Raw genomic sequence first — 72,089 nt, 5'->3', positions numbered from 1 at the left:
CATAGGTTTATGAAAACACTACTTTTCTACACACACAGCATTTCTGCCAGCAAATATTATTATTATTATTATTATTATTATTATTATTATTATTTACACTAAGCAAATCCCCAACTCTTCGGATACCCTGTTTTTCAAACCAATTCTGAGACAGTTTGCCTAGAGTTACCACCAGATCCCATGAGTTAAAAAGTTCAAGAAGGTTCATTGTTGGTTCCTTCTTTCCTTCTGACCAAATTATACAATAAGTGTTCTTTTGTATACCTCTTCCTACTTAGTAGCTCAATCAAATGCCTTAAAAACCCAAGAAAACATGATTTTAAACTCAGCAGTTTTTTCATATAAAGGATGCTAAGACAGGAATAGATACATAAAAAGATTCAGAATCAAAGGTTCACCAAGACAAAGAGATTCACAAGTCACAGCTCAGTGACAGGGTAGATGTGCCGTTCTTCTACTTCCTGATCTGTCAACTCATACCCTGCTCTTTATGTTCTGTTCAAGAGAATATTTAGAATTCAGTCTTCCCTGCTAAGGTCTCTGAGTGAGACTGAAATGCCCAACTTGCTGACTACTGTTTCTAGCCTAAATCTACTCACCTAGTCAACAACCTTAGAAAAACAACAGTTATACTCAAAGGAAGGGGAGTTATAATGAGCAAACAATACTTCAGTCACTTGCAAAACCTGATGGTTATTCTGAGCTCTGTGTCAAAACATAAGAATAAAAACTAAATGTAAGTGACTTTCCTTCCATACTCCCAGGATCCACATACATCTATTCACTCAATCAGGAAAGAGAATAGTTAAAAAACAAAACAAAACTGCATATGAATTACACACTTAAAATTTGTTTTTATTTATTTCTAACAATACAGTGTAACTATTATCATACATGTACAATTCTTAGAGTTAATCTAGAAATGGCTTAAATTATACAGGGGGTTGTGGATTATTGGGAAAACTATAGCGTTTTCTATGGGACTTAAGTATTTACATGACTTGATATTCACAGGGATTGTGAGACCAGTCTTCTGCAGATATCAAGTGATGCCTCTAAACGACATCCATACACTGTGAAATATACTACAGACACATATTTGACTGCTTATGGAATGCTGCATTTTGCCATCACCTTTACATGGAAAAACGAATGATTTAAAATTACACTGTTGCTTTGCATTTGACCTAATGGACTTGATTGATTGCTTGCATTTATTTTTTGTTACGTTGTTAAAATTTTTTACCAGGTTGACATCATTTATGAACATTCTATTACCAACTTCAGACTGATAGTTTTAACTGATGGGAAATTCAAATTGGAAGTAGTTGGAACCTTGCTTAAATTTATCCTTTATTGTTGAGGGTAAGTAAGCAGTTCGAGGAGCCTCTCAGAATGATTGAAAAATTGTCTCCTGTCTATATTGAAAGAATAATCTGAAGAAAACAATTTGTTTAGAGTGACAGCCTGATTTGTTATAAAAAGAAAATTGATAACACAACAGATTGTGCAAATGTACCTGCTTCCTCTAACACAGTGACAGCATGAAGAATGCAGTTCAGAATGAAGTGTTAGCCTACTCATCATAATTGGTAGTGTTTTCAGTAACAGGAGATTTTTATTATCACTGTACCTTCAAAAATGTTACTGAATGTAACATTATGTTTTGTGCTCCATAATTCATGATACAATACTATGTTATTATGAAAGAGTAGGAAAAAACACAAACAATGTTCAAAGGAAGATAAATTTTTAAAAATCACCATACCTATAAAACTCATTTGCATTTCAAGTGATTAACAAGAGATTTTTTTAAAGGAGGGTTCTTTTTTATTTAAATTTTTTTCTGTTTTACATACCAACCATTGTTCCCCTTCCTTCCCCTTCTCTCATTTCCCCCCACTCCCCATCCCACCCCCCATTCACTCCTGATGGAAAAAACCACAGAGACAGCTGACCCCAGTGAGCTAATGGGGGCTAATGGACTCTGGACTGACAGCTGGGGAGCCTGCATGGGACCAAACTAGGCCCTCTGAATGTGGGTGACAGTTGTGTGGCTTGATTTGTTTGTGGGGCCCCTGGCAATGGGACCAGGACCTATCCAGGGTACATAAACTGGCTTTTTAGAGCCCATTCCCTATGGTAGGATGCCTTGCTCAGTCTTGATGCAGCGGAGAGGGGCTGAGTCCTTAGTCCTGCCCCAACTTGGTATGCCAGCCAGTGTTGACTACCCAAGTAAGGCCTTAACAAGAGATATTTAAAATCAAAATATAATTACATCATTTTTCCTTCTTCCCTTTCCTTCCTTTCAATCTCTTTCCTGCCCCAACACCTCCTATGGCCCCCTTACTCCATCTTAAATACACAGCATTTTGAAAAATTTTATTATATATTTAAATGCCTAAATGTATAAATACAACCTGTCATATTCATTTAATCTTGGTTTTATGTTTATAAAATCAGGACAGATGGTTTGTTATTAACTAACCAACTAAGGTCTCATTTCTGGTGAAGACTAATTTCTCCTCTTTCAGCCATTATTTCTTGCTTCTAGTTCTTTGCCTAGGGTTGACATTCCATAAGAGGTTCCTCTCCCATGTTAGCATATCTGTTGGCATTGTTATAGTTTCAGGTCTTGTTTAGTAAAGCCATATTATTGTGGTATCTGGGTGAAGCTTCTCTGACATTTCTAGGAGACAGTCTCACAGCAGATTTCCAGGTCCTCTGGCACTTAATCTTCCTGTTGTCTCTTTTGTGATGTTCTCTGAGCCTTATGTGCCAGAATTTTACTGTAGATGTATCTACCGGGACTGGGCATTCCATGATAAGTTGTTTTCGTTGTGACCAGTTGTGGTTTCCTTAATGGTCTCAGTCTGTTGCAAAGAGAAATTTCTTTGATGAGTGGTGACAGCTAAATACCTGTGGGTGTAAGGATAGATATTTAAAATACAGTCACAGATTATATTAGTTTAATAAAGTGGTGGTAGTGGGTTATTCTCTAACATTCATGACCTCACTAGCCATGCATGAGTGTTTGGCTAGGTTTACCTACCATACCAGACATTATTTCTCTCCCATTGAAAGAGACTTGAGTCTAATTAGAAAGATGATGGTTACCACTAAGATGTGAGTACTACCCTACTTCACTTTTAGGAATATCTTGCCATGCTGGTCATTGTTGTAACTCATAGGCATCAGAGGCAGATGCATCAGGGTAGGAATATTGGTTACCTTTCTACTTTAGAAGCTTGCATAACACCTTGTGGCACTGCAAAAGCTAGTCCTTAGAGGAGAGGTCTTGAAGTTAGATACAGCAAGAATCTTTATTTGAAGTACATGGTATCTTTAGTAACAGGGGCCAATCTTCAACATCTGGGAGGCAACCAAAGGTAACAGCAATAGTGCGTTTTGTTTTATGATTCTGTTGGACTACTCTTACCAACAAGTGGACTAGGTTTTTTCATGCTTGGTGCTGTATTTTTATTACTCTACAATTCTTGTGGGGAACCTTGTCAGCCCAAGGTTATTATTTCCACTATACACATACAACACACACACACACATATGCATTATATGTAATTTTAGGTAAATATAATATAGAATAATATGATTCCTTAAGACTTTTTAAAATATCTTTAGTGTTATTTATCCTTTTTTTCCTCTCCCTCCATCTATATTGGCATCTCTCCAGCCTCCCCAGTTAAACCTCCTTCCCATTTTTCTCTTTCCTCCCATTATATCATTTATATCTTTCTATTCCCTTCTCTAGGGTTTTCCAATTGGCTCTTTATTTATATACTTGTCTTGTTTCTGTGGTTACTATAGATTTAAAGTATACTCATTTCTTAGATTTGGAGCTAGGAACCAATGATGAGAATGATCACATGGCATTCATCCTTTTGAGTCTGGTTTACTGTCACCAAGACAGTATCTTGCTCCATCAATTTACTTTGGGGCTGGAAAGATGGCTCAACAGCCACGATCACTTGCTGTTCTTGCACATGACTTGACTTTGGTTCCTACTGCACACGTGAGGACTCAAAAGTGTCTGTAGCTCAGTTCCAGATCCAGTTCCTCTTCTTTTCTGGCCTGCATGGTATGAAGCACACACATTTTTGATTATATATATACATAAATACATATATATTCAGGTAAAATATTCAGGAACATAAACTTCCTGGCTATTTACAACCTCAGACCAAACCCCTGCAGAGATCCACATTATGACTAGCTAACCCCCTCTCCGAATGCTGTCCATAATAAACCTGATAACTTGCCAGGTTGCATAGTAGGTATCCTCCATTATTATGATCCCAGCCAACCCAGTCTCAGCTGTTCAGTATGTTGTCTGTTGCATCTTCAGTGCCTGTAAGTTCTGCATTCCCATGTAGCTCCCATCAGGTTTCTGAGACCATGACATGAAAACGTGGCAATGTGTCCTGAAAAGATGACTTGCATCCTTGCACTGGTCAGATGAGGGGATGGTCCTGAGAGAATCAAGCAAATAAAGATAAAGAGGAAAGTAGAGGTTGGGGTGGAGTGCAGTCTGAATTCTTGGTGTAAAACGTAAGATGAGTAGACTCTGGAGACAGGGAATTATATGTTAGTACTTTGAAGGAGATTTTATGGAATCTCAAAAGTAAGGTAAAAACATTACAGCTTCATCAATTCTTAGGCTATGTTCAGGAGATATCCCTTCTTTTCTGGAAGAAGGGACATTACCTTTAGCTGCTAAGGAAATAGAAGAAAGATTGAGGGACAAATGCATAGCCAAGGGATTTGAACTTATTTTCATAACATATTTCCATTTTTATTTTTGATTTGTGGAGCCTTGTACATGGTTCCATAGATGCATGACAATTTCCTCAATAAGGGTAGGCCCTGTTAAATTGGATTCCACAGAAATTCAGGCTCACAGGACTTGCTCCTCAGGTTACTGAGGGGTATACAAACAATTATACTATCCTTTGCAAGCTTACCAACTAAGCATCGTTAAGGGCACAGGGAGAAATGCCCACCAAAGAAGAAAAAAAATGCTTGTTACCAATGGAATAACACCAGGACTGGAAGAATTATACCAAGATTTTGTGTTCCAGCTCTTCCCAAGTTACAGGCACCTTTGAGCTGACCCAGTGGTGGGAAAGGGGCTTACCAATCAATTGGCTTTTTAAAATACTAAAATGACTTGTAAAGGGACACTAAGGGTTTTGTTCTCACTTAAATTTAAAGAGTTGATTAGATTTTGTGCAGATATAGGTTCTACCAACCTTTAAGGTGTGGCTTTCCCAGCACCCCTTAAGGAAGATACATTCTCAGAGGGGAAAACTCGTACCTGTTACACACATGGAAAACTGCAACTCCTTTCATTTTTATTTAGACAAATTAGGGGAAATGTTGTGGAATATTAGTTTAAGATATTTTATTTTTGTTTATGCTATGGAATATTTGTTTAATGATACAAAGACATGTTGCATTTGCTTAAATCTGTAAAGCTGTGTTACTTTGCCTGTGTAGAACACCTGATTAGTCTAATAAAGAACTGAACATCCAGTAGCAAGGCAGGTGAAAAGGATATGTGGGACTGCCAAGAAGTGAAAATAAATAAGAGACATCATCTAAGCTTGAGAGAAGAGGAGAGAAGAGCAAGGAGTGAGAAAAGGAGAAAGAGAGGACTCCAGGGACGAGCCACCCCGCTAGCCACTGAGTAAGAAGGGAAGAAAGACATATGGAATAAAGAAAGCTAAAAAGCCCAGAGGCAAAATGTAGTGAAAGACAAATGGGATAATTTAATTTAAGTTAGAAAAGCTGGCTAGAAACAAGCCAAGCTATGGCTAGGCATTCATAAGTAAGAATAAGTCTCCATGTATTTATTTGTGAGCTGGGTGGTGGGCCCAAAAAGAGTAAAAGGAGCCAACTATGGGTCATGCTGCAACTAAGCCCATACAGATATGAGTGACTTGCACTGCCACAAAGTACCATGTTGGCACTCAGGACCAAGCTGGAGCTGGGGGCCATGGTGACATCTGAGCCCAGACTGCTGATTTTGTCTTGGTCCATGGTCCTACCACAGCTGGGGTCTGTATTGATGTCTGTGGCCCATGGTAACATCAAAGACCACATAAATGCCTGAGGTCTAGGTTATCATGTTGGTGCCTGAGGGTCTTGCCACCACCAGGATGACCATGCCAATCTGGGTGGCCTGTGCTATCACACAGGACCATGGTGTATATGGGACCTGGCTGCTACCTAGTGCCCTGTCTGGGTCTGTGACCCTGAAGCAGCCAGGGTCTGAGTTGATGTCCATGTCTCCCATTACTACCAAGGACTTTGTGGATGCCCAGGGTCTAGATGGCCTCCTGAGACCATGATGGTTTCTGGGAGCCTTGCTGCCACTGGGGCCATGGTGACATCCAGGCCTGAGCTGCCTCCAAGGGTCCTGTCTGGTTCTGTGTCCTGTGGTGATGTATTGTGTCCCCCAATATACTGTGTCTCCCAATAAAATATAATTTGCCTGGAGATCAGAGGAAAAAGGAAGCCACTATATAGAAGTCAGGCAATAGTAGCACATGCCTTTAATCCTATTACTTGGCAAGCAGAGAATCTGTCTGGATCTCTGTGAGTTCAAGGCCACACTGGGAACAGAGTCAGGCATGGTAGCATATGCCTTAAATTCCAACACTAGTTATTCATGGATGTCTGGAGGTTTGTACAGACAGAAAGGAAGCAACAGAACTGGGCCTGAAAAGGAAATGATGCAGCTGGACAGAGAGAGCAAATCAGATGGCAGAACAGCAAGGCATATAGGCATGGGTAGACAGGAAGTAACTTGCCTTTGGAAGCTGCAGAGTTGGTGAGTTGAGGTTAGCTGTGGCTTTCCATATTTCCATGATCTCTCAGGTTTTCACCCCTATATCTTGCTCCATGTTTTTTATTTAATAAGACTGTTTAGAAATTTGTCTACAGTGTTCCTGCTGTAGCTGGGGTCTGTGATAATATCCATGATCTATATTGCCACAGGGAATCACGTGTGCAGAAATCTGAGGTCCATGCTGAGCTGGCCCTGGCCCTTGCTAGCCCTGGAATAGTTGGCCCTGCCCCTCACTGGACATTGCAGGAGATCTGGCCCTACCTTCCATGGGAGAGCTGGTCCCTACAATCAGGAGAGATGACCCCACCCTTTATCCTGGGTGTGGGAGAACTGGCCCAGGTGGTATGGGCCTAGGAGAGCTGGCTTTGCCCTTCTCCAGCTCAGCTATCACCCAGACCCACATCCTGGGTCTTGGGTTGGCCTACACTGGAGTTTATAAAGGGATTGATCCCATAGAAAAATAACCACAGGATCTCCGTGACTCCAGGCAACGGCAGGATATCAGGGAGGAATTTTGCTGAGGGTCCAGTGATGATGGTATGACAGAGGTCTTGAAACAGACCAATGACTCCTTGCAGTAGACATTTTGTGGGAGGGCTGATTGGACAAAAAGGGTCTACTGCATGACACACAGCAACTCCTGATGCCACTAGAAGGAATGAGAAGAGGTGTTGGAAACATGGAGGACTGGGGTGTTTTTTCTGTTTGTTTGTTTGTTTTGCTTTGTTTTTAATTGATGTTTTTTGGGGTGGTGGTTCTTTTAGGAGGATGCTGCAAGGGTGAGATGAGGATATGGAGGGACTGGGAGGTGAGTGGGATTGGGGTGCATGATGTGAAATTCCCAAAGATCCATGAAGAATTATGTTATAAAAAATAATAAGAGAAAGAAAAAAATTATCCTTCTAAGCATGCAAACATGAAAGAGGGGAAATTTTGCAGAGATTGACCCCTAAACAAAGAACTATAGGCAACTAATGAACGCAGAGAGAGGGAGAATTATCATCATCTCCCAGGGATTAGCCCTAATTGGTTATTCAGTGCAAAGTAGTCAGCTCTCAAATCATACGCACATGAACAACAAAAGTGGAATGAGCAGATTATATTTACATATTTGTGCATATATATGTATATATATACATATATATGTATATATATATATATATATATATATATATATATATATATATATATATGTGTGTGTGTGTGTGTGTGTGTGTGTGTGTGTGTGAAGCCACCAATTTGTGAGGGAGAGAGGGGGCCCATCAATTTGTGAAGGGCCAGAGAGTTGAAAGGAAAAGGGGGAAGAGATATAAATATATTTTAATTGAACATACTAAGTAAATAAAATGTCCTTCTCAAAAGTAAGTGCATATTTCCGCTTTCCAAAAAGTCAGTATTAAAGCGTAGTTTAAAAAATGCTCACAAATATAAGGAATGATCAGATCAGAAACTGCTCCATATATGTGATTTTTGAGAGTCTAGGCACTATTACTGCCGAAAGTTAACAGGGATATTGTCAGACACACAGCTCTAGGCCTGTGGAAGTAGTACATAATTATGACTAGCTTTAAGATTTAAGTGAAGAGAAAATCCAGGGCTGGCTCAGACAAGCTTTTGAAGAAGGACAGTGATTTGACAGAAAAATTGAAGAGCAAGAGAAAAGGTAAGAGAAAGCATCTGGTATAAACTGGTGAGAGGATGGCGACCTTGTCCAACAGCTACAAAAGGCAATGCTGTCACATTGTGTGTATCTTACATTCACTAAAGTCTGCAGGCTTAGCAGAGAGTGCTTGTCAGCAAATTAGCTACACATGGCACACAGATGAGGCATTTGCATGTGCTGTTCTCAATCTGCAAAAGGTAACTACATTCATCTGAATCAAAGCTCGAAAATAAAACCATGTTGTACATCTGGCCAGTGAGGAAATATTCCTGTCTCTTCTTCATTTCTAGCCTCAAGATCAGACTTGGGGGTGGGGCCACTTAATATAAAAATTAGGGGAACATGTTCCCTCAGAGGACTATGTTGATACAAATAACAACAGCAGAGAACAGAATTACTGAGGCGTGTTTTCCATGGAGAACGGGGAGAGTCACTGTGCAGTTGATTGTAGATAAAATGCTTATCTGTCTATAAGCGCCACTGTGGTTTTAAACTAAGGAATCTATTTCCTTTCTCTTCACCCATCCCCTCTAATCCTGATCACATGAATTGTTCTTATAGTTTAATGATGATCCCAGAAAATTTAATAATTATATCACATAGCCTTGATAGTTTATGCCTATAAACTTGGCTCTTAGAAGAGTAAGGCAGAAGGTATGCATGATCTTTACCAGTTTTGGCTACATGGTGGGTGAGTCCAGGCTAGCCTCAGCTAACAGCCACTCAATATAATAATACTACAATTAGATGAATATAAATGCATATGTTCTCATGTATAAAATAAGTGATTTGGATTACAATTCAAGGTATGGGCTATTTTCTCATTATTTAGCTGAAAACTAACTATGATGAGTGTTTAAAATAGTAGAAAACACTGCTGAGAAAGGCTGTGGATGTATGTCAGGCACTGTTCTGGATAAATTTCTAACTGGATAATTCTCCTTCAATTTCCTATAGCATCTTGAACTAATATAGGGAAAATACCAATTCCTTTTCTTACTCATTATTTTTTTTTCATGTTTTCCTTTCCTTATTGTACTCTATCCTTCTCCATCCATTTCGTGAGTGCTGGAATTATATATGTGTATCTCCCTTTCCTACTCATGGAGCATTCCAAAGCAGTCTCACTTATATTCTTTAGGATATATTCCTAATTACTTTGTTCAAAGTTGAAGAAGCAAATCAATACATAAACTCGGACTTTTTTGAGGAAGACATTGTGAATCAGTTAAAACCTTTGCAAGTTGACAATTTAAAACATGTTCAGATTCAGCCATAGGAGACTCTGGTGTTTTCTTTTCAGGTCCCATATGGGTAACCATCACAGTCAATAGAAAACTCTCCAGGTACACACAGGGTATGTACTTTGAAAAGCAATGATAATGCATCAAGCCATATTTCTGTTTAAAACTTTCTACCTTGCTCCTGCTCTCCCCCCACCCTGAATTTATACTTTTATCAGAAACTCGTACACTCCCTAGAAGAAAAGCTATCTTGACTTTATCTAATGACCAATATCTTGAGTGGTTCCCAAGTTGTTTTGATGGATGTTGTTGGCCCGGCCATTTCTGACTCTCTGTTTAAATACACAAAACTAAGTGTACTCCAGGAGATGGTGAAATAAATCAAACAATATACATTTAGTATTTCTAAAGTGCCTTAAAGAACAAGTGCAGAGCACTCGAAATGGAGAAAAACAACATGAACTCTCTTGGGTTTGTCATTCCCTTTATTGCTCAGACTTAAAATCATTTCTGAAAGGAAAAATGTCTACTGTGGACATTTCTCTTCCAATAAGATTGCTATGATTCTACACTGAGTAGTATCAGCAAGGTAAATGCAGGAAATAACTTTAAATGGACACATTTAACTTTAAGAATTTGAGTGAAATTGATACACTGCTAAGAAGATTCTGAAGAAAGAAGCAGAAATTATAATTACTCCATTTTCCCCAGCAGATAAAGGAATTTAAGTGAAAAGGAAATTCCCAGCTTCTTCATAACAATATTAAAAGCATCACAGTAGACAAGGTTTTCTTGTTTCCAAAATTACTTAGTATTTTTAATCCAACTCTGTTTTTTAATTATACAAAAATACTATGTAATTAATTGTTACAACAAAAAGCCACACCCATTAAGGAAATCAAGATTCTATATAACATTGTCAGGAGGACAGATATCAGTGCTCCTTCAGCAGTTCCTGGCTTTCCTTTCCCCATGAGAACCAATCAATACAAACTGATGTAAGATTTTAATAGCACAAATTGCTTCACATTTATTATTTTATGGTTTTCAGATAATTTTTAAAATTTAAAATAGATTTTTTCATAAAATATATTCTTACTATGGTTTCCCCTTCCTCCAACTCCTCCTAGATCCTCCCCACTTCCTAACCAAACCAAATCCGCATGCTTTCTTCTTTTTTTCCTCCTTTAATTAAAATGATTCTTTTCTCATACAATATATCCTGATTACAGTTTCTCCTCTCTCTACTCCTCCCAGTTCCTCCCCACCTTCTTTCACATCTGGACTCACTCCCTTTCTGCATACCATTAAAAAAAGAACAGCCTTCTAAGAGATAACAACATAACAAAAAATATAAAAAAATGATAAATCAAAAACCATCACATTGAAATTGGACAAGGCAAACCAACAGAAGAAAAAGAGCCCCAAGAAAAGGCACAAGAGTCAGAGACCCATTCATTTATACACTCAAGAGTCTCATAAAAATAAAAACCTGAAAGCTGTGATATTTATGTAGAGGACCAGGAACACGCGCATGTAAGCCCTGTGCTTGCTCCTTCAGTCTCTATGAGGTAATCAGCTTTGCTCAGTTGATTCATAGGGCCTTGTTCTTCTGGTGCCTCCATCTCCTCTGGCTCTTATACTCTTTCTTCCTTCACTTCCACAGGATTCCCTGAAGTCTGAGGGGTGGGATGTGATGGAGATATCCCACATAGAGCTGTGTGTTCCAAGGTCTCTCTCTACATAATGTCCATAGGTGAGTCTCTATTTGTTCCTATCTGCTGTAGGAGGAAGCTTCTCTGATGATGAGTGAAAAAGGTATTGATCTATCAGAGTATAAGTAGGAGCCATTTTAATTTTATTAAAAAAAAAACTAGTAGTATTTGGTCATCAAAACCCATTGACTACGGGTTCCATCTCGTGGAGTTGACTTTAAAGTCAGATCAGTTATTGGTTGTTTACTCCCACAGGCTTTGTGCCACTATTGCTGTAAAATATTTTATAAGTAGTACTCCATTGTAAATAAGCAGTTTGTTGCTCATTTAGTGTTTATGTTTCTCATTTGATAGCCTGCAGAGTATCTTTCTGTACCAAAGACACTAGAATATAAGAGTGAAGGTTCTATGTAGGCACTAGCTCAACCTCTCCATGTTCAATGAGTTGTGTGAGTGTTGTCTTCAGCAATGGGTTCTTGCTGTCAGTTTATGGAGAACAATCTATTATATTTGAAACAGCCTGGGTTGTTTTGGGTATTTCCATGGGAATCCTTTGGTCAACAACTCAATTGGATGTAACCCAGTCTTGGTACTGGAAGTTTCATTTAGAGAAATGAGATGATGAGTTGGGACTCTGTCTCCCTCATTATTCGGAAACTTCATTAGGATTGCCGTAATGTATTTTAGGAAGCTTCCACTGCATTAGATTTCAGCATAATCCCTTAAATGCCCCTCAGTTCTAAATGTTTCTTCTCTCATTGTCTCCCTACTCCCTAGCTTATCTGCCGGCTCCAATGCCTGCCACTTCCAGTACCCCCATAAAATCTATTCTAGTTACCTCTCCCAAAGAGATCCACATATCTCCCCAGTCTCTTCCTCTACACCTAAACTCTGTGCTTATAGATAGTAGATTGGTTATCATTTGCTTAATGGCTAATATTCACAAATAAGCGAATACATACCATATTTATCTTTCTGGGTCTGGGTTACTACACACAGAATGTTTTTTTTTCTACTAATCACTTGCCTGCAAATTTCATGATGACATTTTTTAAACAGCTGACTAATACTTCATTGTGTAAATGTACCATGTTTTATTTATTTATTATTCTATTGAGGATCATCAAGGTTGTTTCTAATTTCTGCCTTTGTGAATAGAGCAGCAATGAACATGATTGACTGAGCAAGTGTCTTGTTATAGAGTGAAGTATCCTTTGGGTATATGCCCATGAATGTTATGGCTGTATCTTGAGGTAAGTTGATTCCTGTATTTCTGAGAAACTTCCATATTGATTTCCACTAAATAGTGGCTGTACAAGTTTGGAGTTGCACCAGCAATAGATAAGTTTTCTTATTCCACATCCTTGCCAGCATGAGCTTTCACTTGTATTATTGATCTTAGCCATTCTAATAGGTATAAGATGAAATATCAAAGTAGTTTTGATTTGCATTTTCCTGTTGACTATGGATGTTCAACATTTCTTAAGTGTTTCTCAAACATTTGAGTTTCCTCTATTGAGAATTTTCTGTTTAGATCTGTACCACATTTTCTATTGGATCATTTGGGTTTTTGATCTAGTTTCTAGAGTTCTTTATATATCTTGGATATTAGCCCTCTATCTGATGTGTAGTTGGCAAAAAGAAAATGTGTATTTTCTCATTCTGTAGATTGCTGCTTTGTCTGAATTATGTTGTTCTTTGCCATGAAGAAACTTCTGAGTTTCATGAGGTCTCATTTATGAATTATTGATCATAGTGCCCGTGCTAATGTTGGTCTGTTTAGAAAGTCTTTTCCCATGTCAATGAGTTCAAGGCTGTCCCCCACATTCTCTTCTCTCAGGTTCAGTGTATCTGGTTTTATGTTGAAATTTTTGATGCATTTGTAGTTTTTTGTACAGGGTGAAAAGTTTGGATTAATTTGCATTCTTTTACATGTAGACATCCAGTTTGGCTAACACCAGTTATTGTAAATACTGTCTTTACTCCAGTGTGTATATCTAGATTCTTTATCAAAATCAAGTGTTCATAGCTGTGGGATTTATGTCTGGGTCTTCAGTTTGATCCCAGTGATTTCTGTTCTTATGCCAATACCAAGCTATTTTTATTGCCATCAGAGCAAAAGCCAATATATTAATATATCTTCCCATTTTGCACATCATCTTCCTCAGTCCTCCTCTTTGTCATATTATTCCATACCATCTTCTTTCCCATTTAACACTCAACATGAGATTCTTGTAGAAAAAGGACAATAGACATTTTTCAACTTTTACTCAAAATTTGTTTTTTAATTTCTAAAAATTTAATGCTTTGAAACTAAAATATAGTTACATCATTTTCCCCTTCCCTTTCCAACCTCCAGCATTTCATATGTACACTGCTTGCTTTCTCTCAAATTCATGCCCTCTTTTATCTAAATTGGTGTTATGTATTTCTAAATATATACAGTTTTTTCAGTTCATATAATGTTACTTTTATAGACATATACACACATAAGTATATATATGTGTGTGTTTATATATGTGTATATATGTATACATATATGTATGTACATATGTATGTGTGTTTGTATATATAGAGTGTATATACATATACATATGTATGCATGTATACAGATATACACCTATATACATGCACATACACATACATACATTACATATATATATATAGAACATATGTATACAAGTACACACATAAATACACATATGCATGTATATATATTTTTTTCAGAGTGACCAATTGGTATTGAAGAATCAAGTCGAGGGTTCATGCTTAGGGAAGATTATCTCCTCTACTCTTGGCATTTCTTAGTTTCCTGAAGTTCTTTGTCTAAGATTGGGGTATCCATGGGATTTCTCTCCTCCATATGTCTACTAGTTTTATTCTTATCAGTGTCTTGTTTAGGTAGTCATATTGATGACTTCATGGGCATAGTTTCTATGATATTTGTAGGAGACACAAACTTCTTGTTTCCCTGAATCTTTATAATCTTTCTGCCCTCTCTTCCTCTTTGATGGCTGAGCCTCAGTCACAGGAGTTTTGTTATCAGTATATCAGTTGGTGCTGGGTACCACACAATCACCTTATCTCTGTATTTTGATTGGTTCTGCTTTCCTGAAAAAGGTCTCTGTTGCAGAGAGTTTTTGTTTTTGTTTTTTGATGAGGACTATAATGGTTTGAATGAAAATGGCCTTCATTGGCTCATAAATTTAAATACTTGGTCTCAGGTTGCTGGTTATTTGGGAAGGATTAGGAGGAATGCTCTTTTTGGTGGAGGTATGTCACTGCCAGCAGACTTAAGGCTTAGAAATCTTCCTATCATCCCCAGGGCACTTTCTACTTTTTTTGTGGATCCGAATGTGAACTCCCAGTCGATTTGGCACCATGCATGGCTGCCTGCCCCATGCTCCCCACCAGGATGGTGATGGATAACTATCTCGCTGGAAATGTAAATCCAAATAAACCCCTCTTTCTATAAATTGCCTTGGTCATGACACTTGATCACAGCAATAGAAAAGTAAATAATGAAAGAGTTGACACCTATGCTTATCTGTAGGTATATATATATACTCAGAAATAGGATAGGAATTATGTTGGTGTAGTAAAGTGGTGGTTGCAGATTTTCTTCTAAGATCCATGTCTTCACCTACCCTGAGTAGTTGGCTAGTAGTTTAGTACTAGATGTGATTTCCTTCTTGTTGAATCAGACTTAAACCAGTCAAGAGCTTAATTAATTAAATTAAAGCTTGATTAATGCCAAAGCATGTATTCCACTATTGTACTATTAGAGTAATTATACTATGCTGGCCATTGTTTTAGATCGTAGATATTAAAGCTAGGTAGGACTATCAGTTTTTGCTCAGGATTGTTTTGGCTTTCTGAGGTCTTTTTTGATCCTATATGAATTTTAATATATTTTTCTATATCCATGGAGAATATGATGGGGATTTAAATAGGGATTTTATTGACTCTGTAAGTGGTTTTGGTAGAATGGTCATTTTTACAATATTGGTTCTACCAAACCATGAACAAGGTATGTCTTTCCATTTTCTACTGTCTTTATCTTTTTCTTCAGAGTTGTAAAGCTTTCCCTGTAAAGGTATTTCTCCTCTGTGTTTAGGTTTAGTCCTAGATATTTTATTTTCTTTGAGGTTATTGCGAATAGGAGTTTATACATAATCTCTTTCTCTGTATGCATGTTGTGCATAGAAAAGCAATTTACTTTTGCAAATGGATTCTTTACCTTGTCACATTGCTGAAATTGTTATTTTTTTCTAGAATTTTTTAAGTAATTTTTTTTATCTTTTATGTACGTTATCACATCATCATCATCTGCAGATAGGGACAGTTTGACTTCTATTTTTCTATTTGTATCCCTTTAATTTTCTTTTCTTGCTCCAGAGGGAGCTTCGAATACAGTATTGAGAAGGACTGGTGATACTGAACAGCAGCCCTGTTGTATTCTTGATTTCAATAGGTTTTCTTCAAGCTTTTCCTCATTTGGGATAATGTTGGCTGTGGGTTTGTTATTTATAGCTTTTATTATGTTGAAATATGTTCCCTCCAATCGTACTCTCTCTAGCATTTTTATCATGAAGGCATGTTGGATTTTGTCAAATCCTATTTCATTACCCATTGAAATGATCATGTGACTGTTGTCTTTAAGTTCATTTATGTGGTTTATTATATTTGCTGCCTTAGGGATGTTGAAACATTACTGCATCTCTGGAATGAAGGCAATTTGGTCATGGTAAATAATCTTTTTCATGCCTGCTTGCATTTGGTTTGCAATTACTTTATTGAAGACTTTTGAAGCTGTGTTAATCAGGAGTATTGGCCTACAGTATTCTTTTTTATTGCATACTTATCTGATTTGGTATTAGAGTTAGAGAAGCTCTTTCTCTATTAGTTTTTTTGTTTGTTTGTTTTGTTTTGTTTTTTAGAGACAGTTTTAATTACATTTCATTCTGTGCCCATGTTGGTGTTGGAGGACTGTGCTGCTGCTGGGGCCATGGTGTCAACGTGGTCAGGGCTGCTGTCAAGGGTCAGGGCTGGGTCTGAGGCCCTACTGCAGCTAAGATCTGTGTTGATGTCCTTAGCTACTGATACTGAAGGTAATGCCAAGACCACAGGTGTCTGAGGGCCTTGCTGTCAAGGAGGTGGGGGTCTATGAGAATCTGAGTGGCCTGACCAGCCACACGGGACTGGGCCCGGCCTGCTATTGTGGACCATGTCCAGGTCTGTGACCCATCAGCAGCCAGGGTCTCTGCTGATGTACATGGCTCATGTTACCATGTGGGGAGGGGGTCATAAGAACCATGCATATTGAATCTGAGGGCCATGCTGAGCCAGCCCTGTCCCTCACTGGCCCTGGGATAGCTGGCTCTGCCCCTCACCTGTGGAGGTGTTCCCAAAGCCTGAATCGACCAGCTCAGCTATCAAGCAGACCCACATCTTGGGCTTTGGGTTGGCCCACCCTAAAAGCTCCTCCATCTATGACATGGTGGAGTGTGTGAAGGGACTGGTCCTATGGAATGATAACCACAGGATTTCTGTGACTCGGGGGAACAACAGAACATCTAAGAGGAATTTTGATGAGGGCCCAGTAATGATGATGTACCAGAAACCAGAGGCCTTGACTCAGAACAAAGATTCACTACAATGAATATTTTGTGGGTGGGGCTGATTGGACAAAAGGAGTATACTGTGTGATATACTGCAGCTCCCATGCCACTAGGATGAATGTGTTGAATGAATGAAGGTGTTAGAAAGATAGAGGAGCAAAGTGTATGTTTGTTTTTGTTTTGTTTTTAATTAATTTGGGGGGGGCATAATGCAGGGGTGAGGGGCAGCTATGGAGGGACTGGGAGGTGAATGGAATTGGGGTGAATGATGTAAAATTTCCAAAAAATTAATAGAGAATTATGTTTAAAAGTAAAAAAAGAAGGATGTCTATGTTTCTTCTTTGAAAGTCTAGTAGATTCTGCTATGAGTTCATTTGGGCCTGTAGTTGTTTAGATGGAAGTCTTTTTACTGCTGTTTTAATCTCCTTGTTTGCTCTGAGTATGTTTATGTTGTCGTTCTCTTGTTTTAATTTTGGTGTTTGTTTGAAGGTAGAAATTTGTTCATATCAGTTAGGCTTTCCAACCTAATGGAGTTCATCTTTTAAAAGTATTCCTTTATAATCTAAATTTCTTTGGTCTAATATTGGTTCCAAGCTCATTTCTAATTCTGTTTATTTGAGTCATCTTATTCTTTTTTTTGATTAGTTGGGGCAAGTTGGGTGTTTCAGTATTGTTTATCTTCTCAAATAATCAGTCCTTATATTATTTTATATTATTAGCAGATTATTTTTATTTAATCAATTTGACTCTGAATTTTATAATTTTTGTTATATTTTTGCTGCTTTGAATTTTTCTGCTACCTTTTTATGAATTTTTGACTTGAATAATTAAGTCACTTATGATTTTTAAAAAAGGTGTACATTTAAAGCTATTAATTTCCATTATAGAACTGGTTTTAATGTGTCTGGGAGGATTTTGTGGTTTGTAAAAAAAGTTTACATTTTAATTTAAATTTAAAATTTAGAAAAAAGATTTCTTTCTTGATTTCTTCTTTAATCCATTCATCATTCAGTAATGAATTTTTTATTCTCTATGAATTTGTGTACTTATGAAAGATTTGTATTCTGTCAATTATAAATTTCAGTGCATTATGGTCAGCTAGAATATACAAAGTTATTTCATTTTTTCTGAATTTGTTTAGGTTTGTTTTGTATCTCAGGATATACTCTTTTTTAGAAAACTTTGGTGTTATTCTGAGTAAAATGTATATTTTTTTGGTGTTTAGGTGGAATACTCTGTATAGATCTCTTAAGTCCACTTGACATATGATGTCATTTAGTTCTGATATTTCTCTGCTTGTTTATTTTTTGTCCAGATGATCTGTCTATTGGAGAAAGTAGAGTATTAGAATCAACTACAATTAATGGCTTGATGTTACTCTGTGTGTTTAATTATAGTAGTATATTTTTCATGAAAATAGGTACATAATAGTTTGGAGAATAATGTCTTCTTGGTTAATTGTACCCTTAATGAGAATGAAGTGTCTTTCTTTATCTCTTTTGATTAGTTTTAATTTGATTTATATTTTGTCAGATACTAGGATAGCATCACCGGTTTTCTTCCTGGTCCCATTTGATGAGAATGCTTTTGTCCATCTTTTTACTCTTATCTGGTTTTGGTATTAGAGTAACGTTGGAGTCATAGAAATGGGGAGTGCTCCTTTTCTTCCTGTTACTTTGAGATATGTAAAAAGACTGACTGTGGTTCTTCTTTAAAGCTAAGATGCTTTTCTTGTAGGCAGTAAAATCCTGTGCCTTTTGACTGGAGAACTGAGGATACCGATATTTAAAGATGTTTGGTCTTTTGTGGTGTTGGATTTTTTTCTCCATCCTCCTTTTCTGTGCTTTTCCTTTTTCTTATTTTATTTTTAATACCCAGTACCTGATATGTAAGTTGTTATGATTAATCTTGGTTGTTAACTTTGCTGGATCTTCATTCACCTGTAAAGCAGGCCACTGTTCACTCCTGTGAGGAATTTTCTTGATCGCAATATTCAAAGAGGAAAAACCCAGTCTAAATGTGGGCAACAACTTTCTGTGCAAACCAACTACAAGGGATGTGGAAGAAAGAAAGTTACCTTTTTGTCTGCTTGTCTTCATTCTTGATGGCGCATTCATCTACCCTATAGTAGCACTATCCTCCTGATTCCCTACTGATTGATACTCGTGTGGTGATATTTTAATTGTGCGAAAATGTGATTTTATTTGTATGTTAATAAATAAAGTTTGCCTGGAGATCAGAGGTCATAGCGAGCCATAAAACAGAAGTCAGGCAGTGGTAGCACACACCTTTAATACAATCACATGGCAGGCAGAGTCTCTGTGTGGTCAAGGACACAGACAAGCATGGTGACACATGACTTTAATCCCAGTACCAACCATAGAGACCTGGAGGTCTGTATAGACAGGCAGTGACACGAAAGTGATGTGGCTGGGCTTAGAGCCAATGAGAAGGCAGAACAGGAAGGCAATAAAAGCACAGGTTAGACAGGAAGAAGGTGTCACTCTCTGGGGAAGGCAGTGTGGTGGTAAGGTAAGGGTAGTCGTGGCTATTCACTATTTCTCTGATCTCTTTGGCTATTTGACTCTGGTGTCTCTTATTTAATAAGACTATTGAGAAATTCATGTACATACTAGAGTCACCTTCTTTGTTCCAGCATATACTAAAGACCAGCTGTTCACTAAGAATACTCTAGATTGTCATCAATCTACTGGGGCTTTTGAGACACTTAGTTGTGTGAACTGAGCAACTACCTGATGCTGGGCCCTTCTCTGTGAGACAGCCATTGTTGGACTACTCATATGATTTGATGTAAGCCAAACTAATACACTCTTATTGAGTATCTATTTATTTTACTGGCTCTGTGCACCTAGAAAATCCTAATAAGCTAAACTCAGCATTCTTTGGGTCTCATGTCTAGCCATAACGAAGAAAAAAGAAGGCAGTGGTGGAAAAGAAGCTTACACTGTCTCCATGTCCACTCTCAGTTTTTTCAAGCCTGCCAACCTCCAACTACTAATTCTATGAAACTGACCGTGTGAACCAAAAGGTGGGTTGAGAAACATGGTTATTTGTTAGAAATGTCATCCATTTAATAAACTAGTAATCTATTCTAAAGAATGATGACATTGACAGTAGATTATAAAGTGACATTCTCTGTGTACTTTTTATACTTAGTATAAAAATAGTTTTGAATTTCAATGATTATTCTGCCTTTGAGAATTTCAACACTGTCACTTTAAATTTATGTTTCTAAAACCATTACTATATAAAAAAAAAGTGTTAATTCCTGTTGCTTCTAAGTCACATAAGACAGGACTTGATCTCAGTAGCTTTAGGAAGAAACGTACATATTAGTTTCCTTCCTAGTGGGAAATGTGGTCATGAGAATAGTTGATTTAATTCTGATTCACAATCAGTTGCATCCCCCTTTCTTTCTGTAATAGATGTTTGTATGTACTGGCACAATGCAATCTGATATGCATTGCCTTTCTGTAAAGTAAAACTTATATCCTATCTCCAGTGTCAAGCTTTGATATATAACCTACTTTACCTATAAAATGAACCTGGAATGTAGGAGGTACATTCTCAGAGGAAGCTGCATATGCTGTTGTCTGTCTCTACCAGATATCTTGCTCCTTCTATTAGCAATTTCCTCACTGAGAGAGTCTTCTTCAGCCTGTGATCTGGAAAGACACACATGTAGCACAAGACACAGCTCACCACAGACACATAACAGAACCAAGCAATATAGTATCATTAACAGTCTCTTAAGATGCTAGAATTGTTCATCATTTGTATACCCTTGTGAATGCTGACTACTACACATAACATAACAAAATTACTTGTCATTTAAAAAGGTAGAAAAACATTCTGGACTAGGTGATTTCATAGACATTCTTTATAATCAGCAGTCATACAAATTTGAGAGGGCAAATGAAGACACCATTAGAGCTTCTTCTTATTCCTTCTTTGGAGCCCAACCTTCGTAAGATATCGGTGTCTTCAGTAAGGACTAGCTATGTTTTGAAACAAAACCTATTTAGGGAAATTTCATTGACAATACTATACACACCTGATTGCCCAGCAGAATGTAGTAGAAATAATACTATATGATTGCTGAGGTTGCTCAAATGACTGCTTACAAAGATACTTAAGTGCTAGTCTCCCAATCTAAAATGCGTTTCCTGTCTTCCCAAATGTACCTTTCAGATAAGAGGGGGAGGCTGGAATGGGAGGATCAAATGGAGAAGAGGGAGAGAAATGGTGAGAGAGAAAATATGGGAAGAGATAGCTAAAATTATGGGCCATTTGAGGGATAGTCTGGAAACCTAATACAGTAGAACTTTCCTATATTATATAAGAAATCTCCAAATAATGAGGAGTCAGAGTCCCAACTGGCTACCTCTTGTCACCAAATAAAGCTTCCAGTACCAAAACTTGGTTCCAATTGAGTTGTGAGCCAAAGAAGTCTCATGGAAATCATAGAAATTCCCAACAGGCTATTGCCTTGACTATAGGTTGCTATCTACAAACAGATGGTAAGGCCCCATTGCTGAAGACAACACATACGTAATTTATTGAACCTGGAAAAGTTGACTTGGTGCCTACATAGAGCCTTTATCCCTACATTCTAACATCTTTGGTCAGGAAAAGTACTCTCGATGCTATCAAAAGAGAAACATAAACATCAAACCATCCATAAACCCTTGGTCTATAATGCTGTCCTGCCTGCACACTATGCTAGGGAAATGGTGACACAAAGCTTGTAGGAGTAACCAACCACTATTTAACATAAGGCCCACTCTACTAGATAGAACCCATGCATGACACTGTTTGGGTGACAAGGAATCAGAGACTAGATAGCCCAGAGACATAGGGTAAAACCAAATATCACTATTCTAAAAAAACAAAAGAAAAAACTAACAATAAAATGACTTCTAATGACATTCTTCTATATTCATAGATCAGTGCCTTGCTCAGCCATCTACAGGGGAGCTTTATCCTTCAGCAGATGGGAACAAATACGGAGATCTATACACACATGCACACACACACACATGCACACACACACACACACACACACACACACACACACAGAGAGAGAGAGAGAGAGAGAGAGAGAGAGAGAGAGAGAGAGAGAGAGCGAGCAAACTTGGAACATTCAGCTCTAACTGGGATAACTCCATCAACTTTCTCACCACAAAGCTGAGGAACTCCATGGAAGAAGAGACAGAATATGTGTAAAAGTCAGAGGGGATGGAGGATACCAAGAAAACAAGATCTTCTAAATCAACATGAGCAACACTCATATGAACTCACAGAGACTGATGCAGCATGCACAGGGCCTGCATAGGTCTGCACCAGGACCTCAGTGTATATATTATAGATTCCAATTTAGTATTTTTTATGAAATTTCTCAGTGGACAATGAATGGGTCTTGTGTCATGTCTTAGGCCCTTTCCTTGTGTTTATCTTGTCCAACTCCAGTGTATTCATCTTTTTATTTTATTTTATCCCTTTAAATCCTGTTCATTTTCTCATGAGAGACAGAAAGGGAGTGGACCTGGATGGAAGGGTAGGTTTTGAGGAACTGGAAGGACTATAAGGGGATAACCAAAATTGGGATATAGTGTGTGAGAAAATATATCTATTTTCAATAAATGGAAAAAAAAGAATGTGTCCAAGTGGGCTCAATGTAACCACATGGGCATCAAACAGTCCAAGCTTGTTTGGAAATGACTCACAAAGAATGATCAGAATATTTTACTGTCGCTGCCTTTGATGTTGGAAGCAGAGGCTGCTAGCTAAGGCATGTGGCCTCTAGAAGCCAGTAAATGCAAACAAATAGTCTTTCCACTAGAGCTCCAGAAAGATGGCGGCCTACCTGACAGCTGGGTCTTAACCAAGGTAGACTATCTCAGAATTTGCCTTCTAGAACTATGAAACAACTAAAGTGAATTACAGAAGCCACCATAGTAGCAAAACTTTGTTATGAAGGCTGTCTTCCTCTACAGCTGCGTACAGCTGGACTACAGTACAGAAATGTGTGGCTAGCCCCATGTGCATGTAATCAGTACTTACTCCTTACACTCACTTTTCATGTTCTGTTTCTACAGTCTTGAAATGCTTGATAAGCAATCCTCTTTTTTTTTTTTTTTTATTTTGAACTACACCCAGGATGATGTAGATTGGCCTGGTAAGACTATGGACTGAGATCTCCAACTGGCATTCTTCAGTAACACATGACAATTTAGGAATGTGCCTTAAAATAAAACAAGATGAAATGATAAGAATAAACAGTTCTCAATATTTTACCTTTTCCTTCTACCTCATTTTCATCAGGAAGTAGAATATCTAGCAAGACTGAAGATGTTCCAAAAAATACTGAATTTGTTAGACTGGGGGAAATATAAGAAAAATAGATCCATTGGCAAAATGGACCATAGCCCAGATTTTAGATTTTGACATACATGTGAAATAAATTTTAATTATGCAAAGTTTTTAGTATTTTATAGTTGTTTATTATAGCAGTTGGCATTTTTTGAATAAAAAAGTATTCATGATGATACAAAAGGATTTTTCTTTATAGCAAGCAAAACAAATTTCTTTATAGAACAATAGATTTAACACCAATGGTAACAAATGCTCAGTCTATTTTAGTGGATAAATAAGAATAATCATGAAGAATGCTAAAATGACCTTGAACTTTCCCTCCTCCAGTCTACTTTTTTCACCAATATTTAAAGTCGTAGGCAAGAGAAGTTAAACATTAATACAAGACTTTATTTTTCTCGTTCATACAACATGAAATACATCTTTCCTTGGTTCATGCCTCACATGGAGAGTTTGATCTTCACAGTGATTTTATCACTATAAAATTATAGTTAATAACTTGGCCCTGTCACAAAGAGGCCCCATCCTTTACTTGGATAATTAGGCAGAAAAAGGAAGGAAAAGTTACTTTCCTGTAGTTAGCTAAAGTCAGACAGCCTTAAAACCAAGTTTCTTGTGTCTTTATCACTTCCTTGCTAATTAAATTTAGACACTAGCCTTTTAAAATGTAAGAAACTATGGTATGCTATTTCTGGAGGAAGCTGTAATATTGGTTGCTTTTTACTTTTATCCAGTTTTATTCTATTAATGTGTGTGTACAGGTGTGTGCATGTTGGAGCATGAAGGGAATGGTCAGAGGACAACTTCTGGGAGCTGGTTCTCTTCTGAAGTGAGATGGAGGAGTGAGTTCAGTTCTTCAGGATTATTATAGAATATGCTTTCACCCCACGGAGCCACATCACATATCAATACCTTTATTGATATTTGAGTTATCACTGTTAAAACTAACATCACTTACAATTTTTTTTGTATTGTGGATATTTTAGGTATGGCTGATATTGAATATTGAAAACTTTTAAAATAATATTTCTTTCTCCTCTTGAAACATCATTAAAATAGTAGCCAACAATATTCACCATTAACCAAAACTAGAAGGGTAGTCCCCCAAAATATGAGATACCTAAAATTTCTGGGAGGCAGAATGTGGTAGAAATGTTGACTGGTGAGAACAGAAGGCCACAGTTGCAGTCACAAGCCAAGGGGGTGGAGGTGACAAAGTACTAAATTATGTGCCAGGCTGATCTTGAGTCCACATTCAAACTGATATCTATCTAGGTTGGTACAATATTTCTTTTTCTTTTACACCCCAATTTAGTAATTTTGGACTTTTTCCTTTAATTATATATGTGAAAACATTTACCTAAGAAACATCAATATGCATGCTACTTTAAAAATTAATATTCAGAGCTTATGTCAGCCTATGAAATGAGATTGAGGTAAAAGTTTGCTTGTTTTAAATCCAAATTTCTCTATCTTATCCACAAATATTTAGTTAATCTATTATATGTTTCTGATTATATTTCTAGTATTTTATTTCATATTGGAAATGATGCTTAGATCATCATGTCATTTTGGTTATTCAGAAAAAATCATTATTTAAAACCCTAGAATTATTCCTGAAACACACCTCTATTCCTACACACCCAGGAGCTGAGACAGGAGGATCACTTGAGTCAGTAAGCCCAGTAATTCAAAGTCAGGAGGGAAACATGAAGAGAATACGGCTCAAAACAAAACAAAACGAAAACAAACAAAATCCCACATCCAACAGCTATTGCATTCAAGAATGATACATTATTCTTATTACAGTTAAATGGACATGGGTAATAATGATATTGGTAATTATAAAGAAGAAGAATTAAAGGTTTGAGTTGAGTTTCTTCAAAATATCAAGGCATAGAAACAGAACATTTAGCATTATAAGTGAGCTAGACTATAATCATGTTAAGTTACTGAGAGGCATAAGAAAATATGAATTTATAGTGAGAAAAGGCCATGTTATATAGAAATAAGCAGACAAAAATACAAATAATTTTATACATCTGAATCAAATTTTCCTTAACCACATTTACTTTTTATGTAAAGACTGAAATGGAGTGACTGTGACTACTTTTGGAAGGAGAACAAAAACAATTGGAAAGAGTAAAATTATCTACAACTTCTCATTTAACAAGTGAATTGGTGTTTCAGAGCGGCTCATCTTAAATATTGTGGGGCATCAAGTACATCCTGTCAACCTTCCAGGAGAGAAAAGGCAAGCTGAATCTTCACGGCTTGGGGTAAATAGAAGTAAGGAAAATATGGCTCAAAATCTTTTATTGCTACTATACTAAATGGATTAAAAAATGTAAGATTTAATCAAGAATCCAGAATGAGACTAAGATGTCCAATATTACTCTCATTAAATATAGCTCTTCAATCTTGACTGGAGCATAGCTCAAGAAAAACAAATGAAGGGGTTATAAGCAGGAAAGCAAAAAGCCAAAACAAAGAACTAGGACTCAGGCAGGTCCCCACCAGGCACACAGACAAGCAAAATAGGCTCGAATTAGATTAATGTTCTTTTTACATAAACATGTAAGGTTGCTGACTTTCTGATTCTTCTCTGTTTATATTTCACTCACTTGAGGGGCTTCTATCAGGCAGTGGGAGCTTTTCCTATCTCACAGGTGCTGAAATGGGAATCCATCAGATTTCTTTTTTTTAGTCAGACCGATCCAACCCCTTATAATAGTCCAAAGCAGCCAATTCTACAGGAAAGGGGGACACATCCCAGTCCCAAACATAAAGTAAACCCAGACCTCCCAGACTTGGAAAGAAGCTCTGGAATATGAGGATTCAGACTCTTTAGTTGCATTGTTCTCTCTCTCTCTCTCTCTCTCTCTCTCTCTCTCTCTCTCTCTCTCTTCTCTCTCTCTCTCTCTCTCTCTCTCTCTCTCTCTCTCTCTCTCTCTCTCTCCCCCTCTGTGTGTGTGTGTGTGTGTGTGTGTGTGTTTATATGTGTGTGTATATTTGTTAAGTATTTGTGTGTATGATTTTACTTTCACCATAAACTGTTTGCTGAGACCTTGTGTTTCCTGTATCTTTATTCTTTAAATTGACAGGTAAATTTTTTTCCCTGAAAACCTTCAATTTCATGCCATCAAAAATATCCTTGTTTGTAAATGACCTTATGCTTAAAATACCCTAAAGACAAAAAACAAAACCACAAATCCCAGAAGACTTTTAGATCTAATAAAGAGTTTAAGTAAATAGCAGGCTACATGTCCTCATGAAAACATCACTGGCTTCGTATATACCAACAACAGACTCACTGAAAAAACACAGCAGTAGAAGAATTTCCTGTCCTTTTTTAAAAAAGAGAACCTAAAAAATCCACTTAATCACACACACACACACACACACACACACACACACACACACACACACACACACATATATATATATTATATATATATATATATTCACTTATATAATGAAAATTATAAACCCCAAGAGGTGGCAGAAAGAAAACACAAAAGATGAAAACAATTCTGGCGTTCATGGATTGGCAAATAAACACTATACCAATAAAGACTGCATGCAAATTTAATGCAATCTCCATAAAAATTCTGATGGCATTTGTGTATGCTAGTTTTTGTTTATTTGTTTGTTTGTTTGTTTTTGTTTTTTGAGATAGAGTTGCCCTGTGTGAATAACCTTGGCTATCCTGGAACCTGCTTTGCAGAGATCTACCTGCCTCTACCTCCCAAGTGCTGGGATTAAAGGCATGCACCACCACATCTAGTGTGCAAGCTAGTTGATTTCTCTCACATCAATCATTAATTAAGAAAATTATTACAGCCTTGCCTACATACAGATCATCTTGTGAGATAATTTTCTCTGTTAAGTTCTCTCTTCCAAAATGATCTAGATCACTGATCTAGCTTGATATTAATGATTGATGTGAGAGAAATCAACTCGCAGTGGGAAGTGCTCCTACTCTGCCAATGGTCCTGGGTACTAAATAGGTTGAGCAAACCCGGAGGAGTAAGTCAGTAAGCAGCATTCCTCCATAGCCTATGTATCAGTTCTTTGAGCTCCTATTCTTACTTGCTTAGATAAATGAAGTTGTAATATGAAACAAACCCTTTCCTCTCCAGGTTACTTTTGGTTATAACATTGTATAACAAACTCAAGAAATTAAATAGCAAAAAGACAGTTAATATCATCAATTAATCAATTAATAGGCAACTGAATCGAATAAATACTTCTAAAATGAAGATGTACAAGTAGTCAATAGTTAAAGGAAGAAATGTTCAACATCTTTAGTTGTCAGATAAATGTAAATAGAGAACTACAGTGAGATTACATCTCATGGAAATCAGAAGGACTGTTATCAAGAAAATAAAAGCCAACAAGGGAAAAGGGACCCTTGCATGTCATTGATATGAATGTAAATTAGATCAGTCATTCCATAACTAAGGAGATTTCTCAAAACTAAAATGAGAATTACTATAGTGTTCAACTATACCACAACATAGAATATAACCAAAGGAATCATAATCAAGTGTGTAGTAGACATGTCTATGTTTATTACAGAAATGTTCACAGACACCAAGTTATGGATGCCCCTAAGTGCTTATCTATAGATGACTAGGTAAATAAAATATGGTTAAACCTATGTATGCTATATACACAGTGGCAATAAAGAATAATGAAATGATGGCATTTGCAAGAAAATATTCAGAATTAAGTTTTATTATATTAAGAGAAATAAGCTAGTCCCACAAAACAAATATTACAGCACAGCCTGACTTCTAAAGTCTTCCCCTAGGGTAAGCCCAGTGAGTACACCAAACAACCCATTGTTTTTTCTGCAGTCTGCCTAACCAATGCATACAGCCAATGCCCCAGCCTAGCTTGACCACTGTGCCTGTAATGCAACTGTGGATTACCTCTAGGCTTTAACCAGGATTTTTCATATCTGCAGCCATGTACAGATCCCTTCTTTGCCACATCTGCAATCCCACTAGGCACCTAGACTTTCCACCACCTCCCTTGGGGTCTAGTCTGGATCCTACATCCTGCACCCTGACCTAATATGACCATCCCAGCTTGTGCCACATTGAAGCACTAGGCAATTACAAGGAAATGCCCTACATGCAACCATCCACAGGTCCCTTCTAGGTTTCTTCCACCCTAAATAGGTACCCAGACTTCTTACCCCTACCTCCAGTGTTTAACCTGGAAATTACCCCAGATCTCCTCATCTATGCCTTTTCCCAAAACCTACAGATCTATCCTGGTGCTCCAACCAGTTTAATATGGCCTTCCTTGCCTTCATTGCAGAGCAGTCCTAGGCTTTGAATGCTATTCTATTAAGCTATCTGTCAAACCACAAGACTCTCCCACATCATATCAAACCCTTCCACCCAGACAGATCTATCTTCAAACTCCAGGCTTGGAACAGGAAAGATACCCTCTGTACCAGCCAAATTCCCTCTGTCCACCTGACTTCATTCCACCCAAGCCAATTCCAATATCTAGACCCAACCTGCAGCCACATCGTCTCTTCTTCTCCAACTATCTCTTCCCATAACAGACTCAGAAGTAACAAAGGAAGTCCATGTGGCCAAATCTCATCATAAGAATACCAACAATATGAAAGATCAAACCTATCAAAACCTACCAATCCTGAAGAAACACTTGCCACTGTGTACCTAAATGAACTTTATCACATTGAATTTGAAAGAAATATCATAAACTTAGTCAGAGAATTCAAGTTTAAAGACACAAGAGCTCAAAGAAATTAAGAAGAAATAGTACAAGGATGAATTCCTGAATTTACTTGTTTTATTTTTCTCTTTGGGGGCCTGCCATCCAGTTCCCAAATTAATACATGGAGACATATTCTTACTTATGAATTCTCAGTGTTAGCTTGGTTTATTTCTAGCCAGCTTTTCAAACTTCAATAATCCCATTAATTTAACTGTGTTTTTGCCTTTGGGCCTTTTAACCTTTTTTTTTTTTTGTTATTCTATATATATTTCAGTCCTTCTTGCTCCATGGCTGGCTGTGTGGCTGTATGGCTGTCCCGTGGCATTCTTCTCTCCTCCTTTTTTCACTCCTTGCCCTTCTCTCTGAACCTAGATTTCTCCTCCTAATGATTCTCTCTGCCTGGAAGTCCTGCCTATCCCTCTCTCTTTGCCTAGCTATTGACTGTTCAAGCTCTTTATTAAACCAATCAGGTGATTTAGACAGCCAAAGTAACACAGCTTTACAGAGTTAAACAAATGCAACATTAAAGAATGCAACACATCTTTGCATCATTAAACAATATTCCCCAGCATAAATGAATGTAATACATCTTAAACTCATATTCTACAAACATTTCCCCCCTTTTTGTCTAGGAAGGTGAGGGGGCCAGAGGGGGGGAGAACAAGGGAATCCATGGCTGATGTGCAGAACTGAATTGTATTGCAAAATAAAAATAAAATGATTATCACTCAGAAAAAAAATGAAAGGTTTAAAATTGAAAATAGTAAAACTATATACAGCAATAAACAGTTACCAAGTAAAAATTATATTTACAATATTCAGTCTATTTGTATTTATCAAATTCAGAGAAAATATTCTATTATCTAGCTTATCTTAGTGATTCCAAAGTTTTATACCTAATTTACTTTTTATTATAACTAAAGAAAACTATAACTCTAATTACTGAGTCTTTAACTCCATCAATGACCCCAAAAGGATGTAATATTACCTAACAACAGAGACATTTGGCTGTCTGGACAGTTATCCAAAGTTTTTCTGCAAAATTGGGACATCCATCTTCCTCTTACAGGCCTAGAGTATCTGGCAGACTTTTTAGTGAAGCAGGAAATTGGAAGGGCTGCCCCACCTTGTATGTGAAAAGTTCATCAGTCACTTTCTTCTGTGTCCTCCAGAATGTTTGGCAGACACTTCGGTGAAGCAGAAATCTCAAAGGACTGTCCTGCCTTGTCTTGAAAAAATACAAAAGACTTTTTTCTGTGTTCTACTTGTCCATTTTGTACAGCATACTGTCAGCAGTCAAGGCAAGAGAAGTTTCTTCCTCAAATGTTTAGCCTTGCCACATTGAAAGCAAAGTCCATATGGAGTTTCTTTCATGCCCATCATCCTTTTATAAAGTAAATTGGTGCTGCCAGGAGCAGATGTGTCTCATTGTTATGAAAAAACCTTCGGTTGCTAAATATCTTCAATGTCATATTCTATAGGTCTTTGAGGTGTTAGAAAAACACCTATTTGTCTAAAATAAACCTATCTAACCTTGAAAACATACCTAATGTGACCAAAACTTTGATTATTATAGATTAACTACTAACCTCATTTCTTAATTATACATTGTATTTTAAAATGAGCTGTATAAGCACAATACCCTAAACAGGAGTAGAAACATATATACAGTATAACAAAAATAATTTAAAATTGGTATCAATATATAAAAAAAAATGCCAATACAAAATATCTGAGATTAGTAGTTGTCTTTTTATCCTATATTCCCCTAAATGAACACAAATACCTATAACTCATCAAATAACTAAACACTACCCACCCCACTTCTTAGAAATGTGGATATCATGTTGTCTGTGGGCAAAGGCATCTTTAGTGGTCCTTGAGAAAATTGAGATAATGGCCAAGTCCTTGGAAGACCAGATGTAAGATTTGTTGATATGTATCACCTGTCAACATTTAAGAGGTCTCCCCTGATCAAACCTGATCCATATTAATCCCGAAGGAATCCACAGCTGTAGCAGGAATCTTAGAAGTCTTATTCATAAAATCAAACCTGAGGCCAGTTATTGGGGTGAATGCTGGAAGATCAGAGAAGCAGAACAAGCCACAGCTACCTCACCTTGCCAATTCCTCAGATGATCCTGTTTCCTCAGACTGGGTACCTCTGAGTTCTCATCCAGAATGAATCTCAGCTGAACTGCTGCTCGAAAGCCTGAAAGCTTAACCAGCCAAATACTTCTAGTTCCTGGTCTTCATGCCTTATATACCTTTCTGCTATTTGTCATCATTCCCTGGGATTAAAGGCTCACTTCTTGGGATTAAAGGCATGTGTCACCATGCCTGGCTATTTCCAGTGTGGCCTTGAACTCATAGAGATCCAGAGGGATTTCTGCCTCTGGAAAGCTAGGATTAAAGGTGTAAGTGCTACCATTTTCTAGACTCTGTATCTAGTGACTATGCTGTTCTCTGACCCTAGATAAGTTTATTAGGGTGCACAATATTTTGGGGAACACAATATCATCACATTAGCCTCTTATTTCCTGTGTAAACAAAAGCATAACCTCTTCCCCAAAGCATTTTTGAGTTCCATTTTAAAGTTAAGGCACTCTTAAAGTATATAGACTGGCTTATTTCATCAGTCCCTCTTTCAATCGCATATCTCTCAGCAGCTGTCATAAAAGCTTATCAGCAATAAAAAATAAATAAATAAACACAATACTATATATGATCCAGACTCCATGAATATTTCCATTGTAATGTGACTTTTTTTTCTCTTATATTACTTTTATTCTCTCTTTAAGGGAAACCCACAGAGATAATCAAACCAAACTACTGGGAACTCATGAACTTTAAACCAACAGCTGTGGAGCCTCCATGGGACTGGACTAGGCCCTCTGCTTAAGCAAGACAATTGTGTAGCTTGATCTGCTTAAGGGCATCCCTGTCAGTAGGATGAGGACCCATCCCTTGATGCAGTGGGAAGGGCTTGGATCTGCCTCAACTGAATGTACCAGGCTCTGCTGACTCCCCATGGGAGGCCTTACCCTTTCAGAGGAGGATAGATACCACACTAGAGTAAAAGAATGGACTTTTATTATATAGGACAAGGAAGCAAACAGGTGTTACTAGTCTAATGTCTGACAAAATAGACTTCAAACTAAAAATAATCAAAGGAGATAAAGAGAATCAATTCACTCTAATCAAGGAAACACTTAACCAAGAAGCCATTACTATTGTATTTATGCTTAAGCTCTGGGGCACACAATTTCATAAAACACCTACTACTAGACTATAAAACAGATTAGTATCAATCCATTGATAGCAGGTGATTTCAATACCACCACGTTCTTCAGTAGACAGGTCATCTGGACAAAACAATAAACACAGAAACATCATGACATCACATATTAAATAGACTTAACAGACAGACATTAAGATGAAGAATTAATAAATGGGACATCATAAAACAAGCAAACATCATTTACATCAAAGGACACCATCATTTGAGCAAAATAGTAGAGTGGAAAAGCTTTACCAGTTGTACATCACATAGACATTTGGTATCTAGAATGTATAGAGAACAGCAACAACAGCAAAACATCAAAACCCCAAAAACCGAAGAGCCCAGTTAAAAATGGGAAACAGAACTAAACCAAGAGTTCTCCAAGGAGGAAACACAAATGGTTGAGAAACACTTAAAAGTTGCTCAACATCCTTTGGCATCAATGAAATGCAAAATTAAAACTATTTTGAATTTTATCTTATCTTTGAGATATTTACTTACCCATGTTCATGGAACAATGTTGAGGAGAGCAGAGCAGTTTTCTTGAGGAACTTAACCCATGCATACTTTTTGTAGACATGATATAGAAGAAAGTTTTTTCTTGGTTCATTGCATCACAATAATACAGTGTCCTATTATTAAAGACCTTATCTTTAATCAATAACTTGTTTAATGCAGAGTCATATTTTTCCAGAGTAAAATTATGTTCAACTTGTAATAACTAATTGCACAGTGTATTGTCAGATCTTAGATTAGAAAATGGTGAAAGACTTATATTGGCATGTGTTTTCCTAATTTTTAGTTCATAGTTGCTTGACTACACACAGGAACCATAGTACATCATGTACGCATAGTACATAGCACACATGTGAGAACATGTTGTGGAGGAGGTCTACTTATCTCATGTCAGCCAATAAAAAAGAAAGAATCAGGGTCCTAGTATCCCATTGGAAAATGACTTCCCATTAACATTACTCACTACAAATAGATATTCATACTAGCCAAATCTTTGTACATGGGTTTTGATGGTTTCACATCCAAACTCAAGTAATATTAGGAGAGAATTAATATAATTTATTTGTAAGTACTTTATGGAATTCATCAGTGAGGCCATCTGGCCTAAAGCTAATATGGTTGTTTTGGCAGAGAGAGGAAGGGAATATTTTTTAATTACAGTCAATTTATCTAATAAGTAAGAGCTGTTTAATCCATTTCTTCTTGTGTGGGTTTTGATAGTTGCTGGCTTTTCATAAAAACTACCTGTTGTACTTCTCTACTTCATCAAGTTCATTGAATTTATTTACAATTTCTTTATATATATATAATATATATATATATATACACATATATATAATTTGTATTTAAAAATATTTTCTTTATTTTACATACCAACCTCTGTTCCCCCTCACTCCTCTTCTGCTCCCCCCACCTACCTCCATCCCACCCCCATCCTCTCCTCATAGAGAATAAGGCCTCCCTTGGGTAGTAAACACAGGCTGTTATATCAGGTTGGAACTAGACCTAGCCCCTCCCTCCTGCATCAAGGCTGAGTAAGGCATTGCACCACAGGGAATGGGGTCTAAAAAGCCAGTTTGTGTACCCAGGGTAAGTTCTGGTCCCATTGCCAGGTGACCCACAAACACATCAAGCCATGCAACTTTCACCCACATCCAGAGGGCCTAGTTTGGTTCCATGCAGGCTCCCCAGTTGTCAGTCCAGAGTCCATGAGTGTCCATTAGTTTGGGTCAGCAATTTCTGTGGTTTTCTCCCATCAAAATTCTGACCCCCCCCCCCCTTGCTCTTATAATCCTTACTTCCTCTCTTCAACTGAACTCCAGGATCTTGGCCAAGTGCTTGGCTGTGAATCTCTGCATCTGCCTCCATCAGTCACTGGATATAGGTTCTATGATGACAATTAGGGTAGATACCAATCTGAGTACAGAGGAAAGCTTTTCCCCCATTAAAAAAAAATCTTTAAGAATTTTGCCGGGCGGTGGCGGTGGTGGCGCACGCCTTTAATCCCAGCACTCGGGAGGCAGAGCCAGGCGGATCTCTGTGAGTTCGAGGCCAGCCTGGTCTCCAAAGCGAGTTCCAGGAAAGGCGCAAAGCTACAGAGAAACCCTGTCTCGAAAAACCAAAAAAAAAAAAAAAAAAAAAAGAATTTTTGGCTGATTGGCTCGGCCTGGGAGGAGGGGACTGGACCTACCTGGACTGAGTCTACCAGGTTGATCTCAGTCCACGGGGGAGGCTTTGCCCTGGAGGAGGTGGGAATGGGGGGTGGGCTGGGGGGAAGGTGAGGGGGGCATAGGGGGGAGAACAAGGGAATCCATGACTGATATGTAGAACTGAATTGTATTGCAAAATAAAAATACAAATTTAGAAAAAAAAAAGAATTTTTTGGCTGAAACTAGTGGAAAAGCAAGAACCATGGATCAATAGCTGTGGAGCCCCCATAGCACGGGACTAGGCCCTCTAGATAGGCAAGACAGTTGTTTAGCTTGAACTGTTAAGGGGGACTCCAGGCTGTGGGATCATGATCCATCCCTGGTGCATGAGCCAGCTTTTTGGAGCCCAGTGCATATGGTGGGACACCTTGGTGCAGGGAGGAGGGGCTTGGCTCTGCCTCAACTGAGTGTACAAGGCTCTGCTGACTCCCCATGGGAGACCTTGCCCTGGAGAAGGTGGGAATGGGGGATGGGTTGGGGGGCAATGCTGGGGGGCGGGAGGAGGGAGGAGAGGGGGATCTGTGGTTGGTATGTAAAGTGAGTAGAAAATTTCTTAATAATAAAAAAGTAAAATGATTATAAAAATAGAATATATGAAGAAAAAGAATTTTTAGCTGAACACAATGAAATGTTATTGTACTCATCGACTGTTGACCCCCTCTAATTCTCCCTGGTTCTCTCCTCCACATATCCACCTCTCCAATTCTTGTTCTCTTTTTATTATATTTATTAACCCACTAGTTCACTTAGTGTTGGTCATATATGTATGATATGGTGTCATTTCCTGTTGCATGGACCATCTATCAGTGGCCAAGTCCCCAAAGAACGATCTTCCCTTCCTTGATAGCTATCAGTTGCCAATAGCTCCTCAATTAGAGGTGGGTCTTCATAAATTTCTCCTCCATCTATGCTTCAATTAGTTTTTTTTTATTGAAAATATTTTTTCATATAGTATATCCTGATTACAGTTTCCCCTCTCTCTACTCCTAAGTTCTTCCCCACCTTACCTCTCATTCAGATCTTCTTATTTTCTTTGTCCCCTTAAAAAACAAACAGGCTTCTAAAAGATAATAATGTATACAATATAATATAATATAATATAATATAATATAATATAATATGGCAAAACAAAAAACACATGCATCAGAATAGGACAAAACAAACAGAAGGAAAAGAGCCAAAGGAAAAAAGCACAGGAAACTGACATAGATGCAGAGACCCACTCATTTGCACTCTCATAAATCCCCCAAAAACATAAAATGGTAAGTCAAAATATAAATGCAAAGAACCTGTAGATAAAACAAAAGAAAAATAAATTTGAAAAAAAGATAAAAAAGAACGAAAAGAAAGCCATGATTGGACATTATGAAACACAGACCCTCTAAAGATGCAATTGAATTACTGAGTTAGTTTTCTATTGGCCATTTACTCCCGGGCATGTGGCCTACTCTTAAGAGTAGTTTGTTTTCCCAGTGAGTCTTCCTTGGAGAAAACTAAATTTTCATTTGCGAGTGGTTAGCAATTGGAGATGCTGTGCTGCAATTTTTTGTTGGCTTGATCTTGTTAAGATAAGCACAACTGCTGTGAGTGCTATAAGCCATGACAACTCCTGGAGACCGTATTTCACAGCACTCCTGCTGTATGAATCTAGGTTCTCTAGAGTAGAAGAACTTACATAAGGACTCTCTCTCTCTCTCTCTCTCTCTCTCTCTCTCTCTCTCTCTCTCTCTCTCTGTGTGTGTGTGTGTGTGTGTGTGTGTGTGTGTGTGTGATTTAGAAGAATGACTTTCAGGCAATGGTCCAACTAATCCAGCAACAGCTGGCTTTGAACAGAGTATCTAAGAAGCCAGAAATTGCTCAGTCCTCGAGGCTGGATGTCTCAGTTGGTCTTCAGTAGATGCTGGAAGCCTGTGGAAGCAGGCTTTAATGCCAATGAAGGAATGGACTTGCTAGCAAGGCTAGAGAAAGCAGGTAAAGAGCAAAATCTTCCTTCTTTCATGTCCTTCTATAAAATTCCACCAGAAAGTGTCAACCGGATTAAAGGTGTGTCTTCTCACCTCAAGATCCAGATCAAAGGAGTGTGTTTTCCTACCTCAAACATCCAGACTAGAAGTGGATCCACCCACTTCAGATCAATCAAAAAACTCTTTCAGAGGTGTACTCTCTATTTCTGGATTGTAGCTCATTACAGATGTAGTCAACTTGATAACCAAGAATAGCCAATACACCTACCCATCCTCCAGGTCTTATATTGTTTTCTCTTCTGAGATGTTCCTGATTCATGACTCTGGCATGAGAGAGATTGTTGACAAATATCCCATTTGGGGTTGAACATTCACAGTTAAATATTATCAACATTTTAACCAGTTATGAGTCTGTATCAATTGCTTCTCATGGCAAAAAAAAAAGAAAAGAAAAGAAAGAAAGAAAGAATGGAAGTAAGGAAGGAAAGAAATAATAAAAGAAAAGAAATAAATGTTTATTTGAACAGGGGCAGAGCAGCCAAGGTCTATGAGGATAACACAAATGTGATGACATTTATCAGAATTTTATTCATTCGTAGTCTAGATGCCTTTAAAATATGTTTAAATTTTGAAATTTCTGATACATATTCAATGTATCTGTTATGCTGTTATTTCTGATGTTTTTATCATTTACTATAATAACTGATATATGACATTTTAAATGTATTTCAAATGTTTTACTTAATGTTAATTATTTAAGACAAGAGAATAGTAAAAGCTAAACGAACTATTACACTTTATGTGAGTGTAACTCTTCCTCTGGCAGTTTTGAGTATGGAGAGTTGAAGTCAATTACTTGACTTCTGAGAACGATTTTCTCTTTTCCATTTTGTTGTAATCACCTTCGACACAGACTTACTTTTCCTCAGTCCATAGGCTGATATTTTCTTGATTATAATGTGGAACAACCATTAAGAGTTATTATCAACATTCACACACTCAGATAAATATCTGATGATGGCTTGCACTTTTGAATCTTTCCACTCTCATGATTTTTTTGGATTTGTATTGCTTGTTGTTGTTTTCAGGTTTTCTCTCTCTTCTTCTTTTTTATTTATTTTTCTACTTTTATGAATCAATGTTTACCCATATGGCCTAGCATAGCTTTAAACCCACAGTTCTCCATATGAATTCTGGGACTGCAGGTGGGTGGTGGTTCCTCCATACTCCTGATATTCCACCATGCCTGAACTGAATTTGGTCTTCAGGCCTGTTATTTGGTGACAGGTTTTTGTCAGTATTGTGGAGTGGGGCTGGGAAGAGATCTCCAATGTCTTGTCTCTTTCTGGGTTTTAACTAGCTATACATTCCTGGGCTTTGGTGGTGGTGACTTTTCTGCCTGCTTCTCAACGGCATTAAAACTCCACCTTTCACCTTGTTCAGATATTAAGCAGAAGCTATCTTTTTACCTTATCCCTCAAATCAATAATTTTTATATTTATTGTGTGAGAAAAGCAGATGACTCTTTTAGACAGGGCGAGACCTCTTCTATTAATCACAATGTGCTCTGTTCACCCAGCACGTGTACAGACCTCAGAACTGGCTGTAAATTCTCACTTATATTACTTGTCTTGCCTTGCTTGGGCATTGATTATGGAATCTCAGGCATGAGTATGTCCACATCACTGTGAAATTCTAGTAGAAGAAGCTGCTGCATTTAACGTGATCTTTTTATTCAGAAAACATGTTAGTAGAGTGAATGTTGTATTAACATAAAAATATTGTTACATTTAAAATATAATTCGAACTTCTAGTTATTTTTAAATATATACATGTTGTTGGGTAAGTCCTATAACTCTTAGGGACATAGTTCCTTCATTTTTTATGTTAATTCACTTAAGTAATCAGCTACATTTTGTATAATACCATGTTAATGAGTAAAATTCAATATAATATTTTTCTTAAAACAGTTTTCACTCCCCAAGAGCATTTGATTTCTAAGATTCCTCTATGCTTCAAGACTACATATTTCTACATATTTGTGTTAAAGAAAATAGTAATAAGCATAAAAACAAATAAAATTATTTAGCTGTACCAGACAATATTTGAAAATTAATAGTTGAATATTGTTAAATTCAACCTGTTACAGTTCTTCTGACTTTAGTTTATATAAAAATTGTGATTTATGTTCCCTTTGTGTTCTTTAACTAGTAAAATAAGAATTCATGTTCCAGGGAGTCAGTTTTCCAGAAATCCTCCTGTATGTTCCACTTCAGATATATTAAAATTTTGTCCCCCAAAACTTATTGTCTTAACACATAAATGAGTCAATAATAGTTAATTTGAGATGTAGAACATCTAGAACTAAGATTTTAAGCACTTTCCTGTAGATGTAACAACCGTCTTTTTAAATAAGAAACACAGAACCAAAGCAAAGAAGAAAGCCAAGAGGTCAGAGCTAAGAGTTAAAACCTTACCCTCCCTCCTGAGGTGGTCCTACCTCTCCGAACCAGAGTTACTTTCTGTGTTAAAGTCTTTATATATAGTTTCTGTTCTGCCTTCTCATTGGTTGTAAACCCAACCACATGACCGCCTCGTCACAGTCTGTCTGTAAAGGCCTCCAGGTTTTCTATGATTGGTATTGAGATTAAAGGCATGTGTATCCAATACTGGCTGTATCCCTGAACACACAGAGACTTAGCTAGCTCTGCCTACCAAGGGCATACGCCACCACTGCCCTGCTTTCCTATGGCTTGCTAAAAGCTCTGACCCCGGGCAACTTTATTTATTAACATACAAATAACATTTTAGTACAAATAAAATATCACCATATTTCCCCTTTTCTATTTTAATAAAAAGAAAAAGGAAAAAGCTTATAACTAACATAAGAAAAACTATATACAAAAGTACAATAACTATATACAATATAAACAATTAATAAATACCTAAACAATGTCTAGTTCATTTGTGTTTGACAAATTCAGAGAAAATAATTCCATTGTATCTAATTCACTTTCTATCCTAATTAATCTTCAACTATAACTAACTAATCTTCAACTCCCTCAGAGACTCAAGAAGGAAGTAATATTAGCTAACAAAAAAATTAAAACAGGAAGTACATGCAAGCAACTTCCAAAAAATTGTGAGTTGACAGAAACAGCCAGCTGCCTGGACAGTCATCTGAGGTTTCTCTGCAGTGTTGGGGCATCATCTTCAGCCTATAGGCTTAGCGTATCTGACAGACTCATTTGTGAAGTAGGATGTACACAAGGTCAACAGTTCAACCTCACATTGGGTGAGAGCAGTCTATATACCATAAACACCTGAATTCCACTAGTGTCATGTCATGATTCAGGATTTTAAATTCTGGAAATTGTTGATGTTTTTTGAATTCAGCTGTCCATTCTTCTTGGCTATGTGTGTATGTGGCTTCATCTCAGCATCACGTTCTTCTCCACATCCCTCTATTAAACTTTCCAGTATTAGTAGGTATATTTCACAAAATTAATCACCTCAAATTTTATTTTAAATTTGAAAGAAAAATAGTCTTATAAAATTACTTTTGTAACTTTTCTGAAACTTTTGTAAGATTATTTTGAATATAATTTTTGCTGATATGTTCTGGCAATATGTTATGAGATCAGCTGCTAGTACTCTTAAAGGTTTATAATTTCTCATGGTATCACGTATTATAATAGTCTGTATTAGTGAAATTAGCAGTGTGTGTTACAGGAATGAAGCAGCTGGTGGCATTGTACCTGATGACATGGGCAGAGACTCCTATGTTCCTGTCCCGGTCACTTGCTTCTCTTTCTTCTGGACCCAGATGCACTGAATGGTTCTGTGGTCCTCAGGAAGGGTCCTCTCCGTTCTCTTAAATCTTCCTTGAAAATTACCACAAGCACTCCCTGGTTTCTTTCCACAGTGAATCTAAATCCAGTCATCTTGACATTGAGATTAGCAATCACAATTATATTTGACTATTTGAATTTTAATTTCTGGAATTCCAGAAAATTTGCTTTAAAAGAGAACTTACTAATTTTTGCCTATTAAGCCTGTACTGTTCCTCACATAACGGACATTTAGTTGTTAGAGCTCCTACATGTCAGTGAATATCAGTTAACTGTCATGCAGATTTTTACATGATGGTTATTCCTAAGTGGGTCACAATAGTCAACAAAATAAAATGTGTGGAACTATTTTAAAAGTAGACCTTTCTCTCTTAAGAGGCAAAATAGTTGATAAGGTATAATTATTCAAAATTATTTATTTACTTATTATTATTTTAACATTAAAGTTGGGATCAAGTACTGCATGTTGCAATGAAGTTTAAATAATTTCTTTAGTAAGCTATGAAAAGTCATGTAAACATAATGTTAATTCAAAGGAATAAAATGTCATAGCCTGGCATGCATTGATTTCACGGTTTATGATTCATGACAATAAATGACTTGTCCTAATTAGAAAAGTTGACAATCAAAACAAAAGGTAATTAAATCCCTTGAAGTACAAAGGCCAAGATTAAGTGTGTAATGCTTTCTGGGGGAATAAAAACCGAGAAACTAGACACAACAGGAGTGACCTGTTCATGGAAGAAATGAAGAAACATCAGTGAAATTGGTCATGAGTAAAGTCAAAAGCAGAAATAAAAGCCAAGGCAAGACTTGGATTCCAGGGATACATCAGTTTATATGGGTTCTTATGTGCCAACAAGAGGAATTGGAGATTGTTGAAGAGAGTGATACTCATATTTCAGAGCTACTTGGAAGTTTAACTTCATTTGATTACTAGAAATTCTGCCATTTAGCTTTACTTTGTTTTCTGTGATAACGACACTATATTTTTAAATAACATTAAGAAGAAATGCACAGGTCTGTCTATGTCTCAGAAAAAAATTAAAAAAATAAAAATGAAGGCAAAACAAAATAAAAATAAGATAAAAATGCTTTTAGCCCAGTCTTAGAAGGAAATGCTGTTGCTTCAGTTGGGAGCCTCAAGAAGCTCTTTGGAATGAGGGCTCACATCAATGAGAAGAAAGGGAAAAAGCTTCTACTCCAGAATCTAAAGCATCACTACAGCACAGATATCTAGTTCATGGGCATCACCTGGGCTGCTGTGCAGAGAAGGAACAAAGAATACATTTCAGAGCTATGGAAGAAAGAGTGATGAGGAGTAACATGTCACCTGCTCTGTGTGAACAACACACACACACACACACACACACACAAACACAGAAACACACACAATACTTGAAAAATGCTATTAGCATTTTAATAGTGATGTCATTTCAAGTCACTTTTAAAGCCCCTTTTCTTAATCTCCCACAACTCTTCCTGTCAAACCCAGTCACTGGCAAGTCAGATGTCATCTCCCTTTGAGGTTCAGATGGAGCCCTGAAGTAACATAGTATTTTAATTAGTTCAGGAGAAATGTTTAGGATAGGTCCATCTACAGTATGATCTTCAGGGAAACAATTGGGTATTTTGACATATCCTCTTTCTAACATTAGTTTGATGCAAGTACCAAAAACAGACTGTATGGAAGAATCAGAAAACGATGACGAAAATTATTATAACAAAGTTTATCCAGGGCACAATTATCATTCTATGTTTTCTTCCAGAATAATTTTATTGGGGCTTAGCTATCAAAGGAGTGCTAGGAAGAATTTTTGACTATTACTAATTAAATCCAAGGAGCATGTGACTGATTTACTGTCATGATCCTATCAAACCCTGTACAGTAGACAAAGCTTCATCCATGTCCTTATATTTGTTTAAAATCCTGTCTAGCCAGGCAGTGGTGGCACATGCCTTTAATCCCAGCGCTCAGAAGGTAGAGGCAGGCAAATCTCTCTGAGTTTGAGGCCAGCCTGGGCTACAGATTGAGTTCCAGGAAAGGTGCAAAGTTAGACAGAGAAACCCTGTCTCAAAAACAAAACAAAACAAAACAAACAAACAATATCCTGTTTATATTTCTCCTATACTCCCAACCCACTGTAAATCTATCATAGTCCCCCTGCTTACTTAAAAGTGTTATAACAGGTACAAATAAATTCATACTTTTTAAAGTAAGTAATAAAATAGAAAAAAAGTACTGGATTTGTATAAAAGTTTTAGATTTTTTTATAGAGGTCCAGATGTAGCCATGCTAGTCTTAGCAGGCATATATATATATATATGATTTATATCATATATATATGATTTATATCATATGTATATGATAATTCATCAGCATAAAATGATATTTCATGCTGCATCTGGGCATAACATAAACCCTCATTGTTTGATGAAAACACTGTCAGAAATCTATATACTGGTCGTGGAAGTAGGAAGAGAGATTGATTCAGGGCCTACAATGATCTCCCATGACATATACTTAGATGCTTCCAGAAGTGTCACTGAATACTAATGACCAAAAGTAAAAAGAGTGTATTATAAGAAATTCATTTGTATATATGGATACATGAAAGGTGTGAAAGATGTGTACAATGTATGAGATTTTAAAATGTCAACACAAAATGTACATTTAGTGATTGGTAAAGGAGATTGGGCATCCCTTCAGTAGAGTGGTAAGTTTTATCAAGTAGAATTTGGGGAGCATACTCTGTAGGGGTGTGTACTCAATTTATTTACTTTCCATAGGTAAGCTTTTGCTATAAAATTGCACATAGATACTAGTTTATAGAAAAAAATCTAATGAAAATGTTCCTTGGACAATTGTAACACAATTTAATTAAAAATGATATGCAGTTTATTTCTACTGATAAGAAACATGTTGTAATTTGATAAATGAAATATTAAACCAGATTTGTTTCTATTAATAAAGCCATTTCATTGTTTCAGTTTGTTCAGTGACATTTTTCTTTCATAGCCTTACTTCACCTACCTCTAATGTCCTACTGATTAATTTGCTTTGATACAGCTACTGCAGATAGGTTGCTATAACAACAGAAATATGTTGTCTCACAGTTCTGAGGTCTAGAGAATGCAGAAGTGATCACAGCCAAATGCCTTCCTTCTATGGCTGTTTTCTTTGGAGCATACAGCCATCTTCCCACTGTGTCTTCACATGGTCACATGTACACAGCAGTTTCCTCTTCCTTTAAAATGCCAATCCTGTTGTACTAAGGCTCACACCAATCATATTGTTTTATCATAAATGACCTCTTAAAATTCCTACACAACATATAGTATTAGGAACTTCAATATAAGGATTAGGTGGGAAAAGTTCAGCCATAATACCATATTTCTTAATGGATTGAAGATCTCTGAGAGAAGCCTGCACATTTGGGCTTAGGAATTTTCAGGCAGTTTGCCTTTTGAAATCTTTCATTTGGAAAGAGAGACAACGGATACACCAGAGCTCCTTAAATTAAATTTTATCTCTTGACTACTAAAAGCAAGTTTTACTCTAAGTGGAAATAGTGTGTAATTTAAGAAATGTTTTGCTTATTGTCTCTATTTGTGCTTAATAGGCATAGTTAACCTTTAGGTTACTGATAGGTGATGGCCAGCTTTGGAGGTAATGCTGGAAGTACATGGGGAGCAATATAAGGAACATTGTAACAAAAGTGTAATTCTCAAGGGATAAATATTATTTTCTTTTTTGTCTTAACTATAAGAGAGATGTGAAGGTAACAAGGGAAAGGGAATCGTTGTATTTTGACACCAAGGAGTCCCCAGTGGAATTATACAGTTGTCACTTTATGTTATCTTCAGTTATTAAAGCTTGTTCATTAGGACCTGCTCTCACCAGTATTGGTGGGACTATCTGGTAACCTTATCTAGGATTCTACCACATTCTAATGGGCTAATGGGAGGATGTGAACAGAGGACAATAAACACAGGTATTGAGCTCACCAGGCTCAGCATCCAGAAGGGATGAGTGAATGACTTGCTATAAGGACTCACACAGCCATAGGAGTCTAACCTTTGAGATGTACAGTTGGCTCTCATGTTAACAAACGCAAAAGCTCAATTTGCCTTAAAGATCAGTTATCGCAGTTTCAATAATTGATATTATTATATTTTATTACTTTATAATCAATGTAGTATAAATGTAAACTTGGGGAAATTTCTTACAAGGTTATCAAAATTTTTAAGGCCAATAAAAGATGACAAAATAATGTTATCTCCATGAAGAGTGATTTTTTTCCCTGTCTTCATCTAAAACAGTTTGTATTTCCTCATGAGTTTTAAAGCTCATAATAGTATATGCATATGTCTCCATGCAAGATCGAACCTGCAATAGCCAGGACACAAACTTGGCCAAACAGATGTAATGATTTCAGCAAAGATATAACAAGAAAGTTTGGTCTTTGTGTTATTCTGTAAGTACTAAACAGTAATTTTTGTACTTTGACACTTAAGGTAGGATAAAATGGGTAATTAAACAACACGTGAAAATTCTTTATCATTGCATGGAGTAAAGAATGAAAGCTGGTTGTGTTAGTCAGCATTTTGTTAATATAACAAAATATCTGAGTTAATCAATTCAATACAGTGAAGCATTCATTTTGAACAGCAAATTTGGACATTGCAATTCATGATTGGTAGGCACTGTGGCAAGGTGGCACATCTTGGTGAGGATCCTGTGGAGATCCTGGCATTTGGGAACAAAGGGAGAGGAGCAGCTGGAGTCCTACTGTCCTTTTAAGGGCACAGTCCAAAGGGCCAAAAAATTTTCACTGGGTTCTGCCTTCTATATGTCCATCATTTTTCCACAGCACCAAGCTGGAAACTAAGCTTTGAGGAAGGTGGAATTCTAATTCCAGCTTACAGCAACTGCCAAAGAGATGTTCACGAAGGATAAAGCATGAAGGGTAAAACCAGCTTGAAAAGTGAAGGCAGAGCCTCAGGATAGAAGCTGGTATTTATATTAATGCCAGGGGATCCACCAGCAGAGTATTTGATGGAATTGCTCTTGAGAATGCTTCTTCTAGGGCCGGCAATGTGGCTTTACCAGATAGAAGTACTTGTGTACATGACCTGAGCTCAATTGTCATATATCACAAGATGGCAGGAGCAAACAGCCTCCTGAGAGCTGTCCTCTGATCCCTGTGTAAGCCTTCACACAAACATGCAAAATAAATAAAAGGAAAGTTTTTAAAAGAATGAAAACTTTTCCTATGATTACTGAATCTTCAGAGTAGGGGTGTGTGTGTGTGTGTGTGTGTGTGTGTGTGTGTGTGTGTGTGTGTGTGTGTGTTTGTGTGTGTGTGTGTTTGGTATACAAATTAAATGGAAGAATCTAAGAATCTAGCAGGACAAACAAAGGTACTAGTATGGATTTTTACCAATATATTTTTCACATAGCAAAAGCTTTCATTATCCCCAAATAAATACCAAAAAATTCCAAACTTTAATGTTTTCCTAGGAGTTCTGAGTGTCAGGAATTAGCAATGCTAATTTACTCTGTCAGTGGGTGACCCTGGATATTTGTAGAGAACTTAAGAAAAGGGAGATTTCAATGTGTCTCATTTAAGACAGATATATTATATTTTGAAGAACTGCCACATAAAAGTATTGAAGCTTTCAAATTATTTTGTTATCATAGATTCAGCATGCATATTTCCAAAAATAAATAAAAGCATACTGTAAAACACTGCAGAAAAATGAAGTAATTTACATATGGGTCTTGATTTAAAAATTTAGCCATTTAAATAGATGTTCTACCCATAGCAACTCAGAGTCCTCTTGAAATACATAATTACAAAGACTCATTTCTTCCCATCTGCCATAAAGCCCATATTCACTGAAAAAGAACCAGATGTGGCAAACAAATTAACATGTGCACCATTGTCAAATGCTGCTGTTCTGAAGCATACAAGTGACACGCCAATTAATGCCTGAGAACAGCTGGCTCTAAAGAGCAGGGAAAGTGATCACTTTGCACCATAAATGGACGAATCCACAGATGTTTCAGGTTGTTGGCATTTGTAAGATGTGTTTTTAGAAGGCACTGAGTGAAAGCATGCTGTTTTACAAAACTTTGCTGGCTGACACATTAGGAAGAGAAACTTTGTGGAACATTTAAAGTGTGAATACAGACTTTAGGATGAGCAAGATGTGGTGTGCAATTTTTAATGCAGACTCAAGCAAACCAAAGTCTAACAAATGGAACAAGGCTTTCCTGCCCAGTGGTTCTGGAACTTTAGTGTTATTCTTAACAACAACATCAATGAGAGTGTCCTGAGGAATTGTGTTAAAATTCCTGTCCCTTGTCAACTCTTTTCTTCATGTATATCTATATTGGTAGTGATGAAAGATTTTGAAATATATCGATGAAATATACTTGAGTACTCCTGGTCTTTCTTGACCAAACATCAAAAATGAAATCGACAGACTAGTTAATAATGCATAAGGATATGCAAGATCAGCCTCACAAACTACCTTGTGTTCTCTCTTTGCTCCCTTTGAAATGTTATAAACATTTTTCAGAGAAAAGTTGCAAACCTTTACAATTGTTGACATGATTAAAGCTGTCAAACGATCCATGAGTTTCCTAATTAAATTAAAAGACAATTGTAGGCTTTTTGTCAATCTGAGATGTAATCACTAACCAGATTTATCATTCAGTAACCCATTAAAAGTCATACAAGAAATATTATGTAAGAAACAAGATATCAAAATGGATTCAAAAAAGCAAGTCAAGTATAATGTATGATTTTCAAACAATTATATAATTTAATAGTCCTCCTATAATAAGTTATAGATATGGGAGGTTTTTTAATAGGTATCTTTGTGAATTCTTTACTTTTTAGTCATAATGGAATGTAAGTTTCCATTATTATTGACTTCATTCCAAATACATGAGAAAATATATTCAGAATATACATAATTTGAAGGGAAAGTGATTCTAATCAACAATTTCACGTATTCAGGGATTGTTCTACTTAGAATAATTTAGTACCTTAAATTCACACCACTGATTGTGAACTAAAGAAGGAAGATTTCAAAGTTAAAATTACATAAGAATGTGTGCTAAGTAACCAAAGTAGAAGATTCATACAGACAAGTTCAATGACTTTTTGTGAAAGACTTTTCAGTAACAAAGTTGGAAATGTGAAATGTGAATGAGCTGGCTTTAAATCACCTTAAACAAACCGGGTTCACATAATTCTGTTTTCTCTCATCAGGAATATCTAAACATGCCTAACCATGGTGAAACTGCAGTGGCTTTCCCCCTGGACACTATAGGAATTGCAGAAGTTTTGTGTTTGGCTTTGATGCTATGTGAAATGAGAAATAACCATTAATTAACTGAACACAAATGCTCTAGTGATAAGAAATATTTATTCATGGTTGAACCTACCAGAAATCTTCTTTTGCATCAGCATGACTGGAAGAATTCACATTATCATTAATACATTAGATGGTCATGATAGAATAAATGAAAACACATTTCTAAGCAGTAAAAGTCATAAGATATTAAGTGATAGAAAATGAGTATGTTTGTAAGGGGATGATATTATCTAAGAGAAACTGAAACTAAAGGAAAATAATAGAGGTAACCTTTTGGCAGCCCCAAGCTACTGCACAGAGAGATTCTCCTGAAATGTGAGCAACTCTGGTCACATTTTTTTTTTTTGCTTAATTTATTTATTTTTTATTTTTAACTTAATTTAAATAACATTTTTTCATTTATTTTACATACCAACTGCAGTTTCACCTCCCTTCTCTTCTCTGACTCTCTCCCCCCACCTCTGCTCCCCCCCATCCATTCTTCCTCTGTTTCTGTTCAGAAAGGGGTCGACTTCCCATGGGAATCAACAAAATATGGCATATCAAGTTGCAGTAAGGCTAAGCACCTCTCTCTCTATTAAGGCTGGATAAGGCTACCCACTACGAGGAATAAAGTCTGAAAAGCCAGCCAAGGCATTAGGAACAGTACCTGCTCCACTGCTAGGACTCTCACAAGTTGACCAAGCTACACTACTGTCACACATATGTAAAAGGCCTAGGATGGTCCCATGAAAGCTCCCATAATCTCTATCCCACCCTAAACTCCCCTCCTTGCACTTCCCAAAGGCAGCACAGACTGTAGGTCAAAGGAATGTGTCTGAGCCAGCACCAACATCCCAATCCCTCCACAGGAAGTTCTTCTTGGTCACAGGAGATGGCCTGGTTAGGCTGCTCATCTCATTCACCATTGCTAGGAGCCTTAGATGGAGTTATCATTATAGATTTCTGGGAATTTCCCTTACACCAGGTTTCTACCTGACTCTGAAATGACTCCACTTTCCAGTCATCTTTTTCGGTATTCTCCCCCTCCATTCACCCCTCAACCTGATCTCTCATGTTCCCTTCTCCACCTGCCCATTCCATCCAAGAGATTACTTCTATTTTCCTTTCCCAAGGAGATCTATGTTTCCCCCTTAGGCCCTCCTTGCTACCTAGCTCCTATGGGTCTGTGGATTGTAGCATGGTTATCCTTTACCTCGAATATCCACTTATAAGTGAGCACCTTCCATGTTTGCCTTTATGAGTCTAGGTTACCTCACTCCGTATGCTTTTTTCTTGTTCTATCCATTTGCCTTCAAATTTCCCAATGTTATTGTTTTTAACAGCTGAGTAATACTCCATGATATAAATGTACCACATTTTCTTTATCTATTCTCCAGTTGAGGGGCATCTAGATTGTTTCTAGGTTCTGGCTATTACAAATAAAGCTACTATGAACATAGTTGAGTAAGTGTTCTTGTGGTATGTTTGAGCATCCTTTGGGTATATGCCAAAAAGTAGTATAGCTGGGTCTTGAGATAGACCAGTTCCCAGTTTTCTGAGAAACAGTCATATTGAATTCCAAAATGATGTACAAGTTTGCACTCCCATCAGCAGTGGAGGAGTGTTCTCCTTAATTCACATCCTTTCCAGAATAAATTGTCACTTGTGGTTTTCATCTTAGCCATTCCAACAGTTGAAAGATGGAATCTCAAAGTCATTTGGATTTGTGTTTCCCTGATTGCTAAGGATGGTGAAAACACAAGGGCATCCTAGTTTGTAAAAAAAAAAAACACTACTACAGCATAAATCATATATTGACCCTCACACACTGATAATGGATGACTTCAATACACCACTTTCACCAACAGACAGGTCATCTAAACAGTTAGCTGAAGCTAACTGACATTATAAAACAAATGGACCTAACAGATAGTTACAGAACATTTATCCAAACACAAGATAACATACATTTTTCTCAGCATCCCATGGAACTTCCCTCAGAATTAATCACATAAACAAAACAAGTCTGAACAGAAACAAGAAAGTTGAAATAACTCCCTGCGTCCTATCAGACCACCATGGATTAAAGCTGGATATCAACAACAGCAGAAACACCAGTAAGCTTACAAACTCATGGAAACTGAACTCTCTAATGAATGAAAAGTGGGTCAAGACTAAACTAAGGAAGAAACTAAACACTTTCCAGAATTCAATGAAAATAAACACACAAATTTATGGGATACAAAGAAAGCAGTTCTAAGAGGCAAGTTCTTAACACTAAGTATCTAATTAAAGAAAAAAATGGAGAGTTCTCATATTATCAACTTAACAGCACACTCTAAAGCCCTAGAACAAAAAGGAAAAAAATCACACTCATAAAGAGTAGATGCAAAAAAAAAAAAAATCAGACTTAGGGCTGAAATCAATAAAATTGAAACAAAAAATTTACAAAGAATCAACAAAACAAAGTTGATTCTTTGAAAAAATCAATAAAATTAACAAACCTTTATCCAAATTAACTAAAAGGCAGAGAAAGAACACCCAAATTAATAAAATTAGAAATAGAAAGGGGATCATATCAACTGACACTGAGAAAATTCAGAGATTCATGGGTCAATCTTTAAAAACCCATACTCCCTCAAACATTTTTTTAAAAGAAATAAAATGGATAATTATATATACATATACACACATATATGTATATATATATACACATATATATGTGTGTGTATATATATATATATATATATCACTTATCAAAATTATATCATGACCAGGTAATCTACTTTAATCGACATACAAACCCTAGTGAAGTAGAAGCAGTAAGTTAAAGTCTTTCAAAGAAACAACAACAACAAAAGCCCAGGGACAGACGTTTTGGTTCAGAGTTCTACCAGAGTTCCAAAGATTCAACGCCAATACTCCTCAAATTATACCATAAAATATAAACAGAAGGAACATTGCCCATTCATTTTAGATTGTCACAGTTACCCTGATACCAAAACCACATGAAGACCCAACAAAGAAAGAAAATTACAGACTTTTCCCTTACAAACATAGATGCAATAATTACTGATAAAATACTTGCAAACCCAATCCAAGAAAGCATTAAAAAATCAGTTGTAATCAAGTAGGGTTCATCCCAGAGATGCAAAGATGGTTCAACATACATATGCTGATAAATGTAACCCACCACATAAATGAAAAGACTAAAATCACATGACCATCTATTTTATTAGATGCAGAAAAGGCCTTTGGGGAAAAAAATCCAACACTCCTTCATGATGAAAGTACTGGAAAGATTGGGGGTATAAAGGGAATACCTAAACATAAAAAAGGCAGCTAACAGAAAGCCTATACTAACATCAACTTAAATGGAGAAAAGTGCAAAATAATTTCACAAAAATCAGAAAAAAACAAGAAGCCTGTCCACTCTTTCCATATCTATTCAATATTGCACTTTAAGCCTTAGGTAGAGCATTAAGACAACTAAAGGACATCAAAGGAAAAAATTGGAAAGGAAGAGGTCAAAGGATCCTTAATTGTAGATGATATGATAGTATACATAAGTAAGAAAAAGTTTCCAGGAAACTCCTACAGCTGATAAACACTTTAAGCAAAGTAACTGGATATAAGATTAACTCATAAAAATCAGTAGTCAGCCGGGCGGTGGTGGCACACGCCTTTAATCCCAGCACTCGGGAGGCAGAGCCAGGCGGATCTCTGTGAGTTCGAGGCCAGCCTGGACTACCAAGTGAGTTCCAGGAAAAGGCGCAAAGCTACACAGAGAAACCCTGTCTCGAAAAACCAAAAAAAAAAAAAAAAAATCAGTAGTCATCCTATATAGAAATGACAAATGGACTGAGAAAAAATCATGGAAATAATACCTTTCACAATAGTCTCAAATAATATAAAATATTTTGACATAACTCTAATGAAGCAAGTGTAAGACTCATATAAAACTAAAGGCATTGAAGAAAGAAATTGAAGAACATATCAGAATATAATAAGATTTCTCATGCTTTTGGGTCACTAGAATTAATATAGTAAAATGGCTATCCTGCTAAAAGCAATCTACACATTCAATACAATCCACATTAAAATTATAACATAATTCTTCACAGATCTCAAAAGGAAAAATTTCAACTTCATATGGAAAACAAAAACCCAGGCAGCTAAAACAATCTTGAATAATAAAAGAACTGTATGAAGTATCAGCATCCATAATTTCAAGACGCAATAAGTAATAAAAACAGAACTATAAATAATAAAAACAGCATGAGATTCATACAAAAATCTAACAGGTCAATCAGTGGAATCGAAATGAAGACCTGGACATAAATCCATAACCTATGAATACCTGAGTTTTGTTAAAGTAATTAGATATATACACTGGGAAAATGACAGTGTATTCAACAAATGGTACTGGTTAATCTGGATGGCTGTATGAAGAAGAGTCCACATATATCCATATTCATCAGGCTGTACAAAACTCAACTCCAACTGCATCAAAGACCTCAACATAAAAGAAGATACATTCAACCTGATAGAAAAAAAGTGGGAATAGTCTTGAACTCATTGGCACAGGAGATGACTTTCTGAACAGAACACCAATAAAACAGACATTAAGATCAACAATTAATAGACGGTACCTTATATAACTGAAAACTTCTGTAAGGCAAAGCACATCATAATTTGGACAAAGCAGCAGCCTACAAAATCAGAGGAGATTTTTACCAACTCCTCATCCAATAAAGAGCTAATATCAGAAATATTTAAAGAACTCAAGAAACTAGATATCAAGAAAACAAATAACCCAACTAAAAAACATGGTTCAGATCTAAACAGAATTCTCAAAGGAGGAAGAAATGGCATGAAACACATAAAAAAATCTTCAACATCCTTAGCTATTAGGCAAATGCAAATACAAACTACTTGGAGATTTTATCTCACACCTATGAGAATAAGGTGTGAATAAGAATGAATAAGATCAATAAAACAAGCGACAGCTCATGCTGGCAATAATGTGGAGTGAGGAGAATACGCATTCATTGAGATTTGAAGTGGAAATCAGTGTGGAAAATCCTAAGATGATGGGAATTGATCTACTTCAAGATCCATCTATACCACCCATGGATATATACCCAAAGGGCAATTCATCCTACCTACAAGGCATTTGTTCAACCATGCTCACTGCTCCTTTATTCATAATAACCCAGAATTGAAAACAACTTAGATGTCCCACAACAGGAGAATGGATGAAGAAAATATGGTACATTTATACAATGCAGTATTACTTACTGAAAATATTGAAATCATAAAATTCATAGGTAAATGGATAGAATTAGAAAAAAAAAATCATTCTGATTAAGGTAACCCAGACCCAGAAACACAAATATGGTGTGTGCTTGCTTATGTATGTTAAGTCAATAATCAAGCTACAATTCATAGAACTACAGTGGTTAGGTATAAAGCCAGGAACTTAGGGCAGATATACAGATCACCCTATCAAAAGTGATAGATAATTATTGATTTATGGGTAGGGAACAGGAGATCATAGAGAGACGAGGAAAAGGGGGGTGAGTGGGGGATTATGGGGAGTGATAGCAAAATTTGAAGGGTACTGTGGAAAACTAACACAGTAGAAGCTTCCTAAAGTCTACACATACATAAAGAAGATCTAAATGAAATTGCCAAATAATGGAGGAGACAGAGCCCTCCCTAGATGTCTCTTGTAACCAAACGAATCTTTCAGTACTGGGAATGGATTACATCTGATTGTGCTGTTGGCCTAAAGAGTCTCATGGGAACTCTCAAACTCTCCAGGCTTTTGCCAAATCTATAAGGCATTCTCTACAAACTGAAGACAAAGTTCCATTGCTAGAGACAACACCAAAACAAGTCATTGGACATGGAGAAATTGAGTGGGTGCTTACATAGAGCCACCACACCTAACTGCTAGCATCTTTGGTACAGGTAAGTATTACACAAGCTACCAAAGGAAAAAGTTAAACAACGACCCAGCCACAAATTCTTTGATCTACAATGGTTTCTTGCCTGCAAGTTATGCTAGCATAATGGTGGCACAAAGTTTCTGGGAGTAACCAACCAATATCTGACTTGACGCAGAACCCTCCAGGAAATACAACCCATACTTGACAGTGATTGAGTGACCAAGAACCTGAGACTAGATATCTCAGGGCCTAGAAACAAACCAAATACTAATGTCCTAAAATACAAGCAAAAGTAGCAATAAAAGTACTCCTAAGAACATTCTTTGATGTTCATAGATAAGAGTCTTGCACTGTCATAATCAGTGAAGCTTCTCCCTGCAGTAGATGGGTACAAATACAGAGACCCACAGCCAGTTATTATGCAGAAAGCAAGAGACCTTGAAATACACTTGCCCTAAATGGGATATCTCCATCAAATCCTTCCTCTCAGAGCTCAGGTAATCCTGTAGAGGAAGAAGCAAAAAAAGTATACTTTGTGTATATATTATGGCTTCCATTTTAGTTTTTTTTTGTGGGATTTCTAGGTGTGCAAATAAGTGGATTTCTGTTACTTGTGCCTTCTCTTGGGATCTTTTCCTTCTATTTCTTTGGATTTCTTCCAAAACCCATGTGTTAGTTTTGTTTTTCTTATTATATTATATTTTATTATTATCTCATAAAAGTCTGTTTTCTAGTGAAAAGGGCTGGATTGGATGGGAATGGAAGTGTGGAGGATCTGGGAGGAGAAAGGGAGGGCAAACTGTAATCAGGATATATCATGAGTGAAAAAATCTGTTTTCAATAAAAGGGAAAGAGAATTATGATGGTATATATTTGGAAAATCTACGTGTTGATTTTGATACCCACTTGTGTCATCACACATGAAATTTTCACACCATTGTCAATATCCTAACTTAGTTACATGGCTGCAAAGATCAGCAAAAATGATGGGGTGTTTGTTTTTTTTGTTGTTGTTTGTTGTTTAATGTCCTTATGGAAATCAGTAGTCTATATGAATTTTACTTTTCAAACATTTCAAAAGAAATGATTACTTGCCAAAAAACACATTATATTTAGTATGTAATGTATTTTCAAAAACTAATAAAAATTAACTATTTATGTTCCCTCTTACTGATGTCAAATATGTGTCCTTAATGTCAAAGTTAAGAAGAACTTGAAATGAAAAAGTATTAAATCTTGCTAAGCCATTAATACTTACAGAAGTATACCCCCTCTTGGCTGAGTATGTGCTCAGTGTCTGACAGCAACACATTATAAAACGCCAGTTTTAGCTTACTGAGCAGAGCAGCAAGCAATACTGTGGAGTTTAACTTGCAAACCCATAACAGCCATATGGCACCTCTGTGGAGCATGGTATATATCAAACTGACAGACAGAGCCTTTGAGTAAGAGTTAAATTTATTTATTTGAGCAAAAACCAAGAGGAATTTAGCAAGAAGAGCAATCAATACATGTTGGGGCTAGTCTGATCATTTTACTATTTTGCTATTATTTTATTTCCCAAGGAGTTTTCAGAAATGATTCCTATGTGCTGAATAGTAAGCATGTAAGGACTGTGAATGAGTCTCACGTGCTACATGAAGAAAAGCTGGGACTGAAGTCAACCATGCTCAATTTCATATTTATGAGAATAGGAGATAGTTGCTTTTATTTATTTTGTTTGTTTTGTTGTGTATCCTTCCAGTTTTCAATATGTATCACTTACAGAGTGGAAAGAATTTCAAATCTGCTTTTCTCACATTAATATTTGTTTCTAGTGTCTTCAGATTTTGACTTTTATTATTAGTTTATTTTGAAAGAATCTCAAAGTTACACAAAAGTTATGAGCACAACACAAAGTATTTTTTCTTTATTATTTCAAAGTGTTAACTTCTGTCTCACTACTCCAGACACACCAAGGGCATTGTTTTCTTTTTAAAAGGATTTACTTTTCTTCAGACCTTAATACAACCCTCAATATTAACATCATCAATATTTACAAAGCTGATATTTAAGCTCCCACCCATGTCTTCCCAGCTATTTTTTGTTTGTTTGTTTGTTTGTTTGTTTGTTTGTTTGTTTTGAGACAGGTTTTCTCTGTGTAGTTTTGGTGACTGTCCTGGATCTCGCTCTGTAGACCAGGCTGGCCTCAAACTCACGGGGATCCACCAGGCTCTGCCTCCCAAGTGCTGGGATTAAAGGCATGTACCACCGCCACCCAGCTCCAGCTATTTTTAAAATATACTTAATGGCAAAAAAAAAAAAACTATTAGTTCAGAATCCTGTAATAAAACTGTTCTCTTTGACTCCCACTACTCTGTAACTCTTTCTTGGGCTTTCTTTGGCATTTATATGCAGAAACCTTAATAAAAAGAAGTGAATACTTCAAAGAAAAATATAGTCAGAGATACTTAATGTACTTTGGTTTACTTTTGGGATTTCCTTATGTAATTATCTTCCCCGTTGTTCTAGGTTCGGGCACAGCTTATTGTCTGTCCCTTGTACTATGCTCAAGATCCTGCACCAACTCCAACAGCTCATTTAGAAGTCTGCGTTCCTCAATCAGCATGGAAGCAAATTTTTCCTGTCATCAACACATGATTAGTAGAATGATATTTCCATGAAGGAAATGAAAACTGAGGACACTGAAGATCAAGTACTTGTCATCTGTCATATCTGATTCCTTATTTTTCTTGTGAGGTCATTTTTAAAATTGATTCCTTGAGTACTTATGCAATTCATTTTGTTTGGATTTATCTCTACAACCCCCCAAAAAATATCCATTCTCCCTTCCCTACCAACCCATGTTTATAATAATGGGCAGCACAGAAAAAGTAGTTTTTATGATGGCATGACTGGTATGGACCTTTGGTACTGGTTAATCAATCATGATGTTCCCAGGAATGAAATAAATTTTTTAAAAAGTCTACTACATTTTTTATTCAATCTGTGTAAACAAAAAAAAAATGTGAACAAATGAAAGAAAGGGTGCATTGGATTATAAAGATATGGAATCTTGGCCTGTGAACCAATATCCAGACTCTGCCCATTTTCAGACCCAGAACCACTTGAATGAAAGGATGGCCAAGATCCCCCTGAAAAAGGACCAACGTATCAAAGAGTTTTACTGTTAGACTTTCTCCATCCCCCCAAGAGGGATCTACGACCTTTTACACTAGACGGAAGGAAACAGTCAGACTTTCCTGGGTCTATTGGATACTTGTTCTGATTTGATACTAATTGTAGACACTCCACAAAACCTTGTGGCCCTCTGGGTTTATGGAAGTCAGGTGATTAACAGAGTTTTCGTTGAAATTTGACTCACAGGTAGTCAAGTAGTTCGCCCGATTCATCCTGTGGTAATCTACTCAGTTCCAGAATGTATGATTAGTAGAGTTGTACTTAGAAGATTTAGTGGGCCTACTTGGACTTTGAATTCTGCCAAGTCCTCACTTGGTTTTGTTAAACTGGCCCTTATACCAAGTTACTAGGAAGCTGCTAGCTTTGAGTGGGGACTGGATCAGAAGATGGCTCTTCAATAGGTCTAGAATGGCATGCAGGCTTCCCTGTCATTTGGACCACAGAACCTATCAGAATTGATGATACTTGAGATGTCAGTGACAGAAAGAGATGCTATTTGTAGTCCTCAGCAGGCTCCTGTAGGTGAATCATGTAATTTCCTTTCAAACATGCTCTACCATGATCTGTAGACAACTAGTCTCTCCTTGAGAGAGAGCCTCGGCCTTCTATTGGGCCTTAGTAAAAACTGAATGTTTGATAATGAGCCACTAAGCTACCATGTGGCCTGAGCTAGCCCACCTAGCCATAAATTTGAATATTCACAATGGCAATGATAGATATAGATACATAGATATAGATACAGATACAGATATAGATATTGGTCCAAGCACGTCCTGAGGTCACAAGCAAGTTATATGGAGAAGCTGGCAAAACCAGACGTCTATGGTTTCTTCTACTGTTACTATGCTTTCTGCTCAAAGTGTGTACCTCTAGCCTCATGGAATATACCCTATGATAAGCTGACTGAGAAAGAGAAGACTAGGGCCTGATTTACTGATGGTTCTGTATACTCTACAAGTGCCACTCAGAAATGGACAGCTGGAGCATTACAAACCCTTTATGAGACAATGTTGAAGGACATCTGTGAACGGAAATTATCATAGGGGGCAGAAGACACGGTCATGGAGTTTGCTTAAAAGGAGAAATGCACAGGTGTTTGTAATTGTTTACTCACTCTTAGGCTGTAGCCAATGGATTTTCTGTGTGGCCAAGTACTTGGGAAGAATGTGGTTGGAAAATTGATGAGAAAAATATTTGGAGAAGAAGTGCATGAATAGATCTCTCTAAGTGGGTGAAGGATGGGAAGATGTTTATGTTCCATTTAAATGATAATCCAAGGGTGACTTCAGCAGAAGATGTTTCATAATCAATTGATAGGATGATGCAAGCTGTGGATAGGCAATTTCTTTCCTTGGCAATTACTGTCATTGCCCAGAGGGTACATGTATAAAGTGGCAATGGTGGCAAAGGTGTAGATTATGCATGTGCCTGACAACATGGACTTCTACTCACCAAGGCTGACTTTGCTACACCTGCTTCAGAGTGCCAGATTGGCCAAAGACAGAAAACAACAAGAGCCTTTGGTTGACTAGCCAGTGACCTGGCTGCAGTTTGACTACATCGGACCACTTTCTTTACGTAAAGGGTAAGACTTTGTCCTTACTGGGATAAAGAGTGATTTTGGTTACAGATTTTCCTTTCTTGCATGTAATGTTTCTGCCAAAACTATCATCAGTGGACTTACAGAATGCTTTATTCACTGTCATAGTATTCCACATAGCATTACTTCTGATCAAAGTACTCACTTCACAGCCAGAGAAGTAAAACAGTGGGCACACACTTATGGATTCCACTGCTATTGCTATGTTACCATCATCTCAAAGCAACAGGCTTGAAGACAGTTACAGTAGACATCAGGGGGCAGCAGACTGGAGGGCTGAATCATGATTCTCCAGAAGGCTTTGAATCAGTGTCCGATATATGGTATGGTTTCTCCCATAACCAGAATTCACAGGTCCAGAAATCAAGGGATGGAAACGGAAATAGTTCCATTCACTATCACCCTTAGTGACTCCCTTGAAAAACATTTGCTTCCTGTTTCTGTGACCTTAGGTTCTCCTGGCCTAGACACTTTGGTTCCAGATTGGGGAGTATTCTTGCTAGGGGACACAATAAACATTCCACTGAGCTGGAAGCTCAGACATCCAACTGGCCGCTTTAGTATCTGATGCCCTGAAACCAACAGGCTAAGAAAGAAATAACAGTGTTAGGAGGCATGATTTATCCAGGATACCCAGGGGAACTTGAATTTCTTTTCCACAATGGTGATAAGGAAGATTATGTCTGGGGTGAAGGAAATCTCTTTGGTATTACCATGTCCTGTGATTAAAGTCAATGGGAAACCATAATAGCTAAGTCCTTGCAGGATTAAAGAAGGCGTATAGCCTTCAGTAATGAATGTACAGTCTCTACTCTAGAAAAAAAATAAAGACCTGCTGAGGTGCTTACTGAGGTTAGAGAAAATACAGAATGGGTACTAGAGGAAGGTAGCTATAAATACAGGACAAGGGCATGTGATCAGTTGCAGAAATGATGATGGTAATTGACATGAGTATTTCTGTCCAATTTTCTTAAGAATAGGTTTATACTTATACCCACATCAAGCAGATATTTGTGGCTTATTTCTTCTCCTTTTTCATTTAATGTAACATAGATTGAAATGATATCAGTGGTAATATGTATATTTATATTATGAGACTCTAAAGGACTAAGCATTCCTCAAGGGACATTTCTACGAATTATAAAATATATAATACGTGTGTAATTGTGTGTGGGATGGTTATATCAAGTTATGCAGAATTATGATCTGCTTATTATTTTCATTGTAAATTAGGCATGGCATAAGGAGATGCTATTGTGTGTCAAACAGACAAGTGGTGGGCTAATCTTGCTTCTCAACTTGACTACATCTGGAATCAACTAAACCCCAAGTAGCTGGGAATGTCTGTGGGGGGATTTTCCTGATTGATCATTCATATAGGAAAAACACACCCTATATCTGGGTCATAACTTCTGGTTGCAGTACACACAAAATGACATGAAGAAAGAAAGCTTTTATATTTTGGCTGCTTGCCCTCACTCTCTTTGACAGGTTCATCTGTCCTATTGCCGAGTTCACTGGCGTTACAACTGACTTCTTCATGAGTCCAAAGCAGACTAAAGACTAGGAGCTCTCTAGGAATTTCCTGGGATGCTAGCACCAGCTTTGGACTGAACGGACATCCAGTCTTATGGACTGAACAATCAATGGATTGCTGGCCTTTCCCTTGGAAAATAGCCATTGCTGGACCAAACAGACCACAGCTTTAACCTGCTCTATGCATTTTATATATACACATACTATCATTTTTTTTTCCTTTAGAGAATCATGACTAATAAGGCTTCCTTGGAATGCCCCCTGCCATGGCCTATTTTTAATTTCCTAACCTCTAAGGATATTCCACTGATCTATATCTGCAGATTCAAAGATAACTTTCACAAAGAGAAAATGTGTGATGTTAGACTTTCTGAGTTTGAATTACCTCAGAATGATTGTTTTCAGTTCCATCCATTTACTTAGTAATTTCCATTTTATAAATATGCCACATTTTCATTATCCATTTATCAGTTTATGGACATCTAGGCTGTTTCCATTTCCTGATACTTTCTTTATCAACAGGATTTTCATATTCTTCCATCCTAATCAGATCAAATGGCCTCAGATTTTTGCCAAGTGACATCCAAGAAAGGAAGAAACTAAGTGAAGGAGGCGTATTCAGTAACTATACCAGTGCATACACAGGTACAGCTTTTATTTTGGAGGACATATTAGAAGGAATACTCTCATGACAACAGATGGTTTGAAGTGATTTTACAGGTTATTAATTCATTTTGTGAATTATTTCTCACTGACAATAATTAATTAATACACATTAGTGTTGACTGGACAAGTTTGTCGTTAGAAATGAGAAGAAAAAGCAATTGCTCCTTTGGCTCTCTCAAAAAAAATGGTACTACAGAATGACAATAGCAATATGAAACTATTATCAGCAGCAAAGTATTGTAACATCAAACTCCATGATAGCCCTTTCTGTATTAGTTGTTTTTTTTATGAATGGTCTTAATGAACATTCTTTATATCTTTTATATTTAGTACAGTATATTTTCACATGCATGCATGCATGAGTGTATGTGTGTGTGCACCTTGTTTTTTAAAAATAAAAATTGAGTGTGTAAAACTGTGGTCTAAGATTAGAGAATCCAACCGTTGTTAGTTGTACAGTCAATAAATGTGAATAGTGTGTGTGGTAGTATCCTGAGATAGCTTTTAGGATGCCCAGGTTTATTAAGTAGTTTGTCTTTACTAACTCATCATAACCAAGGCAACACACTGTCATTCCTAGTAGCCAGGGCAATATACCGAAGGGAAACAAAAAGTGGAACCTCTGTTGAGTTTGTCAACATCATCTGCAGAAATTTTGTGCTTTTCTTATTTGTGTGGCTTTTGATTCAGATAAAGTCATTTAACAGAAACAGACAACTTGTACAAGACGTGCACACACACAAACGCTTAAAATGCTTCGTGCCTTGTTTTATTGTTTTTATTTTCAAGTGAGACAAATTTGTAAACTGCTACTGTTTTCCTGTTTTTATGAGCTTTACTTTCCTAGAGATGGTTCCAATAGAAGTTAGGAATAATCTTATCCTTAAAGGTAGGAAATACCTCTAGAAACCTGAGAAGGGAGATGATATAGAAAAGAGAGAAGGCATGATGGTTGAGAAACAGAGATAGAAGTATGGTATTCATGGCCCTGCATACAGAGCAACTCCTGTAGAAGTGGGGGCTGTGGGGCAATATAGCACCTGAAAATAATTAACAACTATAAGCTTAATCTTGCTGCTCAGGTCTCACATAGGAATCCTCATTTATGAAACTCACCTGTGAGATTTCATCTGCAATGTATTTATTAAAGACAATCTTTAGGATTCTAGTTATGGCTATGTCAGAAAGTTTCCATCTTTAGTTATAATCATGTATATATTATCTCCCTGCCACTGATATTCCAAGTATATTGATTTAATTATTTCTGGTTCAAGAAATACCCATTATATGTGAAAATTCAGCATATTATAAACTTGTAATTTTTATTAATGTTCTAATTGATTTATACACACGATGCTGCTATGTGATGACCTTCTTTTGACACTTCATCAGAATCAGCTCTGATTGAAAATTGCACAGCAGTCATTTCCCACCACGTCCTGAACTACCATCTGGCTGTGCTTCTCCAGATCTCAAAAATTCTTGATTGACACACAGAGACCTGTGCCAGGGTCCATGTCAGGTGGGTTTCTCCACCTGCTCTCTTTGCAGGAAACAGATTAGAAATTCTTAGTTCAGATTGAATATCTTGAAGTCAAATGAAGATAAATAGGACTTATTCTGTTTCCTCTAAGTGTGAACTGTGGAGGGAGAGGGAAAGGTATAGGGCAGGGTTGGGATAGACCATGGGTCCTTAAGAACTGCCTTGAGTATTTTTGTAGAAAAAATTCTTTCCCTAAATTTCAAGGGACCTACTTCCAGTTTTTTTTAATAAATTACCATTTTAGCAATTCCTTAAGAACTCCACACAATGTATTTAGATTATATTCTCTGCCTTCACAAACTTCTGTAGATCTACTCTGACCTGTTTTGAGTTCTCTTCTGTACTTTTAAATCCACAGAGTCTGATTCATGTAGTCCAACTACTGTTGATTGTGAGGTCTGCCTCAGAATGTGACCAACCTACCATGGATGTGTTGGTTAGTTTTTTGCCCAGTTAACACAAATTAGAGTGACCCAGAAGACCTAGATTGAGATATTACCTCCAACAAACTGGCCTTCAAGAATGCATTTGGAGTACCTTCTTGATTGATTGATTGATGTAGAAAGGCCCTGCCGACTGTGGGCGGGGTAACCCTGGACAGGTGGTTCTTGATTGTATAAGAAATCAAGATGTGCAAGCCATAAGATGTAAGATAACAAAAATCATTCCTCCAGGGTTTATGACTCAGTTCCTGCCTTGAATTCTTCCTTTGACTTTCCTCAGGGATGGACAATGAAGTCTAAACTGATATAAATCTTTTCTTCTTAACTGATTCTGTGGTAGTTTGAAAGAAAATGGCCCCCAAAGGAGTGGCACTATTAGGAGGTGTGGCCTTGTTGGAGTAGGTATGGTCTTGTTGGAGGAAGTGTGTCACCATGGGAGCGAGTTTTGAGTCTTTTTCTCAAGCTTCACTCAGTGTAACAGTCAGTCAACTTCCTGTTGCCTGCAAGAAGTGGGACACTTGACTATTTCTCCATCACCATGCCTGCCTGCATGCCTCCATGCTCCCAGCCATGATGATAATAGACTGAACCTCTGAATTGTAAGTGAGCCACCAAAATTAAATGTTTCCTTCATAAGAGTTGCCAGGTAATGTTGTCTCTTCACAGCAATAGAAATCCTAACTGAGACAGATTCTAACTGTGATATTTCTCACAGGCATAGAAAATGATACCAAAACTAGGACATCATTAAAGAAAACCGACTCTCCCTCTCCTAGCAGTTGCTTAATGCTGAAACTCCCCAGCTGTTGGTGACACATTGTGCCCATAATACACTTCCATGCTGGTACTTTGTCTGGCTTGAACGTGTGCACATCTTGTGCATATGGTCTCTAGTGTTGTGTGTTTTTATTTTCAACTTCCCTGCTGTGTCCAAAACACAGTTTCTTTGAAGCCATCCACCACTTCTCTCTCTTAGAATCTTTTATCTTTTGCCACCTTTCTCCCTGAAGATCTCTGAACCTCAGAATGAGAGTGTGAAATGTACATCCCATTTAGGACTGAGCACTCCTCAGTATCTTTTTTCCCACACAGTTGACTACTTGAGACTTTCTATATTAATTGAGGGGATGTACTTCTTGCCATGTGTAACCAAAGACAGGATAACATTTATTTTATGTTTCCAGTGATATCTGCTTAGTTAGAAAAATTAGAAGTTGTGATGTTAATCTTGATTGTCAACTTGATAATATTTAAAATCAAAATGGAAGCAGATATCTGGTATGGATTTGAGGGAATTTCTGAATTAGATCAGCTCAAGAACTACCCTAGACATGGGCTACAGTAACACATAAGCTGGGGTCAATGAAAAGGACAAATGGATGCTGAGTACTAACACATTTCTCTCTCTCTCTCTCTCTCTCTCTCTCTCTCTCTCTCTCTCTCTCTCTGCTTTCTTTGTAAGATTGCCATGTGCCTAAACACCACAAACTCAAGCCATCCAGACTTTCCTACCATGATGGTTTGTACCCTCAAACTGCAAGCCAGAGCAACCCTTCTTTAAGTTGCCTTTGTCAGGTATTTTTGTCTCAACAAAAGGAAAAGTAGCTAATATATAAAACAGGTGCTGAGGTTTCAAAGAGGAACAAGGGAATTAGGTTAGAGGCCACTCGTGTCATATTTAACAAAGAATCACTCTATATTCTGCCATGTTTTGAGAAGTGAATGAGGGTTGATATAGGAGTACAGGATAGCACTCAAGACGCATCTTGTGTACCGCTAACTTTTCACATCCAGATTTATGGTGAAAGAGAGAGCAAAGGATATTTTAAATGTATAATTTCAAAAAAAGTAGCTTGAGTAAGTTTAACCTTTTGTATTTAAAGCTACTGTAATCGTTAAAGAAATTACTGCTTTTAAAGAAAATCCTGTGGATCTGCTTTGGACCAATAGGCAATGTTTCTCCACAGTAAGACTCCACACATCCTTTTGTGACAACCACGATTCATTTAAAAGGAGAGAGCTTTAACTGAGAATTCTGCTGAAGGGGTTCCATTCTCAAAAGCAAGGACATAGGAAAAATTTCTCCAGGGTAAGCATGCAGAAGCTGATGTAACTGATCCAAGGATCTAGACTCCATTCTGAGCTGGCAACAATGCTTGGCAGCAGTGTCCATCCAGTATCAGTTCTGCAGACATAAAAGATGCAAGATTGAGTAGAGTCATAGAATGTTGTTTCATGGTTCCGTAAAGTTACTAAGATCAGGAAATACATGGCAGAGTCAGGATCCCAAGAGACCATTGTTTGAAGCTGTGGAGATGAAGCCAACAATGCAAGGAGACCACAGGGTATTGTAGTCTTCAGGACAGACAAATAGTCATCAAGGAAAGCTTCAGGCATGGAGTAGAGCAGACCAAGAGAAATGCTATACCACAGGTAGCAGAACTGGAAGGGCATGGATACATATGCTCTCTGGAGCTGAGTTGATTCTATAAGAGACCCCAAATGCCAAATACAAAACCATATGGTGACATTACTCTGCTGTGTTTCAGTCTTACGTTGTTCTGATTTTTCTTTGCCTATACTGTCATTCCTCCCTTTTAGAATGGAAAAGTTTATTCTGTGTCTATATAATGCTAATATATTAAAACTTTAAAAAATATGTAAGTTTTATAAGATTTCATCAGTAAGAGATTACTTGAGTCCCAGAATATCATTTGGAATTTTTTTTTTTCGAGACAGGGTTTATCTGTGTAGCTTTGCACCTTTCCTGGAACTTGCTTTGTAGACCAGGCTGGCCTTGAACTCACAGAGATCCACCTGGTTCTGTCTCCCGAGTGCTGGAATTAAAGGAGGCATGCGCCACCACCGCCCAGCTCTCATTCTCTCACTTGGAATTTTAATTATTGTGGAAACTAATAAAGTCTATAAATGAATTTTGACCAGAGATGACCATGACCCTATAGTGATTGTGGCTTAATAGTGACATGTTTGTGTATCATATGTACAAAGGGAGGTGCTTTAAAGATTAAGCTTAAGTGTCAACTTGATGGCATTTTAAACCACAAACCTCTGGGTATTTATGTCTGTAAGGGAATTTCTACACTAGCCTGAGGTGAGAAGGCCCACCGTAAATAGGGGTGCTACCATCTCATGGATTGAGGTCCTAGTCTACATAGAGAGCACAAAGTGATCTGAGTACCAAAACTCTTTGTTTGCTTCTTGCCCAATGTGACTGACTGCCTCTGTTACTGCCATTATGACATTCCTGCAATGATAGACTGCTCCATCAAAATGGGAGCCAAATTAAACTTTCTTCCTTAAGTTGTTTTCAATCTGGTATTTTTGTCACAGAAACTGGAAGTGTAATGAGTATACTATTGTCCTCCTGTATTGCACAGAAAAGGAGAGAGAGACAAAATAGACTTTCTAGCCCTTTCACTGTGTGCTGAATGTGGAAAAGTATCAGACTGTGGGATATACTGGTACTGGTAGGCAATTCATGGCTTTGGGTTGAATTGACAAGAATATGAGTATGGAAAGCCACATTAGTGGAGAGTAACATTTTGTATTTGCCATAGCCAGAAGTTAGGTAAATAGTACCAAAAATCAAAAGGCACAGTTTCAGTCATCCAGAGAAACAACCATTATGCAATAATTAGCCTGTTCTGGGTTGCTACCTCCTTTGCTAAAGTCAAAGAAGGCTTTCATTTCCCTTTTCTGCCCTCCTAACCAGGAAAGGTAGTGACAGACAAGACAGAGGGGCTGTGCTAATTATAGTAATTAAGATTCTTTATGCTTTCTCCTATTTCTCTTCTCCTTTCAAGACACTAGAGCCATAGAGACAAAGTGCACCAGATACAGGAAGAAATAAAGGTTTTATTTTAATATGAAAGTTTATAACTAATTGGGGCACACCTTTAATATTGAAATACCATGCTTCTAATTACTATAAAATGAGTAGAAACTTACTGAAAACTAAAAAAATACTGAGATTCACTGCATAGGTGCATTTGCATTGATATTATTGTTTCTTATTCCACAAAACTATCTGTTCTAGTTAAATGACCATGAACATTCACTTATAATTTTTGGGTTTCAGTCTGAAACCATGGTTTTAAATTAAACCAGCAAAAGTTACAATCAATGGAAACACATGAAGGATAACAAAGAATTGACAGGGTGGACATACATTTTTCTGTCTTCAGTCTGTAAAGAAGAAAAATGAATCCACTGGTTGGATGTGCAGGTCAATGCTATGTAGTTAAATGCTTCAGTTGAACTTAGGACAGAAGGTGGGTCATACATGGGATTTATCTCAGCCATTAGGGGATAGGAACTGACATGAAATGTTCCATGTTGAACCACATGGTTTATAATAAGAAAAGAGTGGGATATGGCCAAGCCAGAGGCAAATGGCTGAAACAGGACACAGGTAGGGGTTGGCAAAGTAAAAATGGAGGCCTATAGAGGTCAATAACGCCATGAGCAGAAGTATTGTTGAGATATCATTTCCTTTCATGAAAATAACCTATATATATATATATATATATATATATATATCAATTTGGTCCAAATCTGCTCATTATCAAGTTTACAAAATTATCTCACCAAATTGCTTATCAACTGGAACATGAACTCAAAATGCTTTCTTGTTCACTTACTGACAATAAATAGTCTATAAAATTTTATGTTCCTTAAATATCTCGAGGTTTCTTGATAATTTTCAATAAGTAAATTATTATTTTTTATATAAATATATTTATTTTATAATTAATTTTACTTATCAGCCATGGATTCCCCTGTCCTCCCTCCTCCCACTCCCCAGCCTTCTCCCCCAATCCACCCCCCATTCCTACCTCCTCCAAGGCAAAGTCTTCCATGGGGAGTCAGCAGAGCCTGGTAGATTCAGTTGAGATAGGTCCAGTCCCCTCCTCCCTGCACTAAGGCTGAGCAAAGTGTCTCAGCATATGCCCTAGGTTCCAAAAAGCCAGATCATGCACCAAGGACAGGTCCTGGTCCCACTGTCTGGGGGCCTCCTAAACAGTTTAAGCTCATCAACTGTCTCACTTATCCAGAGGGCCTGGTCCAGTTCCTTGGGGGCTCCTCAGCCATTGGTTCACAGTTCATGCATTTCTACTAGTTTGGCTATTTGTCCCTGTGTTTTTTCCAATCATGATTTCAATATCACTCGCTCATACAATCCCTCCTCTCTCTCGCCAGGTGAACTCCTGGAGCTCCACTTGGGGTTTGGCTGTGGATCTCTGCTTCTGCTTCCACCAGTCACTGGATGAGAGTTCTATCATGACAGTTAAGGTTTTCGGCCATCCGATAAACCAACCAGAGTTGGTCAGCTCAGGCACTCTCTCAACCATTGCTTTCAAATGGTTAAATTCTATAAAAATCATAGTCACTGAATTCTAGGAAGTCTTTAATTTCTTTCTTGACCCCTTCATAACTCAGTAGAGAATCATTCAGTTTCCATGAGTTTGTGGACTTTCTGTTATTTCTGTTGTTGAAATACAGCTTTAATTTATGGTGATATGGTAGAATGGAGGGGACTCTTTCCATTTTTTTTTTAACATCTGATGAGACTTGCTTGGTGACTAAGTATGTGGTCAGTTTTGGAGAATGTTCCATAGAGTGCTGAGAGGAAAGTATATTCTTCTGCATATGGGTGAAATGTTCTGTACACAACTGTTAGGTCCGTTTGGGTTGTAACTTCTGTTAACTCCTGTATTTTTCTGTTTAGTTTTTGTCTGGATGGTGTATCCATTGGGGAGAGTGTAGTTTTGACATCTCCAACTATCAGTGTGTGAGGGTCAGTATGTGGTTTAAGCTTTAGTAATGTTTCCTATACAAACATGGACTGTCAATGTAATGGTGCCTAACAGAATTCTGCTGTACTCATATATTGGTGCCTATCCCAATTGTCATCAGAGAGGCTTCTTTTAGCACTGATGGAAACAGATGCAGACCAACAGTTAAATACTAGGCGGAGCTCAGGAAATCCTGCTGAAGAGAGGGAGGAAGGATTGTATGAGCCAGAGGGATCAAGAACATCACACACACACACACACACACACACACACACACACAAAAAAAAAAAAACAAAAAAAAACGCACAGAATTGAGTAACCTGGGGTCATAGGGGCTCACAGAGTCTGAATCAACAGCCAGGAGCGTGCTTGGAACTGTCCTAGGCCCTCTGCATATATGTTGTGGTTGTGTAGTGTGGTCTTTTTGTGGGACTCCTCATAGTGGGAGCAGGGACTGTCTTTGACTCTTTTGTTGGCCCTTGGGACTCTATTCCTCATATTGGATTGCCTTGCCCAGCCTTAATACAAGCCTTAATACGAGCTTAGTCTTACTGCAACTTGATATGCCACACTTTGTTGATATCTATGGGATGCCTGTCCTTTTCTGAACAGAAATGGAGGAGGAGAGGATTGCAGGGGCAGAAGGGAGATGGGGCAAGAACTGAACTAGGAGGAGAGGAGGGAGGGGAAACTGTGGTCAGGATGTAACATAAATAAATGATTTTTTTATTTATTTAATTACTAAGTTAATTTTAAATAATAAAAATTTTAAAAAAATCACAGTCTTTTTGGGCAAAGGTCTTGCTGAAAAGACCTTTAGACAAAATCAAGGCTAAGTGTCACTTAGAAAGTTTTAACTTTGGTGTTAACTATGTCTGTTTTGAGTAGTAGAAAATTAGCAGTCCCAAATAGTAAAACTATAGACAGAGTTTATAAGTATTTCATGTCACTGTTTAGTTAGGGGATTGCTCAAGAGGGGCTCTGTGGTGACAATGACAGAGACTAAGCTCAATTTGGGGAGAGGGCTGTATCCACTTTTCCTGGAATGTTCCCTTCAATGAGGTTCTGATCTCTAACTTTGTCATAACTCTTTGTCATTGTAACCAATGGAAGGTAATATATATATATATATGAAAAACTATATCTACACTGAATATTAACAATGTTTTATTTTTGCTATTCCCTGGTTGTACAACCCAACTACCAAGGACAGAGGATTAATTAATACTTTTTGATTAGTTTCTTGAGTAGTCTGCAGATGAGTGTGAGGAAAGACATGGATAAAATCTATACACATTTTTATAAAAAGGAGTTGATCATCCAGTGATTTTTGATATCATTGGAGTTCCTAGAACCTGTCTGCTACAGATCTAGAAAGAAGGCTCTACTTTTCTGTAAGTACAGAGACTTTTCCTTACATCATCATTATAAAGCTGTTAACTGAAAATGATGGCAGATTCCATCCTTTCCACCTAATTAATTCTGACCTGCTGTCTTCACTTTCCTACATCCTTTGACATGACAACAATCCTCTTGTAGCCTCTGGTGAAAATTTTTGACACAAACTTATTTTCATTTTGAGACTCCTTGATAAAAATAGTAATATTATAAAAGCCACAATGCTACTTTTGTAATGCACAAGGAAACATCCATTTTATTGTATTTGAGAGCAGAAAAAACAAGTACCCAGAGCAGCAATGACTTAGCAAAGTAAAGAACCCCACCGTGAATTAGCCAGTGACATGTATATTAACAGGGAAGCAGTGGCATCCCAAGGACAGGGATGTTGATGCCTTGTTCATAGTCTCTAGATCCTCGATTTCTGACATCATTTTGAACTCAGTGGACTCTCAGAAATGGACCACTCTTACTTAACTCTTGCTGTTTACCCATACTTAAACGTGATATAACATCTTTTGCTTAGAAGACAGTTTCTAGTAAGCTAACAATACGGACAAGCCCTGGGGTTGTAGGTATTATATAGATCTGAGGGTGCTGTGTCAAGAACAGCAGGCTCTTTGATAGCATAAGGAAGTGTGTTTTGATTTTGAACACTAATTTGTCACTTAGAAAACAAAACAAAACCATTTTTCCACTGTAAAAAGGACCCAGGAACATGGTGTTACTGCACTACAAGGATGATCTATGGAAGCCTGGTAAAAGTTGGTGCTTTACTAAACAAGGGGGAATGCAGAAATACCCCTGAAAATAGTGGGGGGAAGAAGCTTGAATGTGCACAACCATGGACAATTAGATTGACTATGTCTGGTAGTTATGGAAAACCTCTGGCTATACAGATTCTATGGGAGTCTCTAAACATATTTTACTTAGCAAAACAGTACAGAATGTTTCAGTGACAGGTTTCTAAGAAATTTGTGAATGTCTGCATAGATCCCCTCTGCAGGTGAGGCCTGATTCTTGAAAGATGCTGCTGGGACAGGGTTTCTCATTTCAACAAGTAAGTGGACTGCCTACTTAGTAGGGCCCAGGTGATAGGAATTAATTGTTATGTAAAATATGAGGGAAATGATTGAAATCTGTCTCAAGGTCAGCATAACTGCAAGGGACAGGACTAATCATCAATACAGTGAGAGTTCATAAAACACAGTGCTCCTTGGAGTAAACTAACTGGACTATCAACAATGACATTGCTTCATTCATAAAATGCAAACAATACCCCAGAGTAAATGATTAGGAAACCAAGGGAAAGTGGCCCAATAAAAAGTCATTATACTTCCTGAACCAGTTATAACAGCATGTTGACAGATGAAGGGCCTGAAGGTTGAATGATAGCATCACAGTGAAATACTGTACAAAATAAATAAAGCAGTGATGTCTTGAGTTCTTCTGCAAAACAATCTATTAATATTTACCTGGTGTATTGGCTTATGTTAGAAATGCTCCCTTTCCTGACTGTTTGGGTAGAATGTGGGAGGTGCAGCCTTGCTGGAGGAAGTATGTCACTGAGCTCTGATAGCTCACAGCCTTCCCCAACCTCCAGTTCCCTTACTGTGATTCATTCGTGAAACTGAAGATGCGATCCCTCAGCTTGCTGTTGCCATGCTTGCAGCTTGTTGTTGGGCCTTCCTGCCATGATGGACTCTCGTGTCACTGGAAACTTCACCCAAAATAAACTCTTCCTTTCATAAGACGCCTTGGCCATGGTGTCTTATCACAGCAACAGGAAGGTAACTAATAGGCCTGGACCATGCTCTGGGACTACATGGTTTTGAGACAATAACTAGTGTATGGCTCAAATTCACTTCATTCCTATTCCATTTTTGCCTAGAGACACGTGTGGGGTCATTTCCCAAGTTCCCATGCACATAATTGAGGTTTACTCCACTCCTGTTACTTAGTACTCTCTTTTGGCTACTATTGCACGAT

This window comes from Peromyscus californicus, unplaced genomic scaffold, assembly GCF_007827085.1.
Source record: "Peromyscus californicus insignis strain IS unplaced genomic scaffold, ASM782708v3 Scaffold_7__1_contigs__length_154581171, whole genome shotgun sequence".
NCBI classification, from domain to species: Eukaryota; Metazoa; Chordata; class Mammalia; order Rodentia; family Cricetidae; genus Peromyscus; species Peromyscus californicus.
The sequence above is the reverse complement of the archived record's forward strand: the minus strand, read 5'-3'. Positions refer to the sequence as shown.